The following is a 72,089-nucleotide window of genomic DNA, read 5'->3' as shown; positions in this document are numbered from 1 at the left end:
CCATGGAGTTATCAAGTGATGGGCTACCGAAAAGAAGATGCACCTTCCTTGTATAGGTAGTACCCATCAATCCATTAAGCCCTCTTCAACTGTGTTGTCCCATACCTACACAGTCTTAGAATCATCACACTTGACCTTCCCCAGGCGGTGTGGGATTGCACAGCTTACCCGGTCTTTCCCCTTACGGATCACGGGATTCTGACTGTCACACCCTCCCACTCTCGCGTGGGTATACTCTCGATGCCCAAACTATTGCCTTCAGTCTAGATTGAGGCAATCTTATTATCTCGAGCTTTCAAGCTCGAGTTATCAAAATTTTAATCTCATTATTTCCTATATGATGGGCCCTCACCTTTTTCTTCCTTGTTAGATGTCGCATTACTCTGAGAATGGGTGGGGGCCCAAGTTCGCTATCCCTTACCCATCAACTCCCAGTCCTGAATCGCCTTTCACCTGAAATCAGCGATTGAATAGCGAGCACAAAGAGATGTCTGAGCAAGAAGACATACGAGATAGTTTTCGACATCAGATAGACGAGGTCAAAGAGAGAAAGAGGAAGAGACTCCGAGTGGCAGCTTATCCTGACCTAGACCCCGAGATCAGGCCTATTCCCTTAGATCCTAAGCTTAAAGTCACTGTTGCCTTTCCACCTAGTGCACTTTCATTTAACCTAATGGAAGACTCTTCAACTTGTCCATCCACCTTCCAAACTCTCTCAGTCCCCAGCTCGAAAGAGGAATTTTTTTAGGCTGAGCATTACTGGAGCTCAGGCACTTCCACCGACCATATTTCAGAGCTGCTAGCCTATCATGGCCTAAAAATTTCTCAAACGCTGATGTGCCGTCCTGTGACCTCCAATGAAAGGAGTTGCTATGCCCGGGGAGATGGCGATCCCGATCGTAAAGTCAAGCTCTCTACCTGGAGCCACGAGCATATGACAGTTGGGGCCTTGCTGCCCCTGTGTAACACCCCACGTCACATTGGTTGCTTCCTGGAATGACGACTAACCCTGCAAACCAACACGAGTCTTTCCAGTGTCTTTTTTCCTCACTCGCATGCTTCATGGGAAAACTTCCCAGGAGGCCACCCATCATGAGACTACTCTAGGTCAAGCACACTTAACTTTGGAGTTCTCAAGTGATGGGCTACCGAAAAGAAGATGCCTCTTGTTGGCATAGGTAGTACCTGTAATGCCCCAAACTCCAGGGACCGTTACGGTGTGCCTTGTAAACAGTGCTAAACTCGCTAATCGAGTCATTTGGCCAAAACGTGTAACTAAGAATGAACCGTTATGATTAGGGATTAAAACTTTGGTTAGGAGGAAACGTTTCACTAGAACGTTTAACATATACATTGGGATCCCGAAAATAAAGTTTCAGAGTTTATCACAGAAAATATTTACAACAGGCCGTTCTAAGCGGCAAAACAGGGTTCAACCCTAGTTTCACTTTAAACCTCGGCCGAGGCGGACGAGCAGCTACATATGTACACGTCATCACCTAAGCTCTCCAACTCAAGGATGGTCCAGCTTCCTCTTGCCTTTACCTGCACCACGTAGCACCCGTGAGCCAATGCCCAGCAAGAAAACACAATAAAGCGTGACGTAGTCTTAGCAACGATCATAATAACCATTTAGGACTATCAGTCCAAACAAATAGGTGACAATAGCCAAAAGTCACAATAGTGAGCATCGCTCCTTCTAGCCATGTGACGATAGGGTCACCAGGGCTTCACTGACAAGTGATCCTTTCATAAGTTTGATTAGGACAGGTGCATGGTGAATGGTCACCAACATAACCTTCCTCCCGACCCTAGAGTCGTGCCATGGACAGCGTCCCTTGGCCATGTGACAAACAGTCACCGGGGTCATATACCTTGGCCATAAACATCTGGTCATAGACCAGGCAAGCGCTTATAGTTCTCATTGACCTTCTGGTCGGTCCAGCACTAATACCCCATATGAGTCATTCAATGCCAACCTCGATTGGATCCAATCTTTATTTGGCCCGGCGTTTACAACGCACTGCCACCTCTGACCCTTGGGTCGGTAAAACACGACCAGTGCCCAGCCCGTGGTGAACTTAACTAATAAGTCACAACTTCACAAACGGATCTGACACCGTTGTCGATTCTGACTAATAAGTCAGCGCCATACACAGGTAAGCCATGCCTCCAAACATATATCACATGTCCAATATCCATAACAAGGTATTCAGCATGCTTACTTAACAGATATCAGTACAATTAGGACTATGCATTAACACAGAAGCTCAAGCTCTGAACGATATCACACCCAGTATACAAAGCATGTCCTAATCACATGTTTCTTATGCATCATATGCAATATATTCAACAATCCAACATGCGCCAATAACAGCCATGCATGTCACGTTTAATAGTCAACTGACATACACCAAGAATAGCCATGCACGTCATACATAATAATCAACCGACATGCATCAATAAGAACCACGCATGTCATACTCAGTAATCAACCAACATGCATCATAATAACCATGCATGTCATGTATACACAGGGTGCAGTTTTCTTACCTCAAATCCGAGCTAGAACCAATATAAGAACGACCCTTGAGAACGGTCAACCTTTAAGCCCTTAGCGGTCACCTAATCATAACCAAATATGGAACACCATCAATAACATGATAACCAAAGGTTTTCAAACCAACATCTAGCCTCCAAGAGGTCAATCCAAACTAATCCAAGTAGTAGGGACACTCCTGAGGCCCATAGCTAAGTTCCCGGGGTCAAAACGAGCAAACGGGGTGAAAACAGGGCAAGGGCTGCGGCCCTAGCACCTTGGGCCGCGGCCCCCAAAATTTCCAGAGGCAAGCGCCGCGGCGCCCCACACAAGGGCCGTGGCGCCCAGCGAAACAGAAAGGCCACCTGCTAACTCGAGCTAGGGCCGCGGCGCCTAACCCAGAACCATTCTCCAACGTGTTTTCAACACTTCAAAGTCCCCAAAAACACACTTAAACATTCCACAATCATCAACACAAAGTTCCCAAGCTTCCCAATACCTCAAGACCCTTAAAACCCAAGGTTCAAATGAACTGAAAACTCAACGATTCACAAAATCAATTCAAAGCTTAGAAACTTGGAATAACTCAAAACTTAAACTTCAAATACCTTTGATTGGGTTGTTTTCCGTCAAATCCTTCGGTTAAGAAGCTTCTATTCTTTCCTAGGATCGCTATGCCTCGACCCTCGCTTGATTCCGACTCCTAGAACTCAAGATATCTTCGAAAACGCTCAAACGGTAAAACGGACCGTCAAGAGAGAGAACGAGAGGTTTCCTAACGTATGTTCTTATCTGACAAGCTACTTTAAGCTTAAGTAACCTCAAATAAAACCTAGTGCTCGGGGTCCCGAAAACACCCCCGGGGATACTATAGTCAAAACTTCCAGAATTCCATCCTGATCTCAAATACTCCCAATCCATCACCAAATAAACATTTCTATTACCCCGAAACTGGCCCCGTTATGACAAAACCGCTAATCCATTATATATGACCGTCTCATGTCGAATAGCTCGAATATATCTCCATAATAATAAAATCTCATTCACAAATTACGATATGCACCCAATTTACAAATATGCCCTCAACAGGCCAAATTACCAAAATGCCCTCATAACTATAAATACTCCCATATGCATGCATTTACCACCATATAATAATATAATTCACATGAAAATGCATATGATTATTAAATAGCGTAATAGATCAATTATGGCCCTCCCGGCCTCCTAATCAAAGTCCTAAATCTTATTAGGAAATTCAGGGCATTACAGTACCCATCAATCCATTTAAGCCATCTTCAACTATGTAGTCCCATACCTACACAGTCTTAGAATCATCACACTTGACCTTCCTCAGGCGATGTGGGACTGCACAGCTTTTACCTGGTCTTTCCCCCTGCAGATCATGGGATTCTGACTGTCACAATCACCCCCCTTAGGGGTCCGACGTCCCTGTCGGCCACACTTTCGGCTGGGTCAAGGCTCTGATACCAATTGTAACGCCCCATGTCACATTGGTTGCTTCCTGGAATGACAACTGACCCTGCAAACCAATACGAGTCTTTCCTGTGTGCTTTGTCCTCACTCGCACGCTTCCTAGGAAAACTTCCCAAGAGGTCACCCATCATGAGACTACTCCAGGTCAAGCACACTTAACTTTGGAGCTCTCAAGTGATGGGCTACCGAAAAGAAGATGCATCTTGTTGGCATAGGCATTGCCCATCAATCCATTTAAGCCATCTTCAACTGTGTAGTCTCATACCTACACAGTCTTAGAATCATCACACTTGACCTTCCCCAAGTGATGTGGGATTACACAGCTTTTACCAGGTCTTTCCCCCTGCGGATCACGGGATTCTGACTGTCACACCCTGAGGAGTTACTTCAAAAATTTCTTGGATTATGCCGGCCTCGCACCCTTCCAACTCCAGACAAACTCTTTCAGAGTTTTGTCAGCCCTAAGGCTGCTGTATCACGAAATGAAGTGTGACGAGCCTTCAGCACAAGAGATATTGTATCTCTTTTGCCTCAAGATCAACCCTTCTCGAGCTCGCGAAGGAGACAAGTTCTACTACCTATTGAGTTACCCAAAGGAGAAGCGATTGTTCGAGGACATCCCAAACCATCCTCCAAATTTCAAGACGACATTATTTTGGACGGATGGGCTTGCTCCTTCCCAATTTTACTCCTTCCAACACATCTGTAAGTATTTCAATATGTCTTTTCCATTTTTCCTTGAGTAATTGAGCTCGAAATATTCACTCTATTCTTTTCTGCAGCCAAATACCACCGGCCTACCCCTACAAAAGCCATGAAGGAGCATAGGGCATCAATTCTCCAGCTCCCTTATGGTCGAAGGTCCCTCACTTACCTCCTGCATGAAGACAAGCTCTGAGCTTATGGCCTTTTAGGCGAAGGTGAGTCCATGGATGATTCAGGGATTCAAAAATACAGGAGGTGGGAAGATGTGCCACTTCCCACTGCTAAACTTCTCTTGAGGGGGAGGACCTCAAGCTCGTAATTTTGTGTCATTGCCTCCTGTCATCGTGATATACTAGTCTTAGGCAATGAAGCCCACGACGAGGCCTCAACGAGCTCGGTTGATGGTAGGTAAACTAGTGTTGGACAACTCCATGTGGTCTCCGTCATTGCTCAAACACAATCCTGACGTGATGATCATGTTCAAGGACCTTAGAGATAACTTCTTAACATGGTCAAGAATGGACCTTAGAGTCCGTAGGTTCGATAGTTGGTTAGGATAATACCAAACCATGTATAACTTAAATGAGGTATGGGATGGGGTAGCTGTACAGTATGGGGCAAATGTGTACAGGGACCTTTCGATATTATCCCCCACTTATAGAGAGGGGATTCCCCTAGAGTCGTCAGAAGATAGGGGAATTTCTTGGTCTCCGAGCTCAAGCTTAGCCGAAAGTACCAATTAGGTTTCTTTTGTCTTGGAGTCTTGTTTCTTATAATAACCTGAGTTTGATTACTCATATACAACCTTTTGTTTCTCACGTGACATGGACTCGAATCTGGACAATGTGCTTAACAAGCCTATGGCCTCAAAGACGAACAAACGCTAAAGAGTGTCATAGAAGGGAAGTCGCCCCTCCAAAATGTCCAAAAAGACCGAGGTATTCCTCATGGACCAGGTGCCCCTAGATCTAAGTCATGCTGTCGAGCCTACCATACCTTCTGAGGTCAAGCCGAGACAGGTCACTAAGTTAACAGCGCCCTCCGAGGTCATGCTTCCCGCTGTAGCCCAAATGAGTCGAGTCCAAGCTCCCACACGAGACTGCTTTCGGTCGATCTCAACCTATGTGCCCGAGTTTGTGGTCGACAATGCTACTGGAACCCCTAGAATCAATCTCGGTTCTGATGCTTTGACCCGCATAGGTCAAAGTTTCAGCAACCTCAGGGCCCCTCAGTGGGAATTTCTGACCTCCTGCCGAGACACCAACACTCTTTTCGACAAAAGTGGCAAGATATTCTCCTCGGTTAGTTATTTTTGCTTTAGTCATCTTATTCGTACTAACTTTGGCTTGTGCTTTGCTGACCTTTATGTTTATTTCTGTGTAGGCATTCACATCCTTCGTCCAGCCTAATTTTTTGCTGAATAACGAGGTTGCAACAAGCAAAGCGCTTGCACAGGAGGCTCAAGATGCCCAGTTAAAGCTCGAGGATGAACTCAAAGCAGCCCAGCTAGAAATTGCAACAAGGGATGCAGCAATCCAGAAGATTCTCGAGCTTGAGTCGAGGCTGGAGGCATCTTTGAAATAGGTCCAAAAAATTCCTGAAATTGAATCAAAGCTGGAAGCGATCTCTAAGGAGATCAAGATCCAGGACTCCGAGATCAAGAAGATTTGGGAGCTGAATGCCAAGCTGGAAGAGGAAAAGAAGACCTTTGAAGTTATTAAAGGTGAGAAGGCGCGTCTTCTCAAGGAATTCAAGACCAAAAGGGATCACGTCGTAGACACGACGATGTATCGAATTTGGGATAACAACCCCGACCTCGACACCAGCTTCCTTGCCAACCTGGAGGCCGAATTCATTGCCAAATGGCAGGCTCGACTTGAGGAAGAAGAGGCTAGCCTCGAGGCTGAGGAGGTAGTAGAGGCTTCCAGGACTGCGAGTGGAGAGGCATCTAACCCCTGAAATCGGGATCATGGCCTGCGACCCATTATATTATTTGTAATTATATTTTTGTACCCTTGGGGCAAAGACAGTTTATAGCTCGATTTTGAGCTATTATCTTATGAATTTATATCATAATAGTAATTTTTGTGCTTTCAATTTTCTAGCTCAAAAGCCTTTTTGCACATTGCTTACTTTTAGTTTTTTGCCTTAATATTATGAATCATATTTTTGGATTGAAATATTTCGAGCATGTTATTATTAAGGACCTGCCTTTATACTTTTTTTTTCGTACAAATATACGTTGGGTTTAAGTTCGAATTTCAATACATTCATGCATAGTTTATCCGAGATACCCATATTCGACTTTGTTATAATCAAGGTCAAACGTTTACTTTTACCATGTATTTGAAAATACTCAAATGGTATGTAATCTTCATTAGTCTAGTTATATTTTGTTTTTTCAATTGCTTTTCCTCATCATCGAGTATGGCCTCGAGGTTGCGAGGTCAAAACTTGTTTGAAAAATTTCCAGCCCAACCCTAGTTTCGACTTATATTTTACAGTTGGTTTATCTAGAATTCTAACTTTTGATTGTCGATTAGGTCTTGCTAGTTTCTTCCAGACTTGTTTAGTTCGCGTGTTTGTTTAATGATCCATACACTTATTGTTTTCTTTATGTTATTTTTTTTAGTCTATGGTATGATTGTATACCACTTATACCCCCTTAATATCCTATGATTACGATCTTAGGTTATTGAATTTTGAGGGTTTGCTAAAAAGTATAACAATAAAAATACAATGTTTGAATGAAATTCAGTACTTTATTAATAAAAAGCAAAAAATTAAATACATGCTTGGTTAAAATGAATAGACATATTTCCTACATTACTGATAATAAGGTCGTAGATGTTCACCATTCCAAGCTCGCAGAACCAATCCTCCATTCAGCCTCGCCAGCTTATATACTCCAGGTCGAATAATGGACTTGATCTGATAGGTTTCCTCTCAATTAGGACCAAGTACCCCGGCAGATGGGTCTTATGTGGCCAAAAACATGCGCCTTGACACCAAGTCTCCCAATTCAAATTTCCTATCTCGGACCTTCTTATTAAAATATCTAGTTCGTTGCTGGTATGCAGGGTTTTTCAACTGGGCTTCGTCCGTCTTTCTTCTATGAAGTCCAGACTTTCTTCAAGCTGAGATTGGTTCGAGGTTTGATTATATGCATCATGCCTTATGGTTGGGATTTCGACCTCGATGGGCAACATGGCCTCACATCCATAGGCTAAGGAGAAAGGGGTATGCCCCATTGAAGTTCTTGTCGTGGTTCTATAGGCCTACAAGACTCAAGGCAGCTCCTTTGGCCATCTCCCCTTTGCTTCTTCTAACCTTTTCTTCATGGGATTTTTTAAGGTTTTATTGACTGCTTTGACCTAGCCATTTGCTTGGGGATGAGCCAATGAGGAAAAAAAATTTATTATCCCATTCTTTTCGCAAAAATGTGTAAACAAATCACTGTCGAACTGGGTCCCATTATCTGATACTATCTTCCTGGGCATCCCATATCTGCAGATGATGTTTTTTACTATGAAATCTAGGACTTTTTTTCGAGGTGATGGTGGCCAAGGGTTCAGCTTCGGTCTATTTTGTGAAATAGTCCACAGCGACTACAACATATCTTACTCCACATTTTCTAGTTGGCAAGGAGCCTATAAGGTCAATTCCCCATATCACGAATGGCCATGGGGAGCTCATCATGTGTAACGCCCTGGATAACCAAGATTGTTACACTGTGTAGTTAAAATAGTGCAGGACTTGCTAATCAAGTCATTTTATTAAAAATGTGATCCTAAGGTCAACAATTGGATTAGGGTTAAAAGATTTTTATCATAAACAGTTAATTTTTCATTAAAATAGATGTTTGGAATATGGGATCCCAAAAACAGGGTTTAAGTGTTAATTTACAAACTCTCAAAATTATATCCAATCAATGGCCACTCTAATGGAAAAATACAAGTTTTAGGCTTCTGTCCCTGTACTTCCCTCGGCCGTGGTGGACGAGCAACTAACAATGTACACCTCGCCCCCAGAGCTCTCCAACTCATGGTTGATCCAACTTACCCTTGCCTTTACCTACACCACGTAGCACCCATGAGCCAATGCCCAACAATAAAACCAAAACAACAATCACATGTAACAATAAGAATATTCAATCAAGCTTATCTCATATAAACATAAAACAGAGTACAGATATTCAATTCATCAATGACAATCATATAATCTCAAGTAATTAGGGTTGGCACTCTTAGGCCGAGCCCCCTATTGATCTAGCTAGCCCCGGCTCGCTTAGGCCGGGCCGCGCTTAGTACATTTACCTTAGGTCGATCTTCCTTGTATGACATGTAAATCTAACAAACACATAATACAAGCAATCAATATTTAGGAATCGCACTCCCGTTCCCAACCACACGGGGTGCAGTTTTCTTACCTTGAATTCCAAGTTGAGATAATGAGCGGTCTCGAGCACGATCCTCAGTCTTGAGCATTGGCGATAAACCTAGTCATAGTGGCCAATGGGTAATCGTCAACTTATAATCCAAATAAATACTTAGAAGATAAAAACTAGCCTCCAGGACCTCAATTTCTACTAAATTGGGTAGTAGAAATTGTCCCAAGCGCCTAGGTTTGAGCCCCAAAGCCTTACCAAACCTAGAAACCAACCTAAGGCTAAGATCCCTAGGTGGACCGCGACCTAGCCCCAAGGGTCGTGGCTTGCCCCCAAGTCAAAGGCTAAACCCCCAAGCCTCAAGGCGCGGCAAGCCGCAACTTGCTCCCCAAGGTCGCGACGCACCCCCAAACATAGAGCACACCCAGGGCTTGATAGGCACATGCACCACGACGCCCCAGAGCTGGGTCACGACGCTCCCTCTTCGAATCCAAAAATTCTGGGTTTTCTTCTCACTTTTCCCAGCTAATTTCCTCAAAACCCAAACCTAATAAACTTCCCAATCAGACCAAATTCAACTATGAGTTTAAGACCTTAATCACATATTTAATACAATCAATCTTAACAATTATACTGGTGCTACCACCCCAATTCAACAACTACTCACTACTAAAAAACCTAATCAAAATCCCAATCTTAACACCCTGAATCCTAGCATAAGAACAAGATGAACTTCATACTCAAAATCTGAATCCTTACCTCAATTACAACTTAATTCTTCAGCATCCCAACGGTATAATCCAGCTTAAATCCTTCAGCAGTTCAAGACTCTCCCTTCCCTTCAATTTTTCTTCAATGAATACCAGCTTAAGTCCTAAGTTTTCTGCCCTTCTTCTTCCTTAGTTTCAAAGCACAATGAGAGAGAGTGAGAGAGAGTACGTGAGAGAGAAAGAGGAGAGTTTTAAGAAGTTTTTCCCTTAAGTTTCTGGTTACTTCCTAGGACTTACTGAGTTTATCCTCAACTTAAGCAAATGACCCACATGCTCCTCTAAGCTTACTAATCTTCCAAGGTACTTAAAGGGTAAGATAGTCATTTCGCTCCCAGTTCCTGCTAATTCCTCGAGTGATCCTACTATCAACCAATCAACCCCGTCATGTCCAATTAATTACCAAACATTTATTCAACATCTAATAGTTCCCAAAATATTCCCTGAATTCCCAGAAAATACCCCCAGGCTACCCTCGAGCTAGGTATGAAACCCTGTTGTGACTATTTCGCTAATTCGTTCACCATCTTGAGCCATATACTGCAAATATATCCACATAATAATGTGGTCTCAACAATTTATCACAAATAATCACATTTATGCCCTCAACATACCAAAATTATAAATATGCCCTTATAAGCTATAAAAGGGCCCACATGCATATCTAATACTCATAACACATGCATATAATATTTTCATATAATCATATTAATCATGCATGCCTCATAATCATACATTTAACCATTTATTCACACATATACCAATTATGCCTTCGTGACATGCTAAACAAGGCCCTTAAGCCCTATTAGTGAATTTTGGGTCGTTACATCATGGTAAGCTCGGTGGGTGGAGCTCGTGTTATCGAGGCGAACCGTTGACATTTATCACAACATTTTTGTACTCGAATGAGTTTGCCTTGATTCTTGGCCAGAAGTACCCTTGCCTAATCACCTTTTTTGACAAGCTATGCCCCCTGGTGTGATCTCCACAAAATCCTTCATGGATTTCTTCCAAAATAATTTTCGCGTCGGGAGGAGTTACACACCTAAGTAATGGCATAGAGTATCCCATTCTGTACAATTTTCCTTCCATAATGGTATATCTTGATATTTTGTACATAAGCTTCCTAGCCTCGTTCCGGTCTGTTGGGAGACTTTCTGTTTCGAGATAGTCAACTATTAAGGTCATCCAGGTGGATTGAGAGTCAATCATGTTTATATCTTCTTCATCAGGCTCGGTTATACTCAGGGTCGGTAGAAATTCTACTGGGACCATGTTGAGTGTATCAGCTTCGTTAGTTGTAGCGAGTCTGGCTAAAGCATCTGCATTTGAATTTTGTTCTCGGGGAACTTGTTCTATAGCGTAGAATTCAAACCCTCCAAATGCTGCTTTAACCTTCTCCAGGTAAGTCGTCATTTTTATGCCACGAGCCTGATATTCTCCCAGGACTTGGTTAATAATCAGTTGCGAGTCGCTATAGCAATGAATGGATTTTTCTTTGAGCTCGGTGGCTATCCAAAGTCCTGCTAATAACGCCTCGTATTCAGCCTCATTGTTTGATGCCTCGAAGCCAAACCTTAGCGCCACGTCGAAGATATTTCCCGTTAGGGTGATTAGAATGATCCCTGCCCCGATCCATTTTCATTGGAGGACCCATTAACATAAAGTCTCCACAGCTCTCGGGCTGGGGTTACGACTTCCTCATTGGAGATCCCTGTGCATTCAACAATGAAATCTGCCAAAGCCTGTCCTTTGATCGTTGTTCTAGGATGATAAGTAATCTCGATCTGTCAGAGCTCGACATCCCATTTCAACAGTCTTCTGTATGCTTCAGGCTTAGATAACACTTGCCTCAGAGGCTGGTCAGTTAACACATGAATATGATGTGCTTGGAAATTGGGTTGAAGCTTTCAAGATGCATGCATCAGGCACAAAGCCAGTGTCTCCATTAATGGGTATCTCGATTCCACCCCCAGTAATCTTTTGCTGACGTAGTATACATGCTTTTGTACTTTCTTATCCTCCCGTACTAGTACTGCACTAATGGCATGCTCGGTTGTGGCGAGGTACAAGTACAAAACTTCTTCTGTGATAGGTTTAGACAAGATCGGTTGTTCGGCGAGGTGTTTCTTAAGATTCTGAAATGCGAGTTCACATTCATCCGACCACTCAAACTTTTTGCCTCCTCTTAAAAGATTAAAGAATGGAAGGCATCAGTCTGTAGATTTTGAGATAAACCTACTCAAGGTCGCCATTCGTCCAGTTAAGCTCTGGACATCTTTATGTTTTTGAGGTGAAGACATATCAATTAATGCTTTGATCTTGTCGGGGTTAGCCTCTATACCCCGAGCATTCACTATGAACCCAAGAAACTTACCCGTGGATATTCCGAATGAGCATTTTTGTGGGTTGAGTCTCATATTATATTTTTGGAGTACAGTGAAACATTCAGCGAGATCATCTACATGGTTATTGTTATGTTTGGATTTGACCAGTATATCATCCACATAAACTTCCATGTGTAGTCCCTATCTGCTCAACAAACATCATATTTACCAATCTTTGGTATGTGGCTCCAGCATTTTTGAGCCCAAAAGGCATTACATTGTAACAGTACAAGCCATTTTCGGTCACGAAACTCGTATGTTCTTAGTCGGGCGTGTGCATGGCTATCTGGTTATATCCAGAATAAGCATCCATAAATGACAAGATGCCATGGCCTGTAGTGACATCTACGAGCTGGCCGATTCGAGGCAATGGAAAACAATCCTTGGGGTACACATTGTTGAGGTCCGAATAATTGATGCAGGTTTGCCATTTTCCATTGGGCTTCGGGACCAGCATAGGGTTGGCTATCCAATCAGGATAGAAAACATCCTGGATAAACCGATTTGCTTTTAACCTTTCGACCTCCTCCTTTACGGCTTCGTCCAGGAGTCTTTGTTTATGTTGCTTCAGGGGGAAGCTCTTATATATATTGAGTGCATGGCTTATAACACTCGAACTAATCCTTATCATATCCGAGTGCGACTGTTCAAATACATCCTGGTATTCTTTCAAAAAGCAAGTTAATTGCTATCTTGAACTTTCGAAAATATTTTTTTTCCTATTTTTACCACCCTCATGGTATCTTTATCATCGAGCTTTACTTATTCAAGCTCCTCCAATGGTTCGAGATCGACCCAGGGTCGATCTCTTCTTCTATCTCGAAGACGGATCCGTCCTTCTCCCGAGTAATCACAAGCGTCTGTGCACTTATTTGGTTTTTCCCTTTCATGTAAATGCTATAGCATTCCCTTGCAGCGAGCTGATCACTCTTTAGTGTCCCAATGCCACTATATGTCAGGAACTTGACGAACAAATGCCTAATAGACGGTCTCCCGAGCAATACGATGTAGGCTGATGAGGCGTCCACCACCACGAACTCCATCATCTTGGTTACCAAGACTGGATAGTCTCCCAAGGTTACGGGGAGCTCAATGGATCCCGTACAAGAGATCCCTTCCCTGGAAAATCCATACAATGTTGTTGCACAAGCTTTTAAATCTCAAAGTGTGAGTCTCATCTTTTCTAGAGTGGCTTTATAAAGGATATTAACAGAGCTCCCGTTATCTATCAGGACTCTGCGCACCCTTTTGTCCGCGAGCTGAAGTGTGATGACTAGGGGATCGTTATGAGGAAACTGGACATGTGACACATCCTCTTCTGTAAAAAAGATGGGTTGAGTTTCAACCCTCAGTTGCTTCAGAGCTCGTGGTTCAAGTTCCTAGGGAGAACTGTCTCCAGTCTTGAGCTCGTTTATGTATATTTTCTGGGCATTTTTGCCCGATCCAGCAAGGTGCAGTCCACCAGAGATGGTTACCACATTCTCCACATATATTGGGGGTGGTCTATCATCCTCCTGTGCTCAGGTATTGTTGTTTTACTAGGTAGGTTGCACAGACGCTGCCCTATGTCCTGTCGAGGCATGATTAGTATTCCAGTTTCTCACATATTATTTGAAATATCATCTCGAGATCAAGCCTTCGATATTGTCTTTCAGTTGTCGACACTCATCAGTGGTATGTCCGACGTCTCTGTGGAATTTGCAATACTTATTGGAGTCCCGCTTCGCCTTCTGATTCAACATTGGGTTAGGTCGCCTAAACGGGCCTGATTCTCATTAGCGAGGAAGATATTTTCCTAAGTCTCATTGAGCTTAGTATAAACCGTATAAATGGAGAAGTACTTGTCTCCCTTCTTCTTTTCCCCCCGTCCGCCTCGGAGTTATTCCCTTTATTTTTCTTTCTTTTTGAAGGGTTATCTCTGGAGGGTCTTGATGTCGATGGGGTAGCCGAGGTCGAGGCTAAGTTAACATTTGTCATTGTAGTTATGGGATGAGGGGTCAATTTTAATGCTAACCTCGCCTCCTCTACATTGACAAATCTCTGGGCCCTCTTATTGAACTCGGTTATTGTCCTTATAGATTTTCTTTTCATATCATCCCAAAGGGGACTCCTTGGTAATATACTAGCTCTTACAGCCATAAGGTGGCCACCGTCATCAACGTTGCGGGCTCGTGCCACCTCTATATTAAACCTTGCGAGGTAACTTTTCAACGATTCTCCCTGCTGTTGTCTGACATTGGTTAAAGTTGAGGCTTCGGGCCTGACACCTACCATGGCCTTGAACTGTATCTTAAATTCCTTTGCTAACTGATCCCAAGATGAGATTGAATGCTTTCTAAATTTTTTGAACCCGTTTTTTGCTGGTCCTGTCAGAGTTGTCGGGAACAACATACACCGGAGCTCATAACCAACAATGATGGCTCGCATGATGGTATTGAATGTGCTCAGATGGCTGTATGGGTTTGAGTTCCCGTCAAAATGGAGCTACGTGGGGTATCCTGAACCCCTGAGGAAATGGCGTATTGGAAATATGTGGGGCAAAAGGCTCGAGCTCCTCATCGGAGTCATCAGCCTTGTCCCTATTCCTTTCATCCTAAAGGAGCCTGAACACCCTTTCGAGTTGGTTAATTCTCTCCTGGACCAAGTCCACTAGAGGTTGAGCCTGTGATTGGAGGAGCTGGTTATTGTTTATAAAAACTCCAACTCCTTGTTCCGGTATAAGGTTATACTGATTCCTATATGTCGGTTGTTTTCGACCATTCAAATGGTCGCGCAAATTGGGGTGTGCAAGATTGTCTTGCCTCGGTTTTGGTTTAGGTGATCTCGAAGGTCAGGATGATTGCCCTAATTCTCGGTATCCCTGGGTTCAGTATTATACATGCTTACAGACCTAGTGTGGTCTGAGCTCCCACTCATGAAACTAACGTTTCTCTCTGGCTGATGGGCTTGGTGGTTACGAGGTGGATCTTCCACCGACCTTCTTGCTCCAATTGTTTGTGATCTCAACATATGGCTTCCCACCGGTTGGGCAACCCTGTGTTCTCGAGTCACTTCCCTCTCGCCCCCATGTCCAAGTTTGGCTCGACGGTTCCTATCTCGACTGCTACTGCGAGAGGGCCTTTGTGGTGCAGGCTTCCCTGCCTGGTTCCTATGAGGAGCTGATCGAGGTGCCTCTCGAACTGGTGAGGGGTGTCTTATAGGAGATGGTGGTGGCCTCCCATTGTTAGGTCTGGAAGGTCGAGAATTGGTCCGGACAGGTTCTGAGTTGTTCCTGACTGATTCAGGGTTAGAACTTCGAGTTGTTGGAGGAGCTCGATTATTCCCTGTTCCTGTAGATACTTCTGCAGTCGGGTTGCCAGTAATATCAGTTTGAGTATTTCTCCTAGGATGTTCATCGCCAGGGTTTGCCCTGGGCCTTGGCTGAGCCTACTGGGCCCTTGCTCAGCTCTCCTGATGGTCGTGCTCCCTCAAGGACGTCCTATGGGCCTTCGGGGTGGTGCCTGGACCTCAACGACTTGTCTGGCCAATTCTTCATTGCGCCTTGTAGCCTCTGCCAATTGTTGGCGCAGTTGGCGATTCTACAGTTCAACAATGGGAATATACCTCTCTGGATTATAGTAGAGGTCCTCGTCAGGCCTTGGAGCAGGCGGTCCCTGGGAGTTAGAGGATGCACTTCCCTCATCTGGGCCGTGGTCAGTCATTGGATGCTTCCCAGGTCGACGTGGGTAATCTTTAGCGTGAGGAGTTTGCTCCTCAGGTATTTGGGGCAATGGTCACCCACCAATACCTGGGTTGTTTGTAGTGGCCATTGGTAATTCAGGAGGTTTTTGACTAAAAAATCCAACAATTTGCTTAATGCTCTCAATGAAAGCACCAAACTATTGACGCTGTTTTTCGTCAAGTTAAATTAGAAGAACACTAAACAACTATTTAAGAAATAATGAAAGAATAGTAGGGTTTTTACGTGATTTAGCAGTTAAAATTTGCCTAGTCCACGAGTCAATATTATTGATTCATGATACTCTCTCAAAGCTTTATCAAAGCGATTCAACATAGTATTCTTAGTACCAAATTGTGCGTGTTTACAAATGAAATTCTCCAGGCTATTTATAGACCTGGTTAACAAAATATCTTCCCCTTATTTTGGGAAGTTACAATTCAACTATGAAATAAATATAATTAAATGCATTAATTACATAATATCCCATAATAATTGGGATTTAATATCAGATAATAACAAATCCCTAAGGAATAGGGATCTCCTAATAGTTGTCGTGTACAAAATATGTTGCTAACCTCGAACGCAAGGTTTACGCGTATTCGAGATCGACCAACACTTCGAGCTCGTTATTATAGTTAGCCTCATCCTTAGCCAATGATTTCATCGAGCTCAATCTTCGGAGACCAACACCTTCGAGCTTGCACTAAGACTCGAATTACACGCATGCCTCGGGCCTCAAAGAAGATTCATTCTTTCGAGTTTGATGCTGAAGCTCGAGCCTTCTGAACTTGTGTTCGAATACCAACAGGAACAAGTCATGAATCAAGCACATTTCTACAAGTGGAGCTATTACTTGTCATTTTCGAGCTTACGCTTTACGAGCCTACATTTTGAGACTCATTTATGGTGGTGTCGAAATTTGGATGTAACAGTTAAATAGATAAGCATAGTGATAAAAGTATAGTTAATGAGAGAAACAATATAACCGAAAGTTTTGGAGGCGATTTAAATTTGGAGGTTGTGCTCGATTTTGTTGACTTTGGTCTAGTGATGCACACGGAGCGGGGAATTGGCGGGAAGTGCTCCCTCTGTCTCTGTCCTTGCCCCATCCCCGCTTGTTCCCTGTCGGGGACGAGGTGGTGAATTCCCTATCGGGGCGGGGAATCCCCACGGGGAACTCATTTATTTAAAAAATCAATTTTAGATTAAAATTTAAAAGAAAAATAGTAAATTATTTGTAAATTAAAATATTGCATAATATTTATGATTTAAAATACTAAACATTATCCCAAATAAAATTTAAAATATTAAATTTTTTACTAATATACTAAAATAACACATAAAGAAAGATATAAAATATTACAAAAATATATAATAACTTAAACGGATCCCGTCGGGGCGGGAGTGCCATTCCCGCCCCTGCCCCATTTAATATTTGAGGATTGAAAATTATACCCGTCCCCACTTTATTCCCCAGTTAGACGGGGATTCCGCGCCCCATGAGGGGCAGAGCCCCGTTCCCATGGGGAAAATGTGCCTCCCTACTCTAGTCACGATTTGATCTTGGCTGCATATGCTTCTTCTTCCGATTTGTTTCGCAACATGGATTGATTGCCAACGATAGTTTCATTCAGTGTGATGTTGAATTTGATACTTTTTATTGTGTTCTACTAATCATTAGTTTAGTTTATATTTTCGAATTTGATACTTTTTATTGTTTAAATTTTTAATTGAGTTTTTATTGTTTAACTAATTGGTATTGAAAAATTGGAAAAATAGATAAATAAATAAAGATCATAAACATCGGCAACTAAAAGAGAGTTAAAAAGATTTGGGGTCTCCAACGTTTAATACTTATATCACTTAGGTTCCAATTTTTTTTAGCAATTAGATCTCTACTTTTCTATTTTGGCTCACATAGATCCCTAATGTTATATTTTATTAAATAAAACCTAATTTATAAGGGTAAAATGAGATTTTTAACAAAAAATAATGCAGCACCTATTTATTTATTTATTTTTAACTAAATTAATTAATTAATTATTTCCAAATATATTATTGTGGTAAATTAACCTCAATATTCTTATCAAAATATTAAAAATTTATTTTCTATTATATCTCTAAAATATTTAATATCGCTTTTATATTAACTAGATTGTTATTTTTAATAAAAAAAAATTACATACTTTAAATTTTAGAAGCATTAAATCTATTGAGGGTGCTTCTATCTATAACATCATTTTTTTTTATCATTATACACATTTATATTTAAAGTAGAAATAAGTTTTAACAATTTATGAGGAGTTTAAATAGAAATATATGTAATGAAAAAAAATAATATTATATATAGCAACACTCTTAATAAATTTCATGCTTCTAAAATTTAAAATATGTAATTTTTTTTAATATTTTATAATATTTCAAGAAAATATTTAAATCAATTACCAAAATAAAATATTTGATAATAATTAATTAATTAAGAAGGTTTTAAAAAGAAAAAAAAATAAGTGCTATATTTTTTTATTTATTTTTTGTTAAAATTATATGTTATCCTTATAAACTAGAATTTATTTAATAAAATATTACTTTGGAGACTTATGTAAACTTAAAAATAAATGTTTACATCTAATTGCTACAAAATAAATATTAAAATTAAGAATTTAAGTGATACAAGCAGGAAGACTCGGGCACCCAATTGTTATTTACCAACTAATGCGAAAGATATTTGAATAGAAAATACTGTCTAATTTCAAGAAAGAACAGACCAAATTTCCAAATACAAACATAATAATTTACTTTGTAATATTCAATTCTATCCAAACGAAATATTAAGTTATATAAATATATATTTTTTTAAAAAAAACCCACGTAACATATACTCACTTTTAGTCAGAAACCTAAGTCCAACGCGTGTCCCTACTCTTAAGTGAGCTCGATGTTGTCAAATTACGAAAACACCCTCATTTTTGTTTTCATCTCCATACATTTTTGTCATTTTGAAAACCGTATAAAAACCGCTATAATATTTTACTTTTATTTTACAAAGAGAAAAAAAATAAAATGTTTAATATTATAAAATACATAAACACAAGAGTCTATAGCTACAAGCAACATTATATTTTCTCTCTGTTTTACGAACTTATACACTCTGTTTCAATCTCTCTCTTCAATCTTTCTCACTCTTTCCAGGAAGGAGTTTCTCTCTCAAAAACTCCTTTCCTTTTTTTATTGTTTCCAGAAATTCTCTCACAGCTCTTTTCCATAATACTTGGGGTCGCCCTTTTGATCGAAGCTTTCATACTTTTGGTGAGTAATATCATTATTCTTCTAGTTTAAGTTGTTGGTACTAGTCAATTTTCATGCCGGTATTTTCTTTCTCAAAATCTGTTATGACTCAAGATTTTGCTTATTGCTTAAGCTGTGTTTTTTTATTTCGAAATTTGACTTTTGGGTTTTGTTTTAAATTCTATTATTATTTTTATTGCCTTTTAGATTTTTTTGTGTGATTATTTTATGGAGTTTATTGGTTTACGATTAATGGGCTTCTTTGAGAATTACTGTTAATTTCTATGTTTCACGGACTTTGATTGTATGGATTTTTTACGACAGTGTATTTTGATCATTTTATATAAGATGATGCAATGATCGTAGGAGCAAAAATATAGTCTTTGGTTTGATTTAGTTCATATAGTCATTATACTTTACAGTTGGGAGTTTACTAGTAGAAATTAAAATAGAGTTACAAATTATGTGTTGGGTTTATATAAGTCTATGAGAATAGTCGTAGGTGATATGATCGAATGAGATATACTCTTAACAATTGGTGATCAGCAGCTTTTAGATTATATGTCGAAACGTAATCTGTAAACTATATGCCCTTTTTGTGTATAGTATAGAGTGAAAATATTTTAATTTGTGTTTTGTGCTTATTGGAAAGCTGTTCCTTGTATAATGAAGTTTCCATATGATTTTTTTTGTGTTATTTGAGAGGTATGGTGAAAAATTGGTACTGAGTGGATAGTCGATGAGGCTGTGAGTATTTATGGAGTGGCTGCAATTCTAATCCTGCCATTTTTGGTTGTTAAAAAGAGAAATATATGACTCTTTGACCTTTTAGATATGGCATCACTGTTGGTCTCTCTTCAACTTTGTTTATTTGGTTCTGTTTTTTATTGTCCTGTGGCTGGGTTCCTTAAACATTTTTTTTTAGACTCAGAGCCTTTTCCATATCTTGATGCCAAAGATTGTTGATGTTTATGGCCCTATTCATAGGATTCTTGCATTCACCTGGAACATAACATTAATCTATTCTGTATAAGTGCATTTCTTATCTGCAAATCAATATGTTTTACTCTAACAGGAACTTAGTTCTTGTCATTTGTAAATTCTAATCACGATGAAGTGCTTAAGGCTACTTTGTAAAAGTGATTTGTTCTTCTAAATCCAGCCCCGTGTCTTCAACATGCTGACATTACAGTTTACGAACCTAATTTATTTCATGAAATTTTTGGAACAGCTTTGCTAGAAATGTATGGACGAACCATTTTTGCTAATGTGATTTTTTTTACATTTATGATATACTATATAGGTAGGATGGCAATGGAGAGTCCTATGAGAGTGGTGGAAACCAGCAGAGGTACAAAATGGCCCTCGTCAGAGGATACCGCCACCTTTGGATCTCCACTAAGAAGTATGGCAGTAGAGGAGCTGGGATTATTTATGAATGATCCCAGTCTACACAAACACCAAGCGGATTTGGTCCCAAATCGAAGTGGTAGTGCTCCACCAAGTATGGAGGGTTCATTTGCAGCTATTAGGAATCTATTGATTGAACAAAATTTTAGTGTGAATTCTAGCTTGGATGATTTAAGAAACAAATTGGGAAAATTAGAGTCCGAGGAACAAGTGCGGTCTGACCCTGCTTATCTAGCATACTATTTCTCTAACATGAACTTGAATGTGAGGCTTCCTCCACCCATTATTTCAAAGGAAAACCGTGACCTGCTGCCTCACATTCGTAGCTTTAGGAACAATTGGAAATTGACTTCTACGGATGACAGTGGCAATGGATCCTTGCATCAATCTCAGGAGTCACTTTCTACTCATAAGGAAGTGATAGAGGAGGATAGTTCACCTACACAAGCTTCAGAAGATTTAGTAGAAAATAGTGCTGCAGCAATACTTGGAATTGACGGGGTTTCCTCAGCAAGTCGTCATAAAAGTTTGGTTGATCTGATACAGGTACAGAGTATAGTGAATATTTTAGTTTCCTGCACTTTTAGCAATTGTCAATCACTAGCTCTCGCCAGGCCAAGACTGTTGAGATTTTTTCTTCATTATCTACTCCTTTTTTAGCTTCTGAAGATATGAATTAAGTATTAAAGACTATGTTGTTTCATTATAATGAGTATTAGTTCAGATGTTACATATAGGTATTTGGGAAAAGAGAAATTTTTTGCACCTGATAACACTTCTGTACTTCCATGGTTTTCCCCAATCATGTACTTCCCCATGCTTTGAAGAACAATTCTTTTTTTTTCTTCACCTCCTCTTTTTGTGGTAATGGATTTTTTTTTAATTTCTTTTAAAAAATAATTTTATAAACCTTGTGTGTTTTTATTGCTTTCCAAATTCGGTGAAGTTTTAGAAAGTCTTATTTAAAGGTGTCTTCATCTGTTAGCATTAAGGTGTCTTTGTCTTTGAGTATTAAGGATGATTTAACTCGATGACTCTTAATCATGTATTCTTCAAGATATTTGGACAATGTACAGAGGTAAAAGTGATTATCGAAGCCTGTGTGCAAGACTAGCTGAAGCCTAGACAGATTTCATTTATATATTGAATACAATAACAGAAAAGAAGGTCATGGATTGTTTTCCCAGATGTTGTTGGAAATCGTGATTTTCTTTTCTTCAATTTTGTGTTCATGCTTTGTTTCACTTTCTTGGTTTAGGTGATTGTATAAAATGTAATCCTGTGTTTTTCTTATTTTCAATTTTGTGTTAATGCTTTATTTCACTTTATTGGTTTAGGAGGACTTCCCCCGTACGCCATCTCCTGTGTATAATCAATCTCGTTCCTCAAGTCATGCAACAACAGATGAACCAGTTGATAAGATATTAGAACCTAATTCAAGCAATATTGATTTTGCTGAGATTAAATCTCTGGATTCACATGGCACTATGTTGACACCCACGGATGGTTCTTTGTCTATTTCTCTTCAAAGCTCGTTACATTCTGATGAGACAGGAAGTTCACGACGAGACGAAGCTAATGATAAGTATGTTAATTTAGATGATAATGCATCAGCTAGTGGCACCTTTCAGTTGGCCACTTCCAGAACTGAGTCAAGAACTAATTTAAAGACTGAACTCAATCAAGAGGAGCAACATTCTTATATAAAGAATGTCCCAAAAGTTCCTTTGTCTAGACAACAAGGCAGTTCAAATCAGGTTCAGGCGTTTCAAGGTCAATGGATTTCTCAAGGAATGAATAATTTTGAGACTTACTTGGAAAAAGGACCCCGAAGTCATCCCAACTTCCCCATTGAGATGCAGCCATCTTTGCATGCACCTGGATATACACCTCCATTGTATGCAACAGCAGCAGCATATATGGCTTCAGGAAATCCATTTTATACTAATGTGCAGCAGTCTAATTTATATGCTCAACAGTATAATTTACCGGCATATCCCATGGGTTCTCCACTTCTTCAGCCATTTATGGCTGGGTATCCTTCTCATGGTGCACTTCCTGTGCCATTTGGTGGTACTTCCAATCCAACTTTTATTGGTCAAACTGGTAATGTTCAAACTGGGCATGGTATTCCTCATGTGAGTGATTTGCAACACCCAAGTGAATTTTATGGGCGGCCTGGTTCAATGCCACAACCTTCTTTTTTGAATCCTCTTCATATACAATACTATCCATCTTCGGTGCATGACATGTATGGTAGTTCAGTTCAGCATGGTCAGTTGGAATCAAGGGGTATAACTAGTAGTCCGTTTACACAACAAGACTCCTCTTTTTCTACTTATATAGGTGATCAGAAGTTCCAGTCTCTAACACATGGAAGTATGAGCGTGTCTCCAAGAAAAATTGGAATTAGTGGTAATGGAAATTTTCCTTTCATGGGTGTCATGACACAATTCCCAACTTCTCCTCTTGCTAGTCCAATAATGCCGTCATCTCCAGTTGGTAGAGCAGATCATTTTGGTCGACATACTGAAATGAGGTTCCCACAAGGCTCGATCAGGAACCCAGGAATATATCCTGGATGTCAAGGAAAAAGAAGCATCCACTGTGCTGATGATCAGAAGAAGTTATCTTTTCTGGAAGAATTAAAATCAAGCAATTCTCCCAAACTTGGACTCTCTGATATGGAAGGGCGCATTCTTGAGTTCAGGTATGTACCTTGTTTGCTTGATCTACAAAATATAATTGACAATCTCCTGTATGAAAAAATAATTTCTCACTTGTGTTTAACTTCAGTATTGATCAACATGGGAGTCGATTTATTCAGCAGAAGCTGGAACATTGCAGTCCTGAAGAGAAGGCCTCTGTTTTCAAAGAAGTTGTTCCATATGCTTCAAAGTTAATGACTGATGTTTTTGGAAACTATGTTATCCAAAAAGTATGATTCCAAATGTTTCTATAATTTTATTTAATCTATTACACTGGACTAGTGATCTCCAGAGATGCTTTAAACAAAAAAATTAACTTTATTGTTTGTCTCAGTTTTTTGAGCTTGGAAGTCCTGAGCAAAGAAAGGAGTTAGCAAATCAACTATCTGGACAGATGCTACCTTTGAGTTTGCAGATGTATGGTTGTCGTGTGATCCAGAAGGTATGCTAAATTTTAAAATGCTTATGTAAAACTGTATATATATGATCACAAAGTTCCAACGCATACTGACATACCGTATGTCCATTTTTTTAAATACTTATCATGTGTTAACCTGACATGCTCTTTTTCATTGTATATTTTTCTCTCTTTTTTGTTTGATTGATGGCTTTGAGTGGTAGGTTCAATAGTTGAGCAACTTTCCATCATATCTAGTTATTGATGGAGGATGTTTTCTGGATATGTTAGTCTAGAATTTACTGGTGTCTTAAGCACTCATGTAGCATGAGAAGATTAGGTTTTACCAGGTTTTGGTGTTTTGAATTTTTTTTGTTACCCCTTTTCCAAGACCTTATTGTCAAATACAATGCATTGAAAACCACCATCTTTCCAATGCAATCCGAAGTCCCTTTAGGTTCTTAATGGTATTTCTTGAAGGGCCTTTGGTTGTAGCTAATCTTATGGTATCTTAATACTGTAATAAATATAATTTTTGGGGGGCATTATGAGATGGTAAGTACTGTGGTTAGATTTGCACAACTTCTTTTGGGGTATCTTATAAAAGGTTGTGAATAACATGAATCTCTCTTTCAAACAAGCATGCAACAACGCAAGCCACGTGCACTTTTTGATCTCACATGTAATAGGTGGTTTTTGTTCGCAGTTATACTGAGTGCGTTGATAATAAGAAAAATCTCTTATCTTACCTTTGCTCAAGTTCTGTTGCCTTGTGAACTTCTGTGATTTCTTTGCCTTATGACTAGTTAGAAGGCTATAGAGCTGCCATGGTTAGGATTCAATCGGCTTGTGCGTGTTTGTGGGAGGGGAGGTATTCAAATCCTAAGATGGGTGCATGTGCATATCTTTTGAAAGTTGGACATATTTAATAGAAAAAGAAACTACTATAGAGCGGCTTGCTCATACTAAAGGAATTTGGGTTTGATTCTTTCTACACATTTTGTGTACAATCAAGTACAGACTATAAAACTACCTTTTTGTTTTGGATACTGGTGTTGCAGAATTATCTCAAAAATTGTTAAGGGCTTTGCTTTATTCATCCATCTTGAATCTGCTAAGCATCTTCTTCACACTCTTCTTGTGATAGCTTCAAAGTTCCATTCACATTGTTTCTGGAAATTCTTATCCCAAAGCTTTGCTTTGCAACTCCTATGTCCATGAAAATTTTGACAACTACTCAAGCTTATCATTCTTCTATTCCAGCAAATGCAATTAACATGTCATCCACATATAAAAGTTGAATAAAATAGAAGTTGTTCTACTCATCGAGTTTAATCTCTAGTATATTTGCTTTTGACAACTTCACCTTCATTCCATTCTCGCTCATATGTCTAAGTCTATAGTGCCATAGGCTTGAATCACCTTCATTCCATTCTCGCTCATATGTCTAAGTCTCTTGTGTTATAGACTTGAATTAACATCATGATCCACAATTATTAAAGTGACCTTGCAACTAGAATTCATATTAAAAGTTACAATGTTTCATTAAGAAAATATCATGGTTCATTTGTTGATCTTTTATAAGCCACTAGTAAAATTCAAATTATGTCTATTTTGTTTTTTTAATTTTTTTTATCAAGCTATCTCTCTTAGATAAGATTATGCATTATATTTGGTATTTGTCTTCTTTTCTGGAATTTTCACACAAATTAGTTTGACATTTTTAAATGAATATCACTTGACAATCTCTTGTGGTTCTACATTAGCCTAATATACCTTTTCACAATTACCATCAACGTAATTCTCTATTATTTCATGGTGTGCAATGGTATGAAATGATGTTTGAGTCTAAAACTCAAGAACTAGTAGGATTATCAACAAACAATAGTAAAATATTTTGTACCTCTTCAGTCACAATGTTGGCATTGCTCTTGTTGCCATCTTCTATTGATGGCATCGGTTAGAATTCTTGACTTGATCTAACATGACCTTGGTTAGAATTCTTCTTGTTGGACCTAACCTGTTTTCAAGATTTAGGGTGGAATTCAACATTGTTCCTTCACTCATTTATATTAAGCAAACTTCTTAAACAAGAATTCAACATCTGACATCTTTCAATTACAATCTCTTTGCCTACCAAATTTCTTATTACTGCCCTCTTAGGCTCTATATTGTTTGGAAAAGACACCAACAAGATGAGAGAATGTATGTCATCCTCAAAATTGATTTCAATAAACGTCAATTGTGAAATGATTGTGTTGAATTCGTTGATGTGTCTCGTTACAGAAGCACTTCCATCTTCAAATATAACTTTTTCATATGTTTACCTACTGTATCTCACACATGTTAGATAGGGTATTCCTCATCATTTTTGTGATTTTCACTCATATGAAACTATGACCATCGTTCTTGTTAGTGTCAATTAGATTACTCCTAACACCTGTCGATTAAGGAGATTTCACTCATAATTTTCTATTCATACTAGTTTTTTTTTTTTTTTTACAGAGGTTAATGTAATTTGTTGACAATTAGGAAATTAAAGATCTTAAAGTTTGATCTTTGAGTTCCATAGGAATAGGAATCGGCTCCTATTCTTTAGACGTTTCTCATTTTGTAACTAATAGTTTGTCTTGTATAGCCTATATATATATCCCTAGCTTGTAAATCTTTAAACAGAAAAAGAAAATATACAACAAGAAAGGTGTTTTTCCCTCACCATTTTCACATGGTATCAGAGCCGTAAGGCTTTTTCTCTTCTCAGCAATTTGTTTTCTGTCCAGCTTCGGTTGTCTGCTCCGGCACCGGTAGCATCTGTTCACTTCCGGCACTTTAGCTCTCCTCAGCAGTTGCACGGTAGTTCCAGGCGTAGCTCACAACCGTTGTCTTCCGTCTTGGCCCTCTCGGCAGTCGCACAGATCCCAGCAGTTGCACAACGTCCTCTCCCTCATACGGAGCCTAGAGGTTCTCGACCTTTCAGTAGCCCAGAAGCATCTCGGCAGTCTTAGGAATCCTAGAAGATGTTGAGCAGTGAGGACATATCATCTCAAACTATTGGGCCCATCTCTGAAAGTGTTGGGCCTCACTCAAATAACCCTAACTCAGCCCAAACTTTGCCAAGTGGGTCTATGTGCTCAATTTATAATCTGGATAGTGGTTCCCTTAATATTACAGCCCATAAACTAGATGGAAAAAATTACTTACAATGGGCCTAATCTGTCAAACTTGTTATATGTGGTCGTGGTAAGCTAGGATATATCACTGGTGATCTCTCAGCATCACCTGTCAATGATCCTACATACAAGGTATGGCAAGCTGAAAATTCAATTGTTTTTTCGTGGCTAATTAATTCAATGGACTCAAAAATTACCCGCAGATATTTATTCTTTAAGACTGCTAATGAGGTGTGGGACGCTGCCAGGAAAATGTATTCTGATCTCGGTAACGCTTCTCAGATTTTCGAATCCGTACCAAGCTCAAATTGTTACACAGTATTTTTCTGACTTACAAGACTTGTGGCAGGAGCTCGATTTGTACCTTGATACTACACCCCTATGTGCTAACTGCAGTACGATCCAACGACAGCAATTAGAGAAAGAACGAGTTTTTTATTTTCTTACAGGGTTAAACAGTAATCTTGATGAAGTCAGAGGTTGTTTGGTGGGTCGTGCCCCATTTCCTGATACTGAAGAAGTATTCTTTGGGGTTAGACGTGAAGAAGCACGTCGTCGTGTCATGCTCACTACTCCTGAACTACAGCCCATTGAAAGTTCAGCTCTCGTTTCAAAATCCGACCCACCACCACATGGAAAATCCATTCCTGACCTTCGACCTAATCGTAAGGGTGATCGACCGTGGTGTGATCACTGCCATCATCACGGTCATACTCGATCCACTTGTTGGGTAATCCATGGTAAACCACTCAATTGGACTCCTTGCCACCAACATGAGAGAAAGGCATACCAAACTCAGACTGAGAGTAGCACTGATCAAAATAGTGTTGCTGCCCCTCCGTTCAGTAAGGAACAGCTTGCCCACTTATGCACTCTTTTGAGTCAATCATCTATGAAACCTAGTTTCGGTCCTGAGACTCATAGTGCCTCTATTGCACACTCTGGTAATTTTTCTTCCACTTCCAACACACCATGGATCATCGATTCAGGTGCCACTGATCACATGACAGGTTTACCACATTTGTTTGATACTTATTTTTCTTGTTCCACTAAATCTAGCGCCACAATTGCAAATGGCACCCATTCTCCTATTATTGGAATAAGCACTATTAAACTATCTGTTGATCTCATTCTTAAATCAGTTCTTTATATTCCTTCTTTGCAATGCAATTTAATCTCTATCCACAAATTAACCAGTGATAATCATTGCTTTGCTAAATTCGTGTCAAATTCTTGTCAATTTCAGGATCTATCATCAGGGAGGATGATTGGCAGTGCTAGGATTTGTGATGAACTTTATTTCTTTGAAAGACAACAATCTTTCAAAAAGTCTTCTTCTCTACTGCATTTGGGTTCAAATTCTATTTCTAATTCTTGTTCGTCTTTTGTTTCAAAATCTGTTTCATGTTCAGACTCAAAAACAATTATGTTGTTGTATTGTCGACTTGGACATCCAAGATTTTTATATTTAAAATATTTATTATCTTTTTTTGTCAATAAAAATGTTGCTGATTTTCATTGTGATATTTGTCAATTTGCCAAGCATACACGTGCTTCGTTCCCTCACAAAATATACACCTTCCAACGCATTTTCTCTTATTCATAGTGAGCGATGGTTTATCTCTTTTATCGATGATCACACACATCTCACTTGGGTCTATCTCCTTAAAAGTAAATCTGAAACATGCCAAGTCTTTCAGAACTTTCATCATATGATCCAAACACAGTACTAAACGTCAATAAGAATACTTCGTACCGACAATGGTACTGAGTATTTCAATACCACTCTCGGTCCTTATCTTCTTCAAAATGGGATTATTCATCTAAGCTTGTGTTTTGATACTCCACAACAGAATGGAGTTGCTGAACGCAAAAATCGCAATCTCTTAGAATTTGCTCGTGCTCTTATGTTCACTATGCATGTTCCTAAATACCTTTGGGGCGACGCTGTCCTTACCGCTGCTTACCTCATTAATCGCCTCCCTAGTCGCCCCCTTCAGTTTAAAACACCATTTTCTGTTCTCCAATCATTATTTCCTCACATCTCTACAAATACTCTATCAGCTAAAGTATTTGGTTGTACTGCTTTTGTACATGTTCACTCCCACCATCGGAGTAAATTTGATCCTAAAGCCATTAAGACAATATTTTTGGGTTACTCTCCTACCAAAAAAGGTTATCGGTGTTATTGTCCCATCACAAAAAGATCATTTATCTCATGTAACGTCACCTTTTTGGAGGATACTCCTTACTTCACTCCCATGTCGCTTCAGGGGGAGTCCAGCCATCACCAGTAAGAAGCTCAATGGTCGTGGGGGTTAGAATTACCCTTAACCACTCCTGTTCCATTTTCTTCCTCCATTCTTCTGAACCAGATATTCTGACAGTCTCTCCTGAACCAGAAAATCCACCTCAAACAGCCACTCATAAAATCACTTAACCAGTGGGTCATCCTCAAGACCAAAATATACAGAAAGAGATTCGGGTATATTCCAGGAGAAATAAACAGGTTACAAATCCTCAGCACAGTCAAGCATCCAATCCGGTGATGGAACCACTTCCCTCAAAAGATCCAGGTATTTTTCCATCAAACAAACAGTCAGATCTAGATATCCCTATTACATTGAGGAAATGAACTAGATCATGCACCCAACACCCCATTTCAAAATTCATTTCTTATTCGAAATTATCATCTCCATTTAAAGCGTTTATCTCTAGTTTATCAGATGTTGTGATTCCCAGGAATATCAAAAAAGCTCTTGATTCTTCCCAATGGAAAGCAATAGTTATTGAAGAGATTAGAGCCCTTAAACAAAATGAAACTTGGAAATTAGTGGAGTTACCACCAGACAAGAAGGTAATACGGTGCAAATGGGTGTTCAGAGTTAATACAATGCAAATAGATTTATTGAGAGGTACAAAGCTCGGTTAGTTGCCAAGGGTTTTACTCAAACCTACGGGATTGACTACATAGAAACGTTTGCTCCAGTTGCCAAACTCAACACTATCAGAGTTCTACTCTCGTTAGCAGTTAACTTGGATTGGGAGTTGCATCAACTCGATGTAAATAATGCTTTCTTGAATGGGGAACTTGAAGAGGAAGTGTATATGAGTCAGCCTCCGGAATTTGAAGAATTTCTTAAGACAAACACAGTCTGCAAGCTGAACAAATCACTCTATGTCTTGAAACAATCTCCTCGAGCATGGTTTAATCGGTTCTTGAAAGTTGTAAAAGGACTTGGATACAATCAAGGTTAGACTGATCACTCTCTCTTCGTTAAACACTCAGAAATTGGAAAAATGGCAGTATTGATTGTGTATGCTGATGACATACTTATCACTGGTAATTACATTGAAGAGATAAATTCAACAAAAAAATGTTGGCAAAGGAGTTCGGAGTCAAAGATCTCAGCGCACTCAAGTATTTTCTGGGTATGGAATTCGCTAGAAATAAAAGAGGTATTTCTGTGTCCCAAAGAAAATACACTCTAGACCTACTAAAGGAGACGGGCATGCTCGGAAGCAGGCCCAGCAAAACTCCAATCGAGCTCGGAGACACAAAGAAAATGTTTGAAGGAGGGCCAGTTGACAAGGGAAGGTATCAACAACTGGTAGGAAAACTCATCTATCTCTCACATACTAGACCTGACATTGCATTTGCAGTAAGTCTAGTCAGTCAATATATGCATGATCCGTGTCAGGGACATCTCAATGCAGTATATAGAATTTTGAGGTATATCAAACAAACACCTGGAAGGGGTCTTTTCTTTAGGAAGACCACTGAAAGAAATGTTGAAGTTTTTACAGATGCAGACTGGGCTGGTTCAGTTGATGATAGGAAGTCTACATCTGGATATTGCACAATGATATGGGGAAATGTGGTAACATGGAGGAGTAAAAAGCAAACAGTAGTTGCGAGAAGCAATGCAGAAGTTGAATATAGAGCCATGGCCCATGGAGTGTGTGAAGCAATATGGATCAAACGTCTACTAGAGGAATTAAAGATTGAATGTGAAGCCCCTATTCAGCTTTACTGTGACAACCAATCTACCATTAGCATTGCACATAACCCTATCATCATGACAGAACTAAACACATGGAAGTTGACCGTCACTTTATTAAAGAAAAAATTGATGGAGGAATTATCAACATTAGATATGTGCATACTAATCAACAGCTAGCTGATATTCTCACAAAGGGGCTATCCGATCAAGTATTTGATTTCTTAGTAAACAAGCTGGGACTCATCAATATCTATAGTCCAGCTTGAGGGGGAGTGTTGACAGTTAGGAAATTAAATATCTTAAAGTTTGATCTTTGAGTTCCATAGGAATAGGAATTGGTTCCTATTCTTCATACGTTTTTCATTTTGTAATTAATAGTTGTCTTGTATAGCCTATATATATATATCCCTAGGTTGTAAATCTTTAAATAGAAAAAGAAAATATACAACAAAAAAGGTGTTTTTCCCTCACCATTTTCACATAATTTTTTGCAATACATATAACATCTTATATGTAATCTGCACAATGAAAAATTTAAACAGTCAAATTTGTTCATTCCAAGTCTCGCTTTGTCTTCTTCCATCATCGCTTGGCGCCAAAGAACTTATTTATCTGATGCTTGTTGTTTGTGATTTAAATAATACGTAAATTAAATGAGAAAATAGAATAATATTTCTTCAAAAAAGACATGCTTTCTCTGATTCACCCAATTTATTACTACAGATCATCATATAAACAAACATAAGTCTCTTACAAGTATATACAAACACACACCATCCACTTCTCATGCCTACACCTTGAATAAACCTAAGGAAGAATTTTCTTCTTATAATAATTATAAAACATCTCTATTTTATTATTTTTCACATAACGTAAGGGCTTGAATGGTGGACTGTTCTCTCCCATGGCGAAGAAGAAGAAGCCACTACGTAAGCCAACTAATCAGATAGGAGAGCAAGATCAACAGCGAAATTTGGAAGAGAAGACTCCAATTCACGATCGAGTGCTTGAGGGAAAGAGTTAACTGAAACAGGTGAAAAAGAAGAGACTACAGAAGAGGATGTGATTCGTCAATCTGAAGAGATCTTTGGGTTGGGAGATAAAGTATCCCAGGGATTCACAACTGTAGGGAATGGCAAGGAAGATTCGACTTCTAAGAAGACCTCATGGGCGGACAAGGTGACTGAGGAAGACTTTCAAGCTTCCGCTCAGAGACAATGGCAAAGTTTCACGGTAGATAATCTGTCGTTTTCAGACCAGAAGCTTGAGTTCACAGAGCCGATTTATAGGGAGGTATGGAAATTTGCCAGAGTTGATGCTGAGGAGGTTAAAATGCAATCCGCAAATTGGAGCTCGGTAGTGATATGCATGGTGTTAGGTGCAAACCTATCTATGGAGGTTTTTGAAGGGTTCATTAAAAGGGTTTGGGGTCATCTTGGGATAGCTCAGATAGCAAGAATGACAATGAGTTTAACTATGGTAAAGTTCAATGATGAAGCAACAAGGGATCAGTTCTAGAAAATGGCATTATTCACTTTGATAGGAAACCTGTAATAATTCGGCCTTGGATGGCAGATTTGAGCGCTGTTCGTCTTGTGCGTTCTGTCCCTCTTTGGATTCGTCTTCATGATTTGGGGCTCCAATATTGGGGTAGTAAATGTCTCAGTGCCCTAGTGAGTACAATTGGTAAACCAATAATGGTGGAAAAATTCACAAGGGAGTGATCTCGTATTCAGTTTGCTCGAGTTCCGGTAGAAATGGAGGTTTCAGATAACCCCCCGAAATATATACAGTATATTAATGAACATGGCCAAATCATGGAGCAGGGGGTTGAGTATGAATGGCTACCGGTTAAGTGTAAGACCTGTGCTGGTTTTGGTCACTCAATGGTAGAGTGTAGAAAGGATAAGAATGCTCAGTGGGTTAGGAAGGAGCCTATAACTAATATGGAGGAAAAGGAACAAGGAACTGGCGAACTGAAGGAAGATGTGCCGAAGCAGGAAGTTTCTCAGGCAAATCCAGAAATTGACAAGGTTCAGGCTGACCCAATTGAGATTCTATCACCTAATAAAGATGAGCTAGCTGGGAGTGAAGTAAGAATTCAGACTAATCAACACTGGCTTACCCCAAAAAGAGTGGTCGTTCAAGCAAAGGAGGGTCAGAGGTCAGCTGGTAAGGCCAAGAATGTAGATCAAAAGAACAAGAAAGCAAACAAGTTTGTGGTGCTTCAAGAGCCATTGGTGAGTGGTAAAGAAGGTATTTCTACTTCAGGCACTTCTAATGGATAGCTGCAATGTGCTATGCTGGAATGTTAGAGGGCTCAATAGTTCTAATAAACATAGCCCTATTAGAGACCTATGTAGTAGTAATAAAATTGGAGTGCGTGGTCTTTTAGAGACTAAAATGAAGGGAAGTAAAATAAGCAAGTTCATGGACCATGAGTTTCCGAATTGGGATTATCACACAAGCTCAGTTATTGAAGGCAGGTTATTGATCATTTGGAGAAGGCTATCTGTGAAAGTTAGTATCTTAGAGGAATCGTCTCAAGCGGTTCACTGTTTGGTGAAGATGACTAGTATGCAGCAGAGTTTTGGTGTCACTTTTGTTTATGGTTTTAATTCAATTGATGGTAGGTGTAGTTTTTGGGATGGGTTGCAAAGGCCTATTCATATGGATAAAGCTTGGCTAATTTTAGGGGACTTTAATGCCCCTTTTTCAGGCAAGGACAGATTGGGAGGAAAGCCTATTTCAGACCTTGAATTAGAAGATTCAATCCGGTAGCTTGCTGGTGCTCATTTTGAGCCTGTAAGAAGTGTTGGTTCTTATTTTACTTGGTCAAATAACCAAGAGGGTGTGGCTAGGATCTACTCTAAAATAGACCATGTTTTTAGCAATGAAAAATGGTTTGATTTATTTCCTCAGTCTACGGTCTTGTTTAGATGGGAAACCATCTCTGATCACTGTTCTTGTCTTGTAAGAATTCAATCTTCAGAGAATATGGGATCTAAGATATTTCGGTTCTATAACTTTTGGGCTGAGCACCCTGAGTTTCATGATCGGGTGTTAACTAGCTGGAGATCTCCCATCAAAGCTACGGGTATCAAAGCTGTTTATTTCAAGCAGTTGAGACTCAAACACTATCTGAAATCTTTTAATATGGATAGAGTGGGTGATCTAAAAGCCAATAACTATAAGGCTAAAGAGTCATATCAAGAAGCTAAGATGCAAGCTCAAGCTCACCCCTAAGATCACTGTTTTCAGGAAGATGAGAAGTATGCAGCTGAAGCATTTTCGGTTCAGGAAAGACTATATCACAGTTTTCTAGTACAAAGGAGTAAAATAACTTGGCTGCGACAGGGAGATTTGAACACCTCCTTCTTCTATGCTTTTTTAAAGAAGCGTAAAGCAGAGAATGGTATTGTCTCATTCATAAATGAAGAAGGTATCATAGTTGATAATTTCTCAGAAGTTGTCTCTCATTATGTGGGTCATTTCAGAGCTTTTTTGGGAAGTGCTAGTTCGGCTACTGGTAAACTTAAAGTTCAGAATTTAGAGATGGGGCCAAAGCTTTCAGTCGAATAGCAAGTGATGCTTCTGAAACCGTTTTCTAAGAAGGAAATTAGGGAGGCTTTGTTTAGTATACCTATAACCAAATCTCCAGGTCCTGATGGGTTTGGTTCTGGTTTTTTCAAAGCAATTTGGCATGATATAGGGGATGAGATTTGTGCTGCTATATCTCAGTGTTTTGAAACTGGTAGGTTTCCGCCTGAGCTTCATGAAACTGCCTTATCATTGATTCCTAAGGTAGCCAATCCCTCTAGGGTTGTTGACTATAGGCCCATTGCTTGCTGCTTTACATTGTACAAGTGCATGGCTAAGTTGTTATGTAAGAGGCTAGTTGTAGTTCTCCCTGATCTTGTACAGGCAAACCAGGGAGCATTTATTAAAGGTCGCACAATAGCCCATAATATAATGATATTTCAAGATCTGATAAAAAACTATGGGAGGTCGTCTACATCGTCGAGGTGTGCTATTAAGATAGATCTTAGTAAGGCCTATGATACGGTAGATTGAGACTTTCTTGAGGACCTGTTAAATGCTCTTAGATTTCCTATGAAATTCATAGGTTGGGTAATGTCTTGTGTTAGGAGTATGTCTTACTCTCTTGTGATGAATGGCAGAATGCAAGGCAAGTTTAAAGGGGAGAAAGGGCTGAGATAAGGTGACCCCATGTCACCTCTGTTGTTTGTCCTTATTATAATGGAATATTTGACAAGAAGTTTACAACTTGCAGCTCTTACTTCCCCCTTTAGATTTCATCCTATGTGCAAAAGTCTTAAGCTAATTAACTTGTGTTTTGCGGATGATTTACTCATCTTTTGTAAAGGTTCTCTCCCAGCTGTTTGAAGTGTTAAGGTAGTTCTAGAAGACTTTGCTACAGTTTCAGGTCTTTCCATCAATGCTGGGAAATCTCAAATATTTTTTGGTGGTGTCCCGAGCTATGAAAGAACTAGAATTGCTCTTGAAATAAATCTTTTAGAAGGAACCTTTCCACTTAAGTATCTTGGGGTTCCCATGAGACCTACTAAATGGAGACATGCAGATTGTGAGGTGATTATTAAAAAATATCGGTTAAAGATTCAGAACTGGGCGAGTAGACATCTCTCCTTCGCTGGCAGGATTCAACTTATCAATTCAGTTTTACTTGGGCTTCGAAACTATTGGATGACTATTTTTGTCTTGCCTCAAAGCATAGTTAAGGAAATTGAAAAGATCTGTAGGGGTTTTCTGTGGGGAACTTCAGGGCAGAGAAGCAAGATGCACATCCCTTCTTGGCAAAAGGTCTGTCTCCCTAAAGCCTATGGTGGTCTGGGATTTAGCAAAGTATATTTGGGCCTTATCAGATAAACCAGATTTGCTTTGGGTCAAATGGATCAATTCCATATACTTGAAAGGAGTCAATATTTGGAACTATGAATTGAAAGGAGACTGTAGCTGGTATTGGAGGAAGCTTTGTCGTATCAAGGATCATTTTGGTCTTGCTGCCATATTTTCTGCTGGTGTTCAAGGAAAATTTCAGACTTCTAGATTGTATAATAGTCTATTGGTCCAGCAAAGGGTTGAGTATCATAGGACTGTTTGGAGTAAGCCAATTCTTCCTAAACATAGATTTATGTTACGGCAGGTGGTTAACTCCCAGCTTCTAACCAGGGACAATCTCAGAAGGAAGCAGATACAGATGGCTTCAGTTTTATGTCCGGTTTGTGAGAGCTGTTATGAGAGTCACTCTCATTTGTTTTTTGATTGCAGTCTCTCTACTCGATTGGTAAGGAGCATCTTTAATTGGTTGGGGTTTGTGGCTTGGCCTCTGGAGTTTAATAGCTGGTTGGTGTGGTTGGCTAGAGCCCGAAATGGAGTAAAGTTTGATATTGTTAACATGATTTTTGCTGCAGTCATTTATAGTATATGGAAAAATAGGAATAGATGCATTTATGATAGTTATTCGTTATCTGTTATGAGTCTAGTTCAGGAAGTAAAATTTACAACTAAATATAGGCTATACAAAGTGTATAGAAGTCAGATTTCGGTTCAAGACCAAATGTTCATTCGGCATATTCATTGTAATTAGCTGCTGCTTGTTTGTTTTTTTATTCGGCAGGTGCCTCTGCTTGAGTTGAGTCTGTGTCTTTAGTTTGTATGGTTTCTTTGTTCAATGAAGTTCTTCTATTCTTCTTGACCAAAAAAAAAACATCTCTATTTTACTCTCTTCTTGGTATTAGAATGAAAAAATGAGGCTACTAGTTACAATCTTCTCTCACCAACCCCTTTACCCATTGTTTCCATACAAGTTACACGCAATCTAATTACCCACACACACGGCTATAGCCATTTACACTGTTTATCTTCTTCTTCTTCCTTTTTTTTTTTAAAAAAAAAAGACAAAAAGAATCTCAAGTGCATGCAAGGCAAATTGGCAAATGGATTTTAGGTTTTCATCACCTAACAAATGGCTGTTATATTTTACTTGAACAATTTTAAATAACGTTTTTTTTCCCTTTCCCACATTCATATGTTATCCAATTCTAATAGCATTTCATTTTGGTGACGGATATGTATTTTAGGCTCTTGATGCTATTGAGCTTGGTCAAAAGACACTTCTTGTGCAAGAGCTTGATGGCCATGTCATGACATGTGTACATGATCAAAATGGAAATCATGTCATCCAGAAATGTATTGAATGTGTCCCAGCAGAAAAAATTGGATTTATCATATCTGCTTTCAAAAGTCAAGTCGCCAATCTTGCTACTCACCCCTATGGTTGCCGTGTCATACAGGTAAATCATGTTGTGTTCAGATGTTAATACTTAAATCAGTTTTGATCTTTTATGTTTAAGATTTTGTCATATTTTGGCTTGTGGCAGAGAGTTTTGGAGTATTGTTCAGATGATCTCCAATGCCAATGTGTCATAAATGAAATACTGGAGTCTGCTAGTATTCTTTCTCAAGATCAGTATGGCAATTATGTTACCCAGGTTGGCTCTCTTTACTTCTATGCTTCTCCAGGTCACCTTAATATAAGTTAAGAATTTTCTTCATTGAATACTTGCATATTTATGTTCTTGATCTTCGATTCAAAAGATGATAGTACTCCAAATGCTTTACCCAATGTAGCTGGTTGTAAAAACTTATTGTTAGACTAAAGAAACAGGCGGACCCCGCAGTACTATCAATTTGGTCCCTTTTTTAGTTTCTATTCTTAGATGTTAACTTTGCTTTTTCAAAGTCTTCAGCTGAAAATGTTGGTTGGTATAATAATACAAATAAACAATGCATTTAAATGGTTGTCTTATTTGATTCTGAATTTCACATACATGATATATTCACTTCCTTTCTAAGAGTCAAGAAGGAGCTCAGGGTTTTTATGTTGTATTATGATAACTTTAAGGTATATAAAATAATTTAGTGGTAAGACTGCATTTAAGGAGAAACCATTTAAGCCTTCACAGGTACTGAAACAAATCCTAATAGTCGCATAGATTAATAGAAATTTGTTTTCTCTAATCATTTCTCAGAAAAAGAGGAAAGTAAGGGAAGGTTATATTGATTGAAATCTTGGAAGTTTGTGGAAATAGTTAGGTATGATCCATGAATACTAAGCTAATTGTAAATTTTCAACAAGCTACCAGCAAAATAATTTGGAGGGTGTCCTGTATTATACTGAGTTCTGCTTCGTTTCATTTAGAAAATTTTGGTGTAAAGAAAACTTTTTAATGTTATATTATTAGCTTCCAATACATATGTACGGCTACCTATATACGTGTGTATACATATACACATATAGTTTTTCCATAGATTAGTTAAGATGATTGATGATATAAATAGTGTTCAGGCTATAAATAACTCTGTTTGGTTAGTTTTGTGCTCTCAAAGATATTTTGTTCATGCTTGATATCACTTCCTTCCCATAAGTTTCGTTAATCTTTTGCTCTGGCAGTTTTCTTGATTATGCTTGCCCCATTTGGTTCCTTATTTTTTTCCCCACTAAAGAATTGGTCCTGCCAAACTCCTTCCATACGTTTACCTGTCACGGTGATTGTGGCTTTAGCATGTTTAGATGTTTAGCAACAGTTTCTATTGAAAGCAAAAAATCTAATAATATATGTTATTTAAGTTTATGCTATTTTTTCCATTTATGTTTGTTTTTTCGTCATTGAGTCTAATATGGAGTACCTGTGATTGCTTGCAGTATCTCCTAGTGCAGGGAAAGCCACGTGAGAGGAGCCAAATTATTAGCAAGTTAACTGGGATAATTGTACAAATGAGCATGCACAAGTATGCATCAAATGTTGTTGAAAAGTGTTTGGAGCATGGCAATACTGAGGAGAGGGAGCTCTTGATTGAGGAGATTTTGGGAGTGTCAAAGGAAAATGATAGTTTACTGGTATGTCAATTATAGTATACTGCATATATGATATAATAGTATAATTCATTACACCACATTGATAACAGAAATAATATTCATGTCTTTTACCACGGGTACTTGCTTTGGCCTTACCATTTAGGCGAGTCAATGAGAAGAAGTGTATATTCTGTTTTCTGGCCTGGTTCGAGTTAACGCTAAAACTTCTAGGCCCATAAGTAGTTCTTTTGTTTCTTTCAAGCTATCGTTTTCCGTATTTTAAAAGCCTGCCCTTTTGTGTTTCTTTTTTTATGTGATATGTGCTTCATTTTTCAGGCAGAGACCATGCATCACTAAAATTATTCTAAAATTTTGTGACTCCAGCTGCTCATTGTCATGTGTGTAACTTTTAAGATGAAAGCTTTTACAATTTATTGTCATGTTACAAAAAAATCATGAAAGTTTTTGAGTTAAAAGGTGCTTTTCATTAATTTAATTTTCAATTTTCACATTAAATAACCTGTGGGAGACATGCTTGAAGCTTTTTCCCTTGTTTTGGTACAAAAGAAACAGCTCTTTCCTTTGGTTGAGGAAATGCTTGTCTGAAGTTTCTCTAGGAACAAGACTCTTCATGGGTATTCCAAACAAATTTTAAAAAAAAATTTCTTCTTTCTTTTTTTAAGGTTTTTTTTTTCATAAATATAATTTTGTGATGATTGGAACTATCTATAAGCTAATTCATGTATAAGATTTAGGTATCCTAATATCATATGATAAAAAATGTTATGAACATACTGAAATTTGTTGTTTGCTTCCTATATCTAGACAATGATGAAGGACCAATTTGCTAATTATGTGGTCCAAAAGATGTTTGAGAAAAGCAATGACAGACAACGGGAAATATTGCTGAATCGTACGAGAGCCCATCTCGCTGCTCTGAGGAAATATACGTATGGCAAACACATTGTTGCTCGATTCGAACAGCTATGTGGAGAAGGTGCGCCAAATTTCTATTTATATTAACATCATATATGTTTCTCAAATTTGGCTACTCTAACTATCATTGTGCTGATATTTCTTTTATTATGCCTCTCTTAGTTCTTTATTATATATTATATGCCTCTTGTTTTTTTGTTCACTTAATATTTGCATGGTACTAGAATGAGATTGGATTAGACATTTTTTCACGTGTGTTTTTGTTGTGAAATTAGAGAGCATTTGAATAGTTCAATACTACACATTCTCCTATTTCATATATATCATTAGTGAGACAAATTTACAATTTTGTATCCATCTCATTTTCTATTAACTTATTATGTACAAATAATCAACTCAATCATCATTTTTTGTTTTTTCTCTTATTTTTATAATTGAATCCAATGGTATCCTATCACACCCACCAAACAAGGCCATATGGTCAAAATTCAAAGTTATTTTAGTTTTAGAACTAGGATAAGGGAGGAAAAGAGACAGAGAGTAAGGTACTTTGACTATAATTGAATTCCCTACATCTCATTATTCTACATAAATTTAGATATATTGGTAGGGTAACAATAGAACTTCAAACATTTTTCTACCACAGTATAAGAATATAATACACCAACAGTATCTATATTTAGATCTTGAACAGAACGACATTACAAGATTTCTAGAAATATATGCTAAGGTGAAGCATCTGTAGACTTGTCTGTGAACATAGAATATTTGCCAAGATACAAGAAGCTCACCACTTTTCAACAAAGACTATCATAGTGTTATCATAGTAACCTCATTTTTCATCTTATACCTCTTCCTCCATGGGTTCTCAAAAGATCGATGCTAGAGTGTTCAGTAACCTCATTTTTTCATGTAAACGCTTCTGTTGTGGTGGCTAGTTCTTCTAATTACATTTTTGTTAGTGTGAGAAATCAGGAATTTCAGCTTATGGGTCCTAGAAGGTTGCGTTTCATAATAAAATATAACTTCTGGCTATATGTAGTGGCACCTATATTATGCATTCTCTTCCCCAGCTTTCATTTCTCCTTAAAGGGAGCCACACCATCCTTCTCTTTTATGATGAACTAAAAATCTTGAAGAAGATGAAGTTTTGGTATTTAAATTTGTTTTCATTTAAGCATTTAGTTCTTATAGTTTGGAATACATAGTAGGTTTGTGATGCCTTGTATCATAATCCATCACAAAATTTCTTGGCTAAAGAGTCTTGATAGATGAAAATAAATAAATTGATGTTTCTTCAATAACTACTGTGGGTAGGTTCTCCATTCAAGTAGGCAAGTGTCATGACAACAAGAAAGAAAAAGATCAACATTATTGTTTCAGATGAGCTATATGGGTCAAGGAGAGAAATTATCATGTAACTTGTAATCTTAGAAATTCTTATTATCTAAAAATGATATTGGACTTTGTTGGATTTAGATAGGAATATTATATTTGTTCTTTTTTCTCCTATGACTAATAAGGCAATGACATTAGATTGTATATCATTGACATGAAAGGAAAAGGAAAATAATCAAAGATTGTTGATGATGTTGTTTTGTTTCTAAATTTAATGCAGGGAGCCAGACATCAGAATCTGAAAGTGCTTGATTTGGAACTGCTATTAAAAGCTGAAGGTTGATTAAAATGGTTGCAGAAACATCAAATTAGGAGCTTTTTAATGCAAATGTTGAAAACTTGAGATGGGCAAGCATTGTTTCTTTCCAAACTGTTCTACTTCAGTATTCTGTTTATCATTAGCATTTTATTTGTAAGCAAATGTAAGTATTGTGTATTAGATTTAGTTACTTGTGTATTTATACAGGTGTATAGAGAGTGCCAAAGGTCCATAGAGTTAAATTTAATCTATTTTTTTTATAGTATTTATCTCCATATATATTAGCTGATTAAGATCCCATTTGGAACGAGCCATGGCTTGTGTGTGCGAATTACTTCGTTTAAAAAAAAAACTAAAAGTTTAACTTTCACTACTATAAAAAGTTTAAAAGATATTTGAATTAGTTAAATAGAATGGAATGAAAAAAAAAATTATTCTGGGATTTTACATTTCTCTCTCTCTCTCTCTCCCTCTCCTTTTTTTTTTTTAAGTTTTGAGAACTTATATTTGTATTAGGTGTGCACACAAGTTAGGTATTCAAGTTTGGATTTTTCGTGTTCGAGTTATGTGGTATCGAAACTCGTCCAAAACTATCTGGATTTATAACGGGTTTGGGTACCAAATTTTGAGTTACAATCAGGTAGTTTTGCGAATTTTACACATTTAAAGAAAAAAAAACAAAAAACAAAACCATTTCAACAAAATTTACCCATCAAATAGAATAGATCTATAAGAAAAAAATTATAGTCATTCTTTTTCTTTTTTCCTTTCATTATCAACCTTCAAAGTTACTGTTGATGGATATAAGGCCGGAAAACTCAAAGCATATTATAAAAATAACGTAGATAGAATTTAGGGAAAATTTGAAAAAGAAAAGTGTATAACAGTAACAATGGAGAAAAGACTAGTGTATTGCTTAATTGTCTGTGTATACAATGAAATTTTCCAACCCTTTTGCTAGAGGGGTGAGACACTATTTATAGTTGTTGACGCGGTTCTTCGCCAACAAGTAATTAAGAAAATAAGAGGAAGGGATTAGTGCTTATGTTGAACCGAAATAGATGAATGATCTTTTGAGAAATGGGCTGGTGACACAATTACGTTTTTAGGTGGTTTAAAGGCTATTTTTTTTTTCATAAAAAAAAAAGATTAAAATCCCTTTACTCCACCAGTCAGTATTATTGCTATATGCTTGGTATTCTTTTACAGGGTATTTCATACACAATAGAATCCAACCATTTGCAACTCCCAGAGTCTCCATATTTATAGGAGAGGGCACCTGGGAGTTGGTAAGAAGGTCATCTCGTGACCTTCTTACCTATCATGTCAACTCTGTGACATTCATGATTAATTCTTAAAACCTGACACATGAAGTGTGGTCTAATTAATAGGTAAGGGGATAATGGGTCGCACGGCTCAACCCAGTCGTGGGTGTCTGAATGCGCACGTTCATGCTGCGTGTCCGAGAAGTCAAGGATATATCAGACACGTGATGTCTGATATATGCACGTTTACCTTGCGTGGTTGACTTTATAAAAGGTCACAACCTCCAACTCTAGCTCGTACCACGAGCTGGATGCTTCCTTCGACCTGTGGCCTTCAGAGTCCAAACTCAGTCTAATCTTGGAGAACCCTTAGGTTACCTTGAGCTAAGGAGGTAGGATCTTTCGATGGCAGCTCCGGTCTTGGGGATGTCCACGTGGTAGACATGATTAGGCCGTATCTCAGCTTGCTAACAGCCCGTGGGAAAACCAGGGCGTACAATAGTGGAGCTCTAATGGCTCCAGAAACATTGTGGTTATAGGGGACAAGAATGTACATAGGGACATTGTCAGGGTATTAATGAATGACATAATTAGTTGTCTTCATCAATTCTAGCTTGACACCAAATGATGATTGGGTCTTTACTAGTGTTCCTTGTACGTAAGTTCGGGAGGTTTCGTACATATATGTCATGAAAAGTCATGGTGGGGATGTGCCTCGCTAGTGCCACCTACTTCAGGATGATCAGTAGAGTCTCTTCAACGAGGCATGTGTTGCACGTGATAAGAAAAAGTGCCTCTCGTGGACCCTCGGGCTGGCGAGAAAGTGGGTCTCATGCGTAGCTCCGGGCGCAAGACAAGGTACCTCGCATAGTGAGGCCTTTGTCACTAAGTGCCCCACGCCTACGGGTGGCGAGAGAGAGAGGGTCTCGCGTGAAGCTTCAGGCACATGAAAAGGTGCCTCGCATAGCGAGTTGGGTGGCGGCTCATTATGGCCGTCGCATAGCACGGGTGGAAGTTTGGCCTCGCGCGAACCCTTTGGCGTAGGACAAGGCGCCTTGGATAGCAAGGTCCTAGCGTGGCGATGCCTTCGTCACTTTCTCTCGGACCATCTGGACATTAGGGGAGTTTGGCCTCGCATAGACTCGGGCGCCTCGCATAGACTTGGGCACAAGACAAGGCTCTTTGCAAGTTTGATGCTTGGGCATGCGACATGTGGCTGCCGGGACATACACAACATCTACATATGTTACGCCTCGCGTAGCGAGGCCCATGCATTTAGGACTTGGGCACGAGCGGAGGAGGCTTAGTGAGGTCCTTAGTGAAGGGTGCCTTGCACCTGGCCTCGCATAGCGTGGCCTTTAGTCGGGGGTGCCTTGCGTGCCTGGCCTCATATGGCGAGACTGAACTTTGGGGCTTGGCATGGGATGCTTTAAGGAATAATTTCCCACATTCACAATTACATATCAAAATCATTCATTGTGTATATATGCAATGATCACACAACACAAACCATTCTCATCTTATTACAAATAATCAAAAACCCACATCACAATCACAGTAATATATTAAAATTATAACAAAAAATCATTCTCATCTTATTTCATTAAACCAGGGATTGCCGAGAGAGAGAACTCTCTCTTTGTGTGTGGCTACGAGGGAAGGGTAGCGGAAGAGGGGAGAGCCACCGCGCTGAGTGGAGGGACTGTCGAGCAAGCCTAGGTTTCGCAAGTAATAAATATTATTGAAACCTAATTATTATCAATTAAAGTATTTAACTTAGATGGTTGGGGATGTGACTCTTACTAAGGGTGAAATATTGGTATTGATAGAAATATTGATACTCTAATTTTATGGAATCCATTGAAATTTTAAGAATATTCATAGATATTTGGCTAAAAAAGATTAAAGATCTTTATACAACTACCAAAATATTCAATAATATATCTTCAAAATGAGGATATTGAATTTGAATATATGTTTGCATGTCATTATGATAATAGTAAAATATATTATTTACAAAATAATAAATATTATATGCATCTATCATCTGAAATACCAAAAGAAATCATATTATAGTATCAAAAGCTACTTATCACACGTTACAATATTTTTAATTTGTTGTACTTATATCCGCAATCTTATTATTTTAGAAGAAAGCCCCAAATGTTATTTCTTAAGTGTCTTTTTTTTTTTTTGAAAAAAAACTTAAAAAATGTTACATAATTAAATTATAATTACTTAACATTTTAAAATAAATCTTTTTGAAATTTTTATAATAAATTTAATTCCAAAAAAAAAATTAAATAAGTTTTTTAAATGTTGAAATAAATAAAAATTAAAATAGAAACTTTTTTTAAAAGCATGTTAAATTAATAATTACTAAATTAATCAACATAAGATTTTATACATTATTTAGTAGATTTTTTATTTAGTAAGTTTTGTTGATTTAGTCTTTAATAATTTAATACATTTAGGGACTAACAATCACACTAAGATGTTGCGCTATATAGACTTTTGCTGTCAAGAAATTTTTTTGAGGTTATAAGAACAACAAATTAAAACATTAGTAACTTTGATCGCAAATTTGAAATGTGCCATATAGCTACTCTAATAATTTATACTTCTCAAATTATATAATGGGATAATAGATGGATTTATGTCCTAAATTATGTATTATTTATGAGAATAATTAATAAATGACATTAAAATTTAGAAATAGAGAATAGATTGAATTTAAAAACTTTTAATTTTGTTAAATTGTATTATTATTTATTGAGAAATAAATAATAAGAGACCTTTAAATTTGATAAATGAGATTTATCAAGAATTAAAGATTTATATTTTAAATTATGAGAATCAAAATAAAAGAAATTTTGATCACCTTATTGATATATTATTATTGGAAATAAATATCAAGATGCTTTTAATTTGAATAAAAAAAATTGTGTTAATTAAAAATCAGTTTTTTTATAATTAAATAAATAAGAAAAGTTTAAAATAAAAAGAAAAATATGAAACTTAAAGCTTTCTCTTTGCCTCGTTTCCCTCTATTCCCCGAAGCTCTCTCTCTCTCTCTCTTACTATTGCGTTGCCTCTGCCAGCTTGAACTACCATCGTCCCATCGCCAGAGCTGTACACGTGCTAGCCCGGTCGAATCGCCGACCCTCTAAATGTCGACCCCCACGAGCTCACCATGATACGCGCCGCCTAGGGCTGTCAACCAATAGTCCAAAGTCGTCCGCCTCCTGCACTTTTTGGCAAGATTCCGACTACCCCGAGCCTCCTTGAGCCTAACCACCATCTCCACCATACTCCTCGTGGTCTAAGCTTCAAAACCCACCCAAGGATCAGCCTCACTAGTGTTTTTTTTTTTTCAGTGGCCGATTCTAAGCTCAATCTCTATCTTTGTGGATCTTCTCTTTTTCTCACAAGTAACATAATATATTTATATATATTAAGTTTATTTTTTTCAATGAAATCTTAAAGTCATTTTTTACACTTGTTGAAGTGTTGTTATATATATATATAATGAGAAAAAATTTGCAGTAACACTGTCTCTATTGGGAAAACTTATACAAGATCTTTATTTATTTTCATGTAGATCTAATATTAAACAAGTTAATATGAGACAACCTAGAACATGTTTCTAAAATTGAATACAAAGAGAAATAATGATAAGAATACTTACATTATACGCAGCGGAATGAATGAGTCATTCCTTCAGTTTCTCTAACCCTTGTATCATTTCTGTCGCAGAGTATTACCAAGAAACTGAACCGATCTTTAATTTTCTTCACAACCTTCCAAAGTATCCTTTGAATCACCTAGACTAAAGTGGAAAATTCTCAACACATGAGATAGATACAGAGAGAAGAAGAGAAAAGTACAATAAGGCTTAGAAAATGACTTGTGTTTAGAGAGAATCTAAAACCTATCAGAAAAGAAAATCAGTGTTTGTCATCTGTCTTGTGTTTTCAACTCTCTCTTAACATCCCTTTCATAGACTTATTTAGGTCATTTATTTAATTAAAAAATAAATAAAATAATATCCAATTAACAGCCCTAGGTCGAAATTATCATGGGCTTTAGGCCCGTGAAATTTCCCATTTGATTATAAGCCCGTTGGACTTAAAATCAAGGCCTTTATTATTTTCTATTGATTTAATTAATTAAATCATTTATCAAATTAATTATTTATAATTTGAACATTGATTTAAACTTATTTATTAATTTATATACCGATTTATCTTAATTAATAAATCTGCCATAATTTCTCTTTTCTTCTCTAAATTACATAACTCTGTGAAACTATCCAAAATTGACTTGGTCAACTTTGATAATTCTAATTGATAATTAAATCAATTAATTGAGACTATCTAGATTATTTTATCCAAGGTACAGTGGGGACCATGAGCCTATGAAATCAAGATCCAATAAGTTATCATAAATCTAACAAATAAATTTACTAACTTATTAATTTCTCGTGACCCCACTAAAGACTCAGAATTGCACTCTTGAATTCATAGAACGCTCTATAACAATTATAGATATGTTATTAACTATCCATTGTTACAACCATAATTGTCACTCAATCCTCTATAGATGGTCTACAATGAGATGTGACTAAAATACCATTTTACCCCTCATTGTATTTTATCCTTAAAACACTTAGTTCTTTGTTAATGATATTTTAGTAAACTAATATTAATTACTGAAATGAGATCTCTATCATTTAGCACCTTGAACCAAACTAAAAGGAAACTATCGTTTCACTTCTTCATCAAAAGCTATAGATGTTCATATCTATGATTAACACTCCCACTCAATTATACTACCAAGTTCCCAAGATGTAAGTATGGGCTAGTCCATAGGTAAGCTGGTAATGAACAAGTCAAAGAACTCAAATAATACAATCAGTTAGAATACTAACCACTCAGAATTGAGATTGAATTAACCCATGGTCAACTATATGATATGAATAGAATAGATAATAACGGTATGTTTACTTATCCTATCAACTGTCAATATCGGTCATGTTTGGTGTAACAAATACATCCGATCTTATCTACTTTGCTAATGTTCTGGAAAGAACATAACATTGCAATGTGTAAGTAGATCATATCGTAGATTGGAAATTCAGTGCAAATCCTAAGCACTGACTAATCTTAGGACTAACTTATTTTGAACATATAATCATATTTATATTCCACTGTGATTACGCCACTATAATATGATTAGCTATATGCTCAGGATTAATATAAGTTTATATTAAACAAATAATCATGAAAATAAAACATTTGAGCAAAGTGATTGACCAAGTCAAAAAGTGATTTCTATTCTTTTATTGATAATAAATGAGATTACAAAAAATGGGTTTTAATTAGGGCATAAAACCCCAACAAACTCCCACTTGCACCAATTGAAATTAATGCCTTAATTCTACTAATCCCATTTCTTTGATATGCTTATCAAATGTAGCTTCTGGTAGTGTATTCGTAAACGAATTCACAAGATTGTTTTCAGATGCAATCTTCATAACCTTCACATATCCCCTGGCCACATATTCTCGAATTATGTGATACTTCCTTTCTATATGCTTACTCCTCTTGTGACTACGAGGTTCTTTCGAGTTGGCTATCACTCCTGTATTGTCACAAAACAACACAAGTGGTTTATCTATTTTTAGAATAACACCAAGATCCGAATATAACTTCTTTAGCCAAACTATTTCCTTAGCTGCTTCCAACGCGGCTATGTACTCAGCCTCCATGGTGGAATCTGAGATTGTAGACTGCTTTATGCTTCTCCATATCACAGCTCCACCCCCAAGAGTAAACATCATTCCAGAAGTAGTCATTGACATCAGTCTAAAAATTTGAATCGGTGTAGCCTACAGGGTTCAGAACACCACCCTTGTAGATTAACATATAATCCCTAGTCCGTCATAAATACTTCAGGATATGCTTAACTGCTATCCAGTGTTTTGGTCTTGGGTTTGACTGATACCTGCTCACTACTCCCACTGCATAACAGATATCTAGTCTAGTACACAACATGGCATACATCAGACTTCCAACTGCAGATGCGTAAGGAACTTTTCTCAATGCATCTTCCCCTTCAGGAGTCTGGGGAGACTGCTTCTTTGAAAGTTGAATTCCATGGCGGGATGGTAAACGTCCTTTCTTGGAATTTGTCATTGAGAAACATTCAAGCACTTTATCTATGTAAGCTGCTTGAGATAGAGCTAAGAGTTTGTTCTTTCTATCCCTGATGATCTGGATACCTAGAACATAACTTGCTTCCCCCAAATCCTTCATCTGGAATTGAGTGCTCAGCCAATTCTTCACATCTGACAATTTCTTAACATGGTTTCCAATGAATAAGATATCATCTACATAAAGAACCAGGAATACCACTATTTGATTTTCCTTCAGTTGGTAAACACAAGGCTCATCAATATTTTGTTCAAAGCCATAGGTTTTGATTATTTCATCAAACCTAAGGTTCCAGGAATGAGAAGCTTGCTTAAGTCCATAGATGGACCTATTCAACTTGCAAACTTTTCCTTCTTGTCCAACTACTTTAAATCCTTCTGCTTGATCCATATAAATGACTTCGTCAAGCTTTCTATTAAGAAAAGTTGTCTTGACGTCCATTTTCCAGATCTCATAGTCGAGAGCGGCTGCTATGGATAGGAGGATGTGAATGGACTTGAGCATGGCTACCAGACTAAAATTTTCCTCATAGTCCACACATTCTCTTTGGGTATAACCTTTTGCCACTAATCGAGCTTTATAAGTCTCAATATTTCCATCAACACCTCATTTTTTCTCGTAGATCCACTTGCACCCAATGGCCTTACAGTCACTAGGTTCTTCCACAAGATCCCAACGGAATTTGAGCACATGGACTCCATTTCCTGTTTCATGATTTCGAGCCATAGTTCCTTTTCAGGGCTAGCCATTGCTTGTTTGAAAGACAACATATCATCATCACTAGTGTCACCAACAACTATATTGGTTTCACCATCCAAACCATAGTGAATTGGGTTCCTAGAAACCCTCCCACTACGACGAGGCTCTGTGACTGTTTCCTTAGGAATAGTGGTACTTTCTTCATTTAAATCGACTTGTGTTGGTTGGACATGAAGAGTGGGAATTTCATCATCAATTCGCGTTGATGACGATGGAACATTGGTTGGAGTCAATTCTTTAACCATCTCCTCTAAAACTACTTTGCTACATGGTTTGAGGTTTTGGACATAGTCATTTTCCAGAAAAGTAGCATTCGTAGAAATAAACACTTTCTTTTCTGAATGACTATAGAAAGTCCACCTCGAGTACCTTTAGGATAGCCAACAAACATGCAAACTTCAGTTCGCGGTTCTAGCTTTCCTTCCTTTTTCCTTAGGACATGGGCGGGACACCCCTAGATTCTATAATGGCGTAAACTAGGTTCACGACCATTCCAGCATTCTAAATGCATTTTGGGGATTGATTTAGACGGCACGACATTGAGAATATTGTTTGAGGTTTCAATTGCATGTCCCCAGAACGAAGTTGGTAGAGTTGAGTAACTAAGCATGCATCTAACCATTTCCAATAAAGTTCTGTTCCGGCGTTCCGCTACACCATTTTGTTGCGGAGTACCTGAGGCAGTAAGTTGTGATAAAATCCCAAGTTCAGTTAAATGATCTTGGAACTACATATCCAAATATTCTCCACCCCTATCAAATCGCAAGATCTTTAACGCTTTACCTAATTGGTTCTGAGCCATCGCTAGGAATTCCTGACACTTTGAAAATGTTTCTGATTCCCTATGCATTAGATAAAGAAATGAGTATCTAGAGTAATCATCAATGAAAGTGAAATACTCAAAACCACCCTTGGCTTGTACATTCAAAAGTCCACAAACATCTGAATGCATAAGTCCAAGTGGTTCTCTGGCCCTATCACCCTTTGTAGAGAATGGACACTTGGTCAGTTTGCCTTCTAGACAAGATTCACATATAGGTAATTCACCTATGGTGAGTTCCCTCAAAGGCCCGTCCTTTGTAAGTCTTTGAATCCTATCATAGCCAATGTGACCTAGTCTCAAGTGCCATAAATATGTCATATTATCGTTATCGGTCTTGACGTTTATTGGTCCTAGGTTTAGCTACTTTGAATAAATTATTGTTAAGAGCGAGGGGTTCGTTAGGTCGCATAATATAAAGCCCATTTTCCAAACATACAATACACAATCGTGATCCATTGAAGGAAATAGATATATTAGAACTATGAAAGTTATAACAAATTGTTCTAATTGTAACATGGAAATTGAAATTAAATTTCTACTAAAATCAGGAATAAAAATACATCATTTAAGATTAAAAATTTATTTCCGAACTTCAGACGAGCTCTTCCTCTAGCTTGGACTGCAATGAACGCTCCGTTTCTAACTCTAAGCTTATAGCCGCCTTCGTCTATTTCCTCTCACGATTCAAGAAGCTGTAAAGAGTTGCAAACATGGTTGGTAGATCTAGAATCAATAATCCAAACGGATTTATGTTCTCTAAAACACATGTTTCTAAGATAAATAAACTATAATCATTACCTTTGTTTTTAGCTGCAAGAAACTTGGGGCAATATTTTTTCCAATGCCCCTTCTCTTTGCAGTGAAAACACTTACCTTTACCTTTCTTGTTTTTCTTGTTCTTCCCCTTAGGCGTCTGTGCATTTGGTTGTGCACTCGTCTTTGCAGCCTTTGCAGGCTTGGGGTTGTTGTTTTTGTCCACCTTTCCTCTTATTTCTAGCTTTCAAAGACGAAGCTGGGTTAGCTTTAGCCTTAGCTAGATCAGCAGCAACAATAGTAGTCTTAATTTCTCCTCCTTTACTAGGTCCATCCATGATAGGCTCAAAAATTTGAAGCTCGTTCATGAGCTACGTTAGACCATAGTTGAGTTGATCATGAATGTGCGGACACGGTGCCATTGGAGCATTCATGGTATCATTATGTATGTATGGAGACAGTGCTATCCAAGCATTTACGGTGCCATCACGAGCATTGACGGTGCAATCACGAACGTGCGAACACGGTGCTCGTTCTGGGGATTCCTCAATCACGACGAACTTGGAGTTATCACCAATCAACTCTATGTTGATATTCTGCTTCCAATAAAGGAAGTTTTCTCCAGTGGGCTTCTCCATCGAAAGCTGAGAAAGGATGGGAGTAGACACAACCAATACTTAACTTAAAACTACAAATTATCAATAAAATAGAAATCAATGACTTTTGCTCAATAAAACTCCTATTCACACAAATTTCAAGAAATAGCACAACATATATCAAAATATGTAAGATATGAGAAAAAATACCAAAATAATCATATCTCTATTTCTTTAGGTTTTTAACTAATCTATGATATCGTTGTCCTAGTTGGTGAGGGTCAAAAAAATATCACTAGTTAAATAGAGTTGTAAACTCATTTAATAATGGACACCATTATTAACAACCTACTATTCGATCAAAATAAGATAACAAAATCTCTTATTTTATGAGCTAGACCCACGGTTTCGATAATCATAGATTTAATCCTAGTAGTCACCATATGGGTGAGTCTAGTAGAATTTGACCTATAATTATCTATCTTTCGAAATCTAACATTGTCAAAATAACTAATGAACACCTTCCGTAGAGGGACGAATCAAAGCGTCTCGAGACCCCATTAAGTTATTGACTTTGTTAAACAAACGGTGGAGATCGAATATAATTATTAAAATAAGCTCATTATAAAATTAAAAATAGTATTTTTTTTATTATGTATGTTTAGAAAATTAATGACTATGGTTCTCCAAAAAATTGATTTAAAAAAAAAAATCAAAGTCCTATAATTTCTTATTAATTCTAAAGTGTCACATTGAAACAAATTCAATTAATTTAGAATTAATTTGTTGCTAATCAATATTAAGGTTTAACTAATATAATGAATCTATACAATTAAGTCCAACTCAGGTAAATGAGCCTTAACAATTGGGCTTGTATGGAAGAGAGCTAGGTCCAGTATGTCGTTCCCACTACTAAGGCCCCCAAACATCCATACAAGGTTCAAATGACAGGAATTTAAACCTTCATTTTATTAATTGATTAGGCCCACTATAGTCATGCAAAGAAAATAGGTCTTCACAAGTGGAATCACCCACAAGAGAGGAATTTAAACTTTACATTTTCTAATCGGCCCAAATAAAACCTATCATTTTATGAATATTTTATTTGGCAAAAACCATATATCTAGCAAACATATGGACCACTATATGCATCTAAGCCAAATTGCAAAAATACCACATATAGTGCAAACAAACATGTTATAATTGGATGGGCCTAATCATGTTACTATATGAGCAAGTCTATGAATTTATGTAAAAATACCACAATTTATTTCATTAGCAAAAATACCACAATTAATTATCTAGAATTTATCAAAAAATTCGAATTAATTAAATTTTTACAAAAATAAGTCAATTTAAATGAAATTTATCAACAATTACCAAAAATTAATTTAAATTTCATTTATCAACAATTAACTTGGTTTAAGTTAATTTGAAAAAAAATCAATTTAATTTAAATAGAATTTATCAACAATTAACCAAAGTTAATTTAAATCTCATTTATTAAAAAAATATATTTTATTATTTGGTTGAAAAAAAAAATCATATTTTTCAAAATTTAACCAATTTTAAAATTTAAAAATTAATATCTTAACTGTTTTTCAAAAATATCTTGTGTTGTTACAACAATAAGCTAATATTTTAACCATTTTAAAAAATATATATATTAATAGTTATAACAATCCTAAAATATCTTAAAATAGTACAAATTCAAATATCCATGAAAATATCTAACTAACAAATTTCAAATAATTTAAATATTAAAAACTATAGAATAAACAGATATTTATATTTTCAAATAAAGATTTAATAAAAATATCAAGTATTTAAAAGAAAATATCTTAAATATAGATATCTTAAATTTAATATTTTAATATATTAAAATATTTAAAATTAAGTTGTTAGTCTGTTTTTAAATTTGAATTTGAATCTTTGTAGAAAATATCTAATTATTAAATCTCAACCAATAAAAATATCTTATTTTAAAAAAACATTTTTAAATACAAAGCAAATTTGATATTTTTGGCTTTGATTATAAATAATTAATTTTCACATTTTTTTTTTAAATTTGGATGAAAAGTACCCGTTTCGGTGACGCGCGCACTGGCTGGTGATGCGCGCACGTAGGAGGGGGAGACACCGAGGGATGAGCACAGGCAGGTGTGGCAGCGCGTGAGTGCGTGGGTGCGCGTGCGGGTGCTAGGCGGTGTGCGCACGGGTGCTGGCAGTCAGGCCAAAAAAATTTCGAAATTTTGTGTGTGCAATTTTTCACACAAAAACCATTTTCTAATTAATTTTTAACATTTTTACACAAAATAAAGCATATTTTAAAATTAATGACATAGAAAACACAACAAAATAACCTAAAAATTGCTAATAATCACATAAAACCAATATGCTTCATAAAAACATAAAATCCATCCAATTATTCAAACACATCAAATAATTCAATTTTTAACATGTTCATGCATGAAAATAAAGATTACCAAATGCTCTGAGGCCAGTTGTTGGGAAAACTTATACATGATTTTCATTTATTTTCATGTAGATCTAATATTAAACAAGTTAATATGAGACAACCTAGAACATGTTTCTAAAATTGAATACAAAGAGAAATAATGATAAGAATACTTACATTATACGCAGCAGAATGAATGAGTCATTCATTCAGTTTCTCTAACCCTTGTATCCTTTCTGTCGCAGAGTATTACCAAGAAGTTGAACCGATCTTCAATTTTCTTCATAGCCTTCCAAAGTATCCTTTGAATCACCTAGACTAAAGTGGACAATTCTCAACACATGAGATAGATACAGAGAGAAGAAGAGAAAAGTACAATAAGGCTTAGAAAATGACTTGTGTTTAGAGAGAATCTAAAACCTATCAGAAAAGAAAATCAGTGTCTGTCATCTGTCTTGTGTTTTCAACTCTCTCTTAACATCCCTTTCATAGACTTATTTAGGTCATTTATTTGATTAAAAAATCAATAAAATAATATCCAATTAACAGCCCTAGGTCGAAATTATCATGAGCTTTAGGCCCATGAAATTTCCCATTTGATTATAAGCCCGTTGGACTTAAAATCAAGGCATGTATTATTTTCTATTGATTTAATTAATTAAATTATTATTTAAATCATTTATCAAATTAATTATTTATAATTTGAACATTGATTTAAACTTATTTATTAATTTAGATACCAATTTATCTTAATTAATAAATCTGCCATAATTTCTCTTTTCTTCTCTAAATTACATAACTCTGTGAAACTATCCAAAATTGACCTGGTCAACTTTGATAATTAAATCAATTAAGTGAGACTATCTAGATGATTTTATCCAAGGTACAGTGGGGACCATGAGCCTATGAAATCAAGCTCCAATAAGTTATCATAAATCTAACAAATAAATTTACTAACTTATTAATTTCTTGTAACCCCACTAAAGACTCAGAATTGCACTCTTGAATTCATAGAACGCTCTATAACAATTATAGATACGTTATTAATTATCCATTGTTACAACCATAATTGTCACTCAATCCTCTATAGATGGTCTACAATGAGATGGGACTAAAATACCATTTTACCCCTCATTGTATTTTATCCTTAAAACACTTAGTTCTTTGTAAATGATATTTTAGTAAACTAATATTAATTACTGAAATGAGATCTCTATCATTTAGCACCTTGAACCAAACTAAAAGGAAACTATCATTTCACTTCTTCATCAAAAGCTATAGATGTTCATGTCTATGATTAACACTCCCACTCAATTATACTACCGAGTTCCCAAGATGTAAGTATGGGCTAGTCCGCAGGTAAGCTGGTAACGAACAAGTCAAGGAACTCAAATAATACAATCAGTTAGAATACTAACCACTCAAAATTGAGATTGTATTAACATATGGTCAACTATATGATATGAATAGAATAGATAATAACGGTATGTTTACTTATCCTATCAACTGTCAATATCGGTCCTGTTTGGTGTAATAAATACATCTAATCTTATCTACTTTGCTAATGTTCTGGAAAGAACATAACACTGCAATGTGTAAGTAGATCATATCGTAGATTGACAAGTCAGTGCAAATCCTGAGCACTGAATAATCTTAGGACTAACTTATTTTGAACATATAATCATATTTATATTCCAATGTGATTACATCACTATAAATACGATTAACTATATGCTTGGGATTTAATAGAAGTTCATATTAAACAAATAATCATGAAAATAAAACATTTGAGCGAAGTGATTGACCAAGTCAAAAAATGATTCCTATTCTTTTATTGATAATAAATGAGATTACAAAGAAATTGAGTTTTAATTAGGGCATGAAACCCCAACAGTCTCTTGTGCGGATATTTCATTAATTTGCCTAATATTTGATTAATTGTAAAATATATATGTTAATGTATAGTTGATCGTTTCTATATTATTTTGGAAACTCTCTAACATGATGAACTATAATTATTGGGGTCTGCCTTTTCTTATCTGAACCTTTTATTATTGAATGAGTGTGCATATGTTTTATATGTATTTTGGATTTTGTGCTTTTTCTTTTTATTTTTCAATCTGTACCTATCATATATTATTTTGATACTGTATAAATCTTGTTTGTTATATGTTCTTATGTATATATTGGCTCATGAATTTTGAATTTTTTTGTTCTGAGATTTAGCTTGTGTGTGTTTCTTATCTAGTGCAAGCAATCGATTTTTACAGGTTGATTACTGGGTTTGTGGTTCACCCATTGTTCCCAATGGAGATTTTCTCAAAACAAGAGCTAATCAATACAGTAACAGATGCAAACAGTGAGATCATAAAAAGTTTTTTTTTGTTCTTTTTCTACAAGATATTATTTTCTATGCTCAATGTGAATTGAATTTGCTTGTTATCATGTGCACACAACATTTGTTCATTAATTAAGTGTTGTTATGTGTTTTTAGCTATTCATACGTGTTCTATTTTGGTCCTTTCAAGTGTTATTGTGTTCCATGTTAAAACTAAATTGAATGTCTTCTAAGTGTTTGCTAAAATGTGTAACAAAATACTAGACTCATAATAACTTTCCTTAGTTGATAAGTGTGTGGTTGAAGATTAAATATAATTATTATGTGAATTATTTGATAATGTATATTACTTATTTGTGATATTCTACATGTTCTTGTTTTGATTTTTTTTTTATTTTGACAATTATGTTATCAACCATAATTTAAGAAAAAAAGAATGTGTTAATTATTGATTATCTTTATTGGGTGCATGTGTTAGATCGAAGAGGAAGAGAGCAGCTACATTGGGGTACTTGAGTGAGTATCATACTTGATTCTTCTCTTCTCTGTCAGATTGTGCTCTGGGTATGTTTATGTATTCAGCTCATCAAAACCCAGTCTTTTTTTTGTTGTTGTCTATCTTTGTCTTTAATTTTGTTTTTATTTTATAAAGTTGTAGTAATTTTGTGTGTGTTTGGGTTATATTGATACAAGTTTTACAAGATGTGATTCTATAGATTAGTCTTGTAACAGTTATATATAATTAGTTGGTATTTGATTGCTCAAAATTTTTATAATTATTCAACTGTGGGTGTTGATTGGGCATCCTTGTTTGGTGTGGATTTTATAGACTGTTAGTTGGCAAACATTTAATTAATGCCAATGCCTCTCTGATGCAGGGAACAACTTTCTCAATATAAAACAAGCAACGTTCTAAGGGATATGAGGAAAAAGACAGGGAAATTAAAGAGAGGAGATTATAAGAATTCTTTAATATAGACCTCATTTTTTGTGTGTATAGTTTATTCAGTTTTTATGTTATATACAAAAATCTTGTTAGGCTAGTTGGCTCACTCTCTCAACTTTCTCTCTCTATGAATCAAGTTGTATATATATATATATATTTATGTTTTTTGTTGTATTAGTTATATTCTCTATTTTTTTTTTTGTATGAAAGGGAAAAGTTTTTGGCATTATTCTGTTTGATGTGAAAATGGCCAAGCATAATTAGCCATTTCAATTCATTTTTTTTTTCTTTTTACACCATTTTGATTTAACAAAAACAAAAATGAAGAAAACTACAACAAAACTTATTAAAGTGTAATGCCCCAAAATCCCTAATGCGGTTTAATGGTTGGATTAGTAGGCCGGGAGGGCCATAATTATTTTATTATGTCATTAAACTATTATATGCATGTTTATGTGAATTATATTATAATATGATGTTAAATGCATGCATGTGGGTCCACATTTCATCACAGGAGTATTTTGGTAATTTGGCCCGTTGAGGGCGTAATTGTATATTTGTATGCATGTCGATGATCTATTGTTGAGGCCACATTATAATGTGGATTTGTTCGAGCTATTCGGCATGAGACGATCTTTGAGTGCAGGTTAGCGGTTTGGTCATAACAGGATTAAGTTCGGGGCTCGGGGTGAGTCTCGGGGTATTTTGGTGATTAGAGCATTGCCAGGAGTAAAAGGGTAACAAGATATGAATTATTGGTATTTGAGAATATCAAGAATAACGGGAATTGGAAGGTGTTAATTATGATTAATGAAATATGCGGGTAAGACGATTTTACACTTGGGAGCCTTTAGAAAACTTTATTTGACCTAGGGGCAGTTTAGTCTTTTCACCCCTAGGATATATTTAAGCCATTGAAGGCTGTAGAAGGTTGGAAAAAATAGAGTATCAACGTTCTCTCCCGTACCTCTTTTCTTCTCCTTTTTCTTTTGGATTTTTGGAGCTTTTCTTGAGGATTCAAGCTAGGGAAGTGGATCTTGAGGGCTTAGGATTGTGTTCCACCATTGAAGAGGATCCTAATCTGAGCTTGAGGTAAGGTTCTAGCCATTAAAACTCTAGCTTTGCTATGTTTTTGGTTTGGTTTTCAGCTTGGTTTTCTAAGTTGGTTGAGGGGAATTGATGGGAGTTTTTGGCTAGGGTTACTTGGGTTATGATGCCTAGGACATGTGTAGATGGTTTTTGGGTTCATTTGGGTCTTAAAATGAGGTTTGGAAGCTTTTGGTTCAGCTTGTAAATGGTGGAGTCAAAGGGGGAAAGTTTTTGGGCATTTCTAGCTGTGTGTAGCACTGTAGCGCCCACAAGTGGGTGCTACAGTGCTACTCAGGGTGGAGTTCTTGTTGACTTGGGCACTGGGGCTCTAGGGTGGTAGTGCTACAGTGCTACCCTGCTCCTTCAGATTTTGGTTTTGGGCATTTTTAAGGGTTTTTGGCTTGGGGTTTCAATCCTTAAGGCTCGGGATCGAATCTACTCACCGTTTGGGTACAATTCAGGGTCCTGGGAGTAAGGTTTAGGTCAAGACCCTATAATTTTTTATTTTCATTAATGAAGGTTATAATTGGTTATGACTAGGTAACCGCTAAGAAATCAAAAGATCGATCGTTCTCAAGGGTCATTCTTTTACTATTTCTCGCTCGAACCAGAGGTAAGAAAAATGCACCCCATATGTGACATGCATGGTTATTATTGAGGCATGTTGAGTGTTTAAATGTGGACATTGATTGCATATCAAATGCTTATCAAATCTTGCTTACTTGTGAATGACACTGACTTACTAGTCAGAATCGGCAATGGTGTCAAAACTAGCTGTGAAGCTGTGACTTACTAGTCAGGTTCGACAGTAGTTTTGAGCACTGGTTGTATGTTACTGACCTATGAGTCAAGAGCAGCATAAGCGTCATGAACGCAGAGCTGATAAAAAATTAGATCTGAACGACATCTGCATTGAATGACTCATCATGAGCATTAATGCCGGACCGACCCCAAGTTCGATGAAAACTAAAAGCGCTTGTCTAGTTCTATGACTAGTTACTCAGAGCCAAGGCCAGAAGGCCCAGGTGGCCGTATCGTCACATGGCTAAGGGTATGGAACCCACAGTAGTGGCTCCATGGTCACTCCCTTGGTTTACATTGGTGACTCGCTCATCAGTGACTTATCATGTTTAAGCTAGTGACTTGATCACTTATTTGTAAAGGGTACGGAATCCCACATTAGTGACTTTTACATCTGTCACTCCTCTGTTTAGGGCTATAAGTCCTGGATGATTATCATGATCATCATTTGATATTATATACATGCAGTATTGAGTTTTCTTGCTGAGCTTTGGCTCATGGGTGCTATGTGGTGCAGGTAAAGGGAAAGAAAAGCTCACCCAGCCTTGAGTGGAGAGCTTAGTAAGATGTCATTCTTTGCTGAAGGAAGTTCCATAACTAGACCTCCTCTACTGAATGATACTAACTATCCTTATTGGAAAGTCAGAATGAGGGCATTTATCAAGTCACAAGATGAAAGGGATTGGAGATCTATACTATCTGGATGGACTCCACCAACTGATAAAGACAAAGAAGGTAATACTAAGGTAAAGTTTGAACTCGAATGGTCTACTGAAGATGAAAAATTATCTGGTTACAATAATAAGGCTTTGCATGCAATCTTTAATGGAGTTGGTGAAGGATTTATAAAATTGATTTCTTCTTGTGAGTCTGCAAAAGAGGCTTGGCAAATCCTTCAAACTCAATTTGATGGGACTGTTGATGTCAAAAGATCACGCTTTACTATGTTACAAACTAAATTTGATGAATTGAGAATGTTAGAATCTGAAACTTTATCTGAGTTTTATGAAAAATTGTCTGACATTGCTACTGAGTTTTTTGCTTTGGGTGAGAAACTTGATGAATCTGTTTTAGTTTGAAAAATAGTTTGTGTACTTCCAGATAGATTTGACACAAAGCTTCTGGCAATAGAAGAAGCAAAGGATTTCGGCAAAATGAAGGTTGAACAGCTAATGGGCTCTTTGAGAACGTTTGAACTAAACTAAAAGATCAAGCAAAAAGATAAGTCAAAATCCTCAGGTGAGAAAAATAAAGGCATTGCTTTTAAAGCTTCTGAAAATTTTTCTGATAATGAGGAGGATGAAGAAATTCCCTTGTTGACAAGAAATTTCCAAAAATTCATGAAAAAGGTTAGCAACAAAAAGAATCTCTCAAAATTCCCTAAAGGTAACACATCTTCTAAACATTTTGGTTCTACTAACAAAAAGGGTATCCAATGTAGAGAATGTGAAGGTTTTGGTCATATTCAATCAGAATGTGCCAATACTTTGAAAAAGAATAAAAATGGGCTTAATGTCAATTAGAGTGATGATGAGACCGAAAGCAGTGAAGAAGATGAGAGAAATGTTGCTTTAACCTCTTTTTTGTCTAGTGTTTTTCAGGAAAAACTTGTGTGTTTGAACAATACTATCACTGAAAACAATATTGATGGTGTAGTCTCAGATTCTGATGAGTAAAAAATCAATGAGGATTCATTGGCTGAATCTTACAAGGTAATGTATGGTAAGTGAGTACAAGTTTATGTTGAAAATCGTTCTTTGGCAAAAGTTTGTCTCATAACATCAAGGAACTTGAGATGAAAAACAAAAGTTGTGAATATGAATTGTCTTAAAAAATGACTAAAATTAACTATTTAACAAAAGAACTTGAAAATTTGAAAAGAAATGTTAATATGTTAAATTTAGGTTCGTCTATTTTTGAAGAAATTCAGAACACAGGGCAAACAAGTCATGCTGGATTGGGGTTTGTTGAATCTCCAATCAAAATGGACACATAATTTGTTAAATCTGAGAAAATTCGTAGTAAGTTTTCTGATCTAACATTGCAGATGTCTGATACTGCAAGTGAGTCTTTTGTACCTACAAAGGAGAAGTGATCAGGTAAGGATGACAAATTTCGTGAACAATTAAGAAAATTTGTTCCCATTTTTCATTTTGTGGTGTAAGAGGTCACATTCAACCTAAATGCTTTACTTTGCACAATATGTTCATGTTTAATTATTTTGGAAAAACTAATAAAAAGCAAAATAAACATTTTTCACCAAAACAAATATGGGTAAGGAAAGAAAAATGTCTTGCTATTTTTCTTGTTTTAAAACTGCTGCTTTTCAAATGTGGTATTTTGACAGTGATTTTTCGAGACACATGACTGGTAACAGAGACTTTCTTGTCAATATTCGACCTATGCAATGTGGTGGAGTGACATTTGGAAATGAATTAGCTGGAAATGTTATTGGGATGGGAATCCTGAATTTTGTAGGCTTACCAAAGCTTAAAAATGTGATGTTAGTTGAAGGACTAAAAGCTAATTACTTAGTGTTAGTCAAATATGTGATAAAGGGTATACTGTCAATTTTGATAGTGATCATTGTTATGTTCTCAACAGTGATAAACAATGTATTTTACAAGGTTTTAGATCTACTGATAATTGTTATACTCTCACTCCTGTTCTTACATATCACTCAACCATAGCTAACACCACTGATCTATGGCATGAAAAACTTGGGCACATAAACTACAAAAATTTGAAAAAGTTGTCAAATGCAGGGATTGTTCTGTAATGACCCACTAATCTAGACTCTTGGACCATTATCGAACTATACATACGAATTCTTACTAAAACATACATTTGCGAAAATACCATAATTTATTATAAACTTGTAGAAACAAAGGTTACTTTCATAAAAATAAGTAGGATATGGGTACCCATTGTCTTTAAAACAAAAAAATAACTTAAAGTAAAAAGAGTTACATAGAAAATGCGGAAAATACATCTAAAACCATAAAAAACATAAACAAGACTACATCCTCGAATCGAATAACGCTCGGCCCCTTGACTCCATTCACCATCGATACACATCCTCTAAGCGTCACGAATCTTTCCGCCTCTAAAGCTTATTTCCTGCACATAAACAGAAAGGAATGAGCCTAATGCCCAGCAAGGAAAAATCTAACACATAGTCATACACATCAATTTCATAATAACGTAAAGACATATCATAACACATAATACACTTATTATAATGGCCATTATTACTTGGGGTCCCATAGACTAAACAAGCTTATGCCCATGAGATTAGTGGGGTCCTACCAGCTAAATAGGCTTATGCCCACAATCTTTTTGGGGTCTTGTTAGTCAAATAGGGCATAAGCCCAAGCCTACAACAAACACATGCATAACATATTCATAACATATCATAACATAACACATAAGATAACATAAATATAAACATATAGATTCTAGCCTATTTTCCTTACCAAAGTTACCGGGATATAATGGACTGAGTTGGGACTTTTGGAACACTCCTAAAACCATAATGAGCAAGAGTGAGCTGAAAGAAGGAAAGAGATGAAAAGGAAATGGGAAGACTAAACCATTGAGAAATATGCTTACCACAACTTATGTGCTTAAGAACTTGGATTCCCTAACCAAAATGAAGATTAAGGTTAGAGATTGAGTAGAAGACTATGAGAAAGAAAATAACATAATACAGAAAGGAACTAGAGTTTTGGTTACCTCAAAGACTTGAAAGACCAATCTACACCTCAACCGAAATGCTATAGAACCTCACTTCCCAAAGTGTTTGATAAGCTTATGATGTGTTTAAGCTTATGATTTTCCCAAACCAGGTGTTTACACTCTCACACTCACTTAACACTAGCAGCTTTTGAACTTAGAGAAAAAGGTGAATAATGGCTGGGTACTAGGTCCTATTTATAGAGTTTGGGAATGAAAGTATCTTGATTTTTACTTGAATAAAAATAATGACTTTTTAGGTGAAAATCATTTGAATAATCGTTCAGCAGAGGCTGAAGACTCGTTCAAAAGATGCTGGACTTATGGAGGAGTTTGAATGGCTGAAAGGAAAAGAATTCAAAAACGTTTGAACATATGCTGAAGGAGGCGATATATCGCCCCTGTAGGCGATATATCGCCTGGGCCAGTATGCCCGAGGCTTCCGTGCATCGTCTCGTGTTTTCCGTATCTACGTGCTGCGATATATCGCCCCCTATAGCTGCGATATATCGGCATACGCTGATTAATTAAACACGAGATTACACATTTTTAGCTAAGTTTGAATGGGGTAAACAGCCTTGACTAAGCCCTTAACGTATTCAAAGCTGCTGACTGACCCTATAACATTCAAACTTTACTCCTTATTATTTTTAATCCTCAAAAATACATAATCCTTAATCACCATTCATAACATGTGCTTAAAATCCTATTGGTTGATATCTAAACCTTATAGTATAATAAATATAATCCTTAATATCAGTCACATTAATCAAACCTTAGGTTAAACTTAATATCCTTAAACTATAGATTAAACTTAGAAAATCTATAAGTACTACTATGAGTGTCCAAATAATTCCCGGTCTGAACCAAAAATCCATAGTAACAAAGATAATGCTATAAATACTATCATACTATTATCTATCTTAGCTAAGTAAAGTTCTTGGACTCTACATGTTCGAGGGTTGCCTAAATTAGGTAAAGAATCTGTGAGTAAATGTGAACATTGCTAGTTAGCCACAAATGCATTTCTAATGTTAATACCACCAAGGTTCTTGAAATACTCCACATGGATCTGATGGGTCCAATTCAGGTTGAAAGTTTGGATGGTAAGAGATATTTTTTTGTGTTGATGATTTCTCTCGTTTTACATGGGTTGATTTTTTAAGAGAAAAATTTGATACTTTTGATGCTTTCAAATCTCTCTTTTTTTAACTAAAAGTTGAAAAAGACTTCAATATTGGCAAAATAGTTCAAATTAGGAGTGATCATGGGAAATAATTTGAAAATGTTGTTTATGATGAATTTTGTAAGTATACAGGTATTTCTCATGAATTCTTTGCTCCTAAAACACCTCAGCAAATGGAGTTGTGGAAAGAAAGAACCGCACCTTGCAGGAGATGGCCAGAGTGATGTTAAATAGCGAAAAACTTTCCAAGCGATTATGGGCTGAAGCTATCAACACAGCTTGTTATATCATAAACAGAGTGTTTCTTCGTCTAGGTACTCTTAAGATCCCTTATGAAATATGGAAAGGTAAGAAACCCAATGTAAGTCATTTTCATGTGTTTGGTTGTGCTTGCTATATTCTAAGAGATTGTGAAAACACTGGAAAGTTTGATGCTAAGAGTGGCGTTGATGTTTTTTTTTTGGATATTCTGTTATCATCTAGGGCATATCGTGTGTTTAACATGAGAACCCAAACTATAATGGAGTTTGCTAATGTTCTTGTTGATGATTTCAAGGATTTTTCCGAGTTTTCTACAGAAGTCAACATAGAAGACTTGCTAGAAAAATGTAGTGTCCCAGAATATTTACTTAGCTAGCTAGATAGTAGTAGTAGTTAGTATTAGTTTGTAGTATGTTAGATTCCGTGGATTTTGGTTCAAGCTGGGACTTAGTTGGACACTCATAGCAATAGTTAGGGATTTTATAAGTTTAACCTATAGTTTAAGAATATTAATTATAACATAAGGTTTGATTAATATTACTGGTTCTAGAAATTTATTTATTATAACCTAAGGTTTAGATAGAACCATTGAGAGCATGACACTTGTCATAATCATGTTTATTAAGGATTTAAGTATTTTGATGAATAGTTTAATTAAAAGAAAGATCTAGAAGCTCTAGAACCTTCCAGAAACTGTTAGGATCGTATTATGACTTAGTCAAAGTTGTTTGCTCAATTAAAATATGCTGAAAAAGTGCAAATACATGTTTGATATATCAACGTATGCCGATATATCGCAGCTATAGGGGCCGATATATCGCCTACGGGAGATATGAAAAATATGTCAACTTTGCACGAACATTCGAACAGGGCTTGGGAAAATGGTCTCGGCGATATATCGACCAGGGTAGGCGATATATTGCCCTTGGTGATGTATTTTTTAATTTTGAGGATTGTGAATTTTAAAAATAGCCTTAACTACTTAGACCTGCCTTTGAACAATTTTGACCGAGTTTTGGGCGTCTGCTGAACAAAAATTCAAAATTTTTCATTTTATATTCATTTATTTATTCAAATTAAAAGGGGTTAGTTTCACTCCTTGAAATCTATAAATAGGACCTAGTACTCAGCCATTTTCTTCATTCTTCAAGCAATTGTTCAGAGCCTCCAAGTTGCTAGTGTTACTATAGAGAGAAACACTTGGGTTTTGGGTTAAAAGCTTTATCATTCTAAGCTTTTCTAAACACTTGGGAAGTGAGATATAGTGAGATTTTGGTATCGAGGTTTAGATCAATTCATAAGATCATTCAAGGTATTCTTATCCTTAAGTTTAGTTCTTTATGGTTCTTTAGTTTTCTTTATTTTCTTTCTTTCAGATCCTAACTCTTGTTTATGATTCTTGGTTAGGTGTTTAAATTTCTTGAAACTTAAGGTTCTTCTTGGTAAGTTTCTTCTTGATGGTTTAGTTCTCTTTTCATCTTTATTCTTTAGAAATACTCATGGTTTTACTGTTGGTTTTTAGGAGTGTTCCAATCCCGTTCTTGTCTTCATATCCCGGTTTGTGGTAAGGAAAATATGATAGATTATATGTGTTTATATGTTTATGATATAATATGTTTATGCTATGATATGTTTTATGTATATGTTTTGTAGTCCTTGGGCATATGACTTGCTTAGATAGAAAGCCCCAAGAATATGTTTTATAGTTGCTTGGGCATATGACTTGCTTAGACAGCAAGCCTCAAGAATTTTTATCATTTTCATGGTTTAGAGTTATGATTTACCCTACCTCGATTAGTAGATAGAGGACCTAGATGGGTTATCATATACTACCACGTGATCTAACCTACCTCGATTAGTAGACAGAGGACCTAGATGGGTTATCATATACTATCATGTGATCTAACCTACCTCGATTAGTAGACAGAGGACCTAGATGGTTTATCACATGCCATGTTAATGAGTTAATGGTCATTAATATTGTAGTCATATATGATATATGTTTTTATAGTCATATGTTTTGTTTATGATTTTGATAAACGAGTTTTAGGCTCGTTTATGGTCCTAGTTTTTAGGCTATTTTTCATTAGTTAGGATTATTTTATTTCAGAATTATGCTTGTTTGTTCTTGTTTCAGGGTGATTAATGTTAAAGTGATACAAATAATGAAAAGGAGCGAAAGTGGAATAAAATCGGGACGGATTTGTGAATTTTGTTGGTTCTGTAAGTAGCGCTACAGCGCCACTAAGGGAGCGCCGTAGCGCTAGGAAGAAATTTTGAAGAAGCTCGGCACTGACTTTAGCGCTACAGCGCTACAACATCAGCGCTACAGTGCTTGGACGCAGTTTTCAGGAAGTTGGTTCCTGACTTTAGCGCTACAGCGCTACCATAAGAGCGCTACAGCGCTGGTGCCCAGATTTCCCCCATTTCGTCTCTGACTTTAGCGCTACAGCGCTACAAGGGTAGCGCTACAGCGCTGGTTTCGCGATTTTTGACATATCTGGTTATTTTTTATGGGCAATTGAGTCTTTTCTAGAGGGAATTTTTAGTAGGGATTCTTGGGAAACATATATGCGACTGAGACAAGGCTGAAGGGGAGAACGACGGCTGGAGTAAGAATACCATCTTGGAGGATTGCTTGCTGTGTTTTTCATCTTTTTCTTTAAATTTTCATGTTTGTAATTGAACTATCATATGGCTAGAATGAATATCATAGGCTAAATTATTTTTTAGGGCATTTATGTGAATCTTTTGGAAACCCTTGTTATGGTTTAATGCAAAATTGATGTTCTTCTTCATCTCTTTCAATTCCTTACAATCTGTGTTATATGTGCGATTATTGATTGATCACCTCTAATTGCTATTTCATGAATCAAATTGAAATCTGAAAAGTGAAATTTGATATGCTTTGATTGTTTGGATGCAAATTTAATTTAGAACGAAGGTATCTAGATTGTTTGCCTATTTTTTCTGAGTTGCGTGGTTAATGCCTTCTACATGATTCAACTTACCATAGAAATATAGGAAGTTTTCATTTAGATTGAATTTCATAAATCTTAACCAGATTATGAATTGTTTTTGCAACTTATTCTTGAATAGGGAGAAGGGGATATAAATTATTGCATTAGGAAATAAAAGGGTGGAAAATAGAGAATCATAATTGTCCTAATTTCATTTTCTCTGTTATTTTCTGTTTAAATTTTCATTGTGCTTCGTTAGTATTTTTCTTTGTTTGAAATCTCTGAAATCGTTCAATCAAATAGAGTTAAAAAGATTGGTTGATTGGTAATTGATAAATCAGTCCTTGAGGACGATACTTGGTTTTTACCATTTTATTACGAATTGCGACTGTGTACACTTGCATAGCATATAAATATCGCAACAGATTTAGTCTTATGTTTATGATTTATGTGTTAGTAGATTTTCCTTGCTGGACATTAGGCTCATTCCTTTATTTTAGCTTGATGTAGGAAAATGAATATGGAAGGCGGGAAGATTCATGACAGCTTGGCTTGTGTGTTGAGGATGAATGAATTGAATAGACTGCGTGACGATCGAGGATGATGTTGTTTTTAAGTCTTTTCATTTATGCTTTTATGTATTTCCGCATTTAGCATTTAAACAAATTAAAGTTATGTTTTATGTTTTGTAAATAATGGGATCCCATACCATATCACATTTTATTTTATAGTTTTACCTTATCTTGTATTGGTACAATATTTTGGGTTTTAAATAAAGTTATGTTATTTATGATGTATGTTTCCCAAAAATAGTAGCTATGTCTAGTAGTTTTAATGGTCCAAGGTCTTAGAAATAGTTGGGTCATTACAAAAAATCTCCTGCATTGACAGAAGATTTGATTGAGCTATCAGAATCTGCATCTGATGCTACAACTTCGGATTATGTAGCTACAACAGATAATTTTCCAGATTCTACATCAAGGAATGAAACAAATGAAACACCAAACATCATCACAGATCCAGTTCAGAAAGAACCATCTTCCAGAGTAAAAAAGAATCACCCTACTAATCTCATTCTTGGAAATATGGAAGAAAGCATGGTTCCTCGAAGAAGGTATGCAAATTTGGTTCAATTTTCGTGTTTTACTTCATCTTTTGAGCCTAAAAATTTGAAGGAAGATTTGATGGATGAATCATGGATTCATGCAATGCAAGAGGAGTTGGATCAGTTTTCTCGCAATGAAGTTTGGACTCTTGGTCCTAGATCAAGCCATGCCAATGTCATTGGAACAAAATGGATATTAAAAAAAAGAGTGATGAATTTGGCACCATCGTGAGGAATAAAGAAAGATTGGTGGCTCAAGGATACACACAAGTTGAAGGTATTGATTTTGATGAAACATTTGCACCAGTGGCAAGACTTGAATCCATAAGGTTACTTCTATCTATTGCTTGTATTATTGGATTCAAATTGCACCAAATGAATGTTAAGTCTGCCTTTTTAAATGACATTTTGAATGAAGAAGCTTTTGTTGAGCAACCTAAAGGGTTTGAGGACCCTCATTTTCCTAACCATGTTTACAAATTAGGCAAAACATTATATGGTTTAACACAAACTCCACGAGCTTGGTATGAGCGTTTAACTCAAATTTTAATTTCACATGGTTATCAAAGAGGTAGTGTAGACAAGACATTGTTTATCAAAAACATGAATTCCGATGTTATTGTCGCTCAAATTTATGTTGTTGATATATTATTTTTGGTTCTACATCTAACTCTGAACTGCAGGTTTTTGTTAAGCAAATACAAGACAAGTTTGAAGTGAGTATGGTAGGTGAACTCACCTATTTTTTTGGGTCTTCGGGTTAAGCAATCTGAGGATGGTACTTTTGTTTCACAAAGTAAATATGCAAAAAATTTGGTGAAAAAATTTGGGCTTGAAAATTCCAAACATACCAATACTCCAATGAGTACAATAGTAAAATTATCCAAAGATGAACATGGAGTAAAGGTAGATCCAACACTATACAGAAGCATGATTGGTAGTTTGCTTTATCTTACTGCTAGTCGTCCTAATATTTGGTTTAGTGTTGGTGTGCGTGTGCTTGTTATCAAGGAAATCCCATGGAGTCTCATATTACTGCTGTGAAAAGAATCATTCGCTATGTGTAATAGCACTCTTGATTTTAGGATTTGGTTTTCCAAGGATACCAATTCTAACTTGGTTTGTTTTAGTGATGCTAACTGGGCAGGTAATGCTGATGATTGAAAAAGCACTAGTGGAGGATGTTTCTATCTGGGAAACAATCTTGTTTCATGGCACAGCAAAAAACAAAACTCAATTTCTCTGTCAACTGTAGAAGCTGACTACATTGCTATGGGTAGTTGCTGTACCCAACTGTTATGGATGAAACAAATGATGGTAGACTATGGGTTTGATTTGAAAACTTTAACCATTTTTTATGACAACACTAGTGCTATAAATATTTCAAAAAATCATTTTCAACACTCACACACTAAGCACATAGATATCCCTCATCACTTTATTAGAGAGCTTATGGAAAATAAAATTCTAGTATTGGAATATGTTGAAACAAGCAAACAAATTGCAGATATCTTTACTAAAGCTCTTGGTTTGGTCCATTTTAATTCTCTAAGGAAATCCTTAGGGGTTTGTTCCATTTAAATTTGTGTTGTCTGTTTATCTTGATATTTTTGCCTTGATTGTATTGTTAAAAAAGTCTTGTCTTGTTCTTGTTCCAGAAGTTGTCAAACTCAAAAGAAATACATATTATTATGTTACTTGCTAATTTCTCTAGTGTATTTTTTCATACAAGTTTAGTTCAGGAAAATTAATTTACCTCTCCTAGAAATATTTGAGTTCTTTAATCAGTGTTATGTTAAAGCTACCGTTGTTTTTTTTTATTTTTTTTTATTTTTTTATATAAAACATGTGTTTCGAGCTCCATTGGAAGAATAGAGCTACCTGTCTCAATGTGTGAAAGCCATCTCTTGATACTGTGTAATTAGCAGTTATGTAGAGGATACGCTACCATTGAAAATGGATACCATTGAGATAGTGTGATAGCGTCTCCATTGGTTACAATTCTAAGAAAAAGTCTTTTTGAAAATTTGGGCAATGTTCCCTACTTTCACTTTCACACACAATTGCTTGACACATTTTCAAATAAATAAATAAAAAAATGGTCTCAAAAGCTGTTACATACTGATTGAACTACTTAAAATATTTATATGTGACTGAGTAAATTCTTTTCTGGCGTAACTTTTATGATTGTAATACAATAGGTAATTAACTTGTTAATATAATATTTGTATTTTCTTATGAGTTTGATTATTTCATCAAGAACAAAAGCAAGAAAAATAGTTGATTCAATTGGTTGGAAAAATTAACAAGGTTTGTTCTTTTTGTGTATATATAATAAAAAAGTGTTGTGACTGTTTATCAAAGCTTCATTAAAAATATTGTCCTTGTTTGTCTTGGTTTAAATTTATTTCATAAACTAGCATTTTGCTCTTCAGCGTGACAAATGTCTTGTGATTTTATATTAAAAATATAAAAATAAAAAAAAGGTTCGAAAATTTCAAATAATAAAAAACAAACCCTAAAAAAATTCAAAATAAAAAATTGTAGGTTTCGGCAGGTAAGTTTTTTTATGGTTATTTTTTAATAATGTTTGTTTTCCTTTTTAGGTGTGTCTAATTAAGGTGTACGAATTGTGTGGGATTTTGAAAAAAAAAAAAGAGAAAAAAAATTCTTGATTGATAGTTACTTGATTTGTGTCTCTTTATTGCACATATTTAGTTTCCTTTTCTTGATTTTTCATTTTAGGTAACTACCCACTTCTTCTCTTTTTAAACCCCTAACCCACGATCACCTCTATCACTCTCCTTTCTTTTTCTTCTTCTCAGTTTTTATCCTTCTCTTCTCGTGTGCTTGTGGTTTCTCTGGTTCTTTGTTTTTTTTTTTTGTTTTTTAGGAATGGCTAAGACCAAAATTGCTGGTGGTTCCAGGCTTCCTGCTCGTGCAAAACCCTCGGTCAAAGCCCCAATCGACTCTCCTGCTACTGCAAACCCTTCGGGAAGAACAAGGGGTCAAGCTCGGAAAAAGGTCCTTAACCTAAATGAGAAACCATCTTAAACTGCCTCTCTAATCTCTTCTGCTACTCCGGGTCTGGGTGGTGATGACCCTCAAGAAACCTCCTCATCTGTGCACTTGAGTCCTAAGTCTTCATCTTCAAAGGAGGTTTTTGCATCTCGGTCTGACGGTTCTGGAGGAGCAAAAACCAACACTGAAGTCTCCCCACAACTATCCTCTCAACCTCATTCTGCATCTAAAAAGCTCTCTGCTCTTCGATCTGACAGATGCTCTAAACATGGTTTGAATGTCTCAACTCTCATGGCTGCTCGCTCAAA

The 72,089-nt window shown here is 36.7% G+C and overlaps 1 protein-coding gene across 1 annotated transcript; it reads left to right on the top strand.

Annotated features, from left to right (window-relative positions):
• Nucleotides 1–19,075: 19,075 nt before the first annotated feature.
• On the top strand, nucleotides 19,076–41,784 carry LOC133822544 (pumilio homolog 5). Its single transcript, XM_062254913.1, has 10 exons — nucleotides 19,076–19,309; nucleotides 20,592–21,244; nucleotides 22,036–23,408; nucleotides 23,495–23,636; nucleotides 23,741–23,848; nucleotides 37,100–37,312; nucleotides 37,400–37,510; nucleotides 38,725–38,919; nucleotides 39,703–39,874; nucleotides 41,432–41,784. Exons 2-10 carry the CDS (start codon nucleotides 20,597–20,599, stop codon nucleotides 41,461–41,463), a joined length of 2,994 nt encoding a protein of 997 aa, XP_062110897.1. The 5' UTR covers nucleotides 19,076–19,309; nucleotides 20,592–20,596; the 3' UTR covers nucleotides 41,464–41,784.
• Nucleotides 41,785–72,089: the final 30,305 nt, after the last annotated feature.

The sequence above is a fragment of the Humulus lupulus genome, chromosome 3, assembly GCF_963169125.1.
Source record: "Humulus lupulus chromosome 3, drHumLupu1.1, whole genome shotgun sequence".
NCBI classification, from domain to species: domain Eukaryota; kingdom Viridiplantae; phylum Streptophyta; class Magnoliopsida; order Rosales; family Cannabaceae; genus Humulus; species Humulus lupulus.
Note: the sequence above shows the minus strand (reverse complement) of the source record. Positions and strands in the feature narration are given on the sequence as shown.

Excerpts from the sequence above, each read along its gene's own strand:
- LOC133822544 (XM_062254913.1), top strand. The coding sequence starts at position 20,597 with ATGGCAATGGAGAGTCCTATGAGAGTGGTGGAAACCAGCAGAGGTACA. Across the intron at positions 21,245-22,035 it reads GTTTGGTTGATCTGATACAG|GAGGACTTCCCCCGTACGCC; the intron begins GTACAGAGTATA and ends TTATTGGTTTAG. Across the intron at positions 38,920-39,702 it reads AGGAAAATGATAGTTTACTG|ACAATGATGAAGGACCAATT; the intron begins GTATGTCAATTA and ends TCCTATATCTAG.